The 70,575-nt window shown below is 40.7% G+C and overlaps 1 long non-coding RNA gene across 1 annotated transcript; it reads left to right on the top strand.

The window, feature by feature from the left end:
• Positions 1-3,670: 3,670 nt before the first annotated feature.
• On the top strand, positions 3,671-48,262 carry LOC128656641 (uncharacterized). Its single transcript, XR_008402037.1, has 2 exons — positions 3,671-4,041; positions 47,428-48,262. It is a non-coding gene; the product is annotated as an uncharacterized LOC128656641 (long non-coding RNA).
• The last annotated feature ends 22,313 nt before the right edge of the window (positions 48,263-70,575 follow it).

Below are 70,575 nucleotides of genomic sequence, written 5' to 3' on the forward strand. Positions count from 1 at the left end.
CTTGTTGCTATTTCTTCTGCTCGCAGAGTCTCTTTCGGCTTTGAAACAGGAATTGGGGATTGACATCTCCAAAAAATGTACACTTGATTAGCACTCTAATTCCCTAATGTGGAAATATTTGCTGAGTTTCAGGAATGCGGATCAGTGAATTAAGTTAAAACATAACTTTTATTGGACTATATATTAAAATTAAATGGAACAAACAATACTTTAAAAACCCAGGAATGAGTCAACTTTGATAGGAGTATGAAGTAGAGCTCTAATAAACCAATTTGGTAGTAGCTATAAGATAAATCTTAATATATATTGCGACTAGAATACTGCCAACTATCTGAGTTATCCGTTTCTAATACAGGTAGGGGTTAGCCTAAAAGATTTTTGGAACAATCATGGTTCTAGTTAATTTACTGACACATAATGCCAGATTATATAGAGTAGTTATTATGGTATCTTGTGGTATACCATGTACTTAAATATAAGATTCGGTGTATTTGGGTTGCTTTTACAATGTTAACCACTTCTGAAGAGTGATAAGCACCCTATTACGAATATCAAATTGTCACTAGTAGTACACAACTGTTATTGCACCATCAGCCTAGTATCAGAATCTCACTAGGAGTACATATATATTTGTTCTTTTAAAATATTTGTATTGGATAACTTTCTTCAGCTAGCGAATAGATAACACTGGATGAGTGGATTCGTAGTATATTTATAAACACCTTTGTATGGGTCTCATCAGTGTGTTTGTCATATAGTCTAGGTATTCTAGGTTCAGACTTTTATCAAGATTTACTACAGTATATTGTCTGATTTATTGGCTCTTTAAATTAGCTGCAGCTGTCGTAACATAGTATAATGTGTTGCTGATATGGCTTGTTTATAAAGCTCAAAGTGGTATACAAGGTTAATCACCAGAGTTCTGATAGTACTCTAAATTTTAAGGAGCTGAATATAGATCGAGTAACTTTCAATCATTTGTTTGTTATATAGTATCGAAACCTCTTACTGCAGCATAATTCTCGCGCTGCAAATGTATATCGATCTATCAGCAGTGACTTAGCACCATTAACGTTATAGTTTTTATAGTTATTGACCACTTGGTTGCTCTAAAGTTATTAATATCAGCGTGTCACTAAGGACACCTAGTGCTTATATTGCAGCCTGATCGTCACCGCTAGTAAGCTGACAGTAGCTGACAGCCAATATTATGTCTTATGACTGGTAGCGGTACTATTGTAACCACCTTATAAAATGATTTTGCCAGATTCAGTTTCCCACATTAGTACTAAGTGTCGGTATATATGTATGCAGAGATACCTGCCGTTATAAATACTGGGTATAAGCCATTAAATATGACTTCAATTTTAAGTATTAGCTGTATCCCTAAATAAAGTACCGAGACAATACCGATATCGCTGCAGTTTGTTATTAAAGTTGGTTACCAATTATAACCCTAAATCAAAGTTTTTCCTGATATTAAAACACATAAATTTTTTTCTATAAGGAGCCCATTTTAACTCCCAACCTCCCCTGACATGTTTCGCCGAGCAATTCGGCTTTCTCAAAAGGTTTTCTCTTTCTAAATCATGAAAGAAAAAATGTGGGTTTCATGTCCCTTTAATCTTGTTCTTAAAGTCTTGCAGCAGGCTCTGTTTGAGCCAATGCATTCTGTTGATATTAAATTACTAACTTGGTAGGTTTTGTTTCTTGTTGCTATTTCTTCTGCTCGCAGAGTCTCTTTCGGCTTTGCAGTGTGATCCCCTTACCTTATTTTTCATGCTGATAAGACCGTCCTCCGTACTAAGCTGGGGTTTCTCCTTAAGATAGTGTCGGATAGCAATATTAATCAGGACATTTTTGTTGCTTCTTTTTGTCCCAATCCTTCTTCCCAAAAGGAACGTCTTTTTGCATAACTTGGATGTTGTGCATGTTCTAAAATTTTACCTTCAAACAACAAGATTTTTGGCAGACTTCTGCCCTGTTCGTTGTTTTCTCTGGTAAGCATAGGGGTCATAAGTCCACTTCTTCCACTCTTTCTCTCTGGTTGAGAAGTGTCATCAGTTTAGCTTATGTGACAGCTGGACAACAGCCTCCTGAGAGAATTACAGCTTATTCCACTAGGGCTGTCTCTTCATCCTGGGCTTTCAAAAATGAAGCTTCGTGGAGCAAATTTTGCAAGGCAGCCACATGGTCCTTCGTACATACTTTTTCCAAATTCTACAAATTTGATACTTTTGCCTCAGCTTAGGCTTCTTTTGGGAGAAAAGTTCTTCAAGCGGTGGTGCCTTCTGTTTAGGTCTACCTGTCTTGTTCTCCCTCCCTTTCATTCTGTGTGCTCTAGCTTGGGTATTTTTCCCACTAGTAATTAGAATGATGTTGTGGACTCTCCATGCCATAGGAAAGAAAACAAAATTTATGCTTGCCTGATAAATGTCTTTCTTTCCGGGCGTGGAGAGTCCACGACCCCGCCCATATTTTGTATAAACGACTGTATTTTTATGTAAACCTCAGGCACCTCTATACCCTTGTGTTATCATCTTTTTCCATTTCCCTTTGGCCGAATAACTGGGGGTTATGGGTAAGGGAATTGACACTTAACAGCTCTGCTTGGGTGTTCTTTGCCTCCTCCTGATGGCCAGGAGTTGAATATCCCACTAGTATTTAGAATGACGTCGTAGACTCTCCATGCCCGGAAAGAAAGAAATGTATCAGGTAAGCATGAATTTTGTTTTCATTTTGTGTCCTCTAGTTTGGGTATTGGTTCCCACTTGTAATTGGAATGATTTGTGCACTTTCCATGCCTTAGGAAAGAAAACAAAATTTATGCTTACATGATAAATGTCTTTCCAGGCATGGAGAGTCCACGACCCGTCCTTATTTTTATTCAGACGGCAGTTTTTTTTGTAAAAACCTCAGGCACCTCTATACCTTTGTGTTATCATCTTTTTCCATTTTCCTTCGGCCAAATGACGGGGGGTTATGGGTAAGAAAAGTGACACTTAACAGCTTGGCTGGGGAGCTCTTTGCCTCCTCCTGCTGGCCAGGATTGCATATCCCACTAGTAATTGGAATGATTCGTGGATTCTCCATGCCTGGAAATAAATAAATGTATCGGGTAAGCATAAGTTTTGTTTTTTTTTAACAAAAATTCTGGTGTTGACTGCCCCTTTTAATTTTATTTATGTTCTCTGCTGCTTAAAAATTGGACAAACAGTTGTGTTAATGTTCATTTTTTTTAGTCTGAAGCTTCATATTTGTAAAACTCAGTATGTGGATTTTATTTTAAATACAGGAAACATTTTTAGATTTTTTTTTTTTTTTTTTTTTTTTAATCCGATTAATCAAAAAAACAATTGATTAATTGATTATGAAAATAATCGTTGGTTGCAGCCCTTCTACTATGTTTAAACCAAATCTTCATCTTTACAATTAACACTGGTTTGCACGCAAATAAAGTTTGGCTTTTTTCCCCAACTTTTTTGATCCATTGAGTTCTATGGGGGAATAGGTTATCGGGCATGTTCAGCATTTTGTGCTCTTCGCACTCAAATCATAATATGAGCGCAACCCAAGGCATGCAAGAACCTTACTTCTAACGCAGTTAACGCTCTAGCAAAAGTGCTAAATAGTGCTTCACTCGAAATCTGGCCCATAATGTGTAAACCATACTTGTATACCTCTACCACTAAAGTATGACCCAGTCAGTTTCAAATAAGTGGTCGGGGGTTCAGAATTCAAAAAAATTGTCTATTTTCATTAACGTGTTTACACTTAGATTATACACTGTATGTATTTTAACTCCATATTTTAAATATCAATTACTTTTTTATTTCTTGTTTGACTCCTATTTCTGTTTCTTGTGTTTCAGCTCATAGATCAACTAAAACCTGGAGGACGATTGATATTACCAGTTGGACCAGCTGGCGGAAACCAAATGTTGGAACAATATGATAAGCTAGAAGATGGAAGTGCCAAAATGAAACCTCTGATGGGGGTGATATACGTGCCTTTAACAGATAAAGAAAAGCAGTGGTCCAGGTGGAAGTGATTTTCTGTTCCCCTCTTTCTCCTTTGAGATGTACAAAAGGTGAAAGGTCTGGATTTCAGCAGATAACTAAAGTGGCTGCCTTTGCTGCTGTCATTGCTCTCTGCTATTTCCATACCATTTAACGCTAGCTTAACAAGCAAAGCTGCATCAGTGTGTTAGGACAATATAAAAACATGCTTGCTTAAACATTTATGTAATTTTGTTTTATACTTATTACATAATTAACATTAGATAGCCTTTTTAAATGCAATAGAACATAATTTTAGATGCTTATCACTTATTGGAGTAGTATTTTTTTATTTTGTTTAACCAGCTTTAAAATAAACATTCCAGTTGATTTTATAAAATGCATTTTAAATATGATTAGAAAATCTCTGCACTATACTTGTATTTCTTTCCTAAGATATGGTGAGTCCACAGAATCATCAATTACTAGTGGGAATATCTCTCCTGACCAGCAGCGGCAAAGAGCACCACAGCAAAAACTGTTAAATGTTTTTAGGCTTCTTTTTTTCTTTTGTATAAATTTATTATTTATTTTCTTTCATGTAATTAGCAAGAGTCCATGAGCTAGTGACGTATGGGATATACATTCCTACCAGGAGGGGCAAAGTTTCCCAAACCTCAAAATGCCTATAAATACACCCCTCACCACACCCACAATTCAGTTTTACAAACTTTGCCTCCCGTGGAGGTGGTGAAGTAAGTTTGTGCTAGATTCTTCGTTGATATGCGCTTCGCAGCAGGCTGGAGCCCGGTTTTCCTCTCAGAGTGCAGTGAATGTCAGAGGGATGTGAAGAGAGTATTGCCTATTTGAATTCAATGGTCTCCTTCTACGGGGTCTATTTCATAGGTTCTCTGTTATCGGTCGTAGAGATTCATCTCTTACCTCCCTTTTCAGATCGACGATATACTCTTATATACCATTACCTCTACTGATTCTCGTTTCAGTACTGGTTTGGCTATCTACTATATGTAGATGAGTGTCCTGGGGTAAGTAAGTCTTATTTTTTGTGACACTCCTAAGCTATGGTTGGGCACTTTATATGTAAAGTTCTAAATATATGTCTTTAAACTTATATTTGCCTTGATTCAGGATGATCAATATTCCTTATTTCAGGCAGTCAGTTTCATATTTGGGTTAATGCATATGAATATTAAATTTTTTTCTTATCTTAAAAAATTGTTTTCAAATTGACTTTTTTCCCTGTGGGCTGTTAGGCTCGCGGGGGCTGAAAATGCTTCAATTTATTGCGTCATTCTTGGCGCGGATTTTTTTGGCGCAAAAAATTTCTGTTGTCATTTCCGGCGTCATTCTTGACGCCGGAAATTGTTCGTGATTATGTCATTTTTTTGACGTTTTGCGCCAAAAATGTCGGCGTTCCGGATGTGGCGTCATTCTTGGCGCCAAAAATTTTAGGCGCCAATAATGTGGGCGTCTTTTTTTGGCGCTAAAAAATGTGGGCGTCATTTTTGTCTCCACCTTTTTTACACATTATTTCAGTCGCATTTTTTCATTGCTTCTGGTTGCTAGAGGCTTGTTCATTGGCATTCTTTCCCATTCCTGAAACTGTCATTTAAGGAATTTGATAATTTTGCTTTATATGTTTTTTCTATTACATATTGCAAGATGTCTCAGATTGACCCTGGATCAGAATCTACTTCTGGAAAAACGCTGCCTGATGCTGGTTCTGCCAAAGTTAAGCGTATTTGTTGTAAACTTTTGGTAACTGTTCCTCCGGCTGTAGTTTGTGATGAATGTCATGATAAACTTTCTAATGCAGATAGTATTTCCATTAGTAATATACCATTACCTGTTGCTGTTCCCTCAACATCTAATACTCAGGATGTTCCTGTTAAGATAAGAGAATTTGTTTCTAAATCTATTAGGAAGGCTATGTCTGTTATTCCTCCTTCCAATAAACGTAAAAGGTCTTCTAAAACTTCTCATTTTTCAGATGAAATTTTAAATGACCGTCATAATTCTGATTTGTCTGTTTCTGATGAGGATTTTTCTGATTCAGAGGATTCTGTCTCAGATATTGACACTGATAAATCTTCATATTTATTTAAGATGGAATTTATTCGCTCTTTACTTAAAGAAGTTTTAATCTCTTTAGAAATGGAGGATTCTAGTCCTCTTGATACTAAATCTACTAAGCGTTTAAATTCGGTTTTTAAACCTCCTATGATTATTCCAGAAGTTTTTCCTGTCCCTGATGCTATTTCTGAAGTAATTTCTAGGGAATGGAATAATTTGGGTACTTCATTTACTCCTTCTCAAAGGTTTAAGAAATTGTATCCTGTGCCATCTGATAGATTAGAATTTTGGGACAAAATCCCTAAAGTTGATGGGGCTATCTCTACTCTTGCTAAACGTACTACTTTTCCTACGGCGGATAGTACTTCCTTTAAGGATCCTTTAGATAGGAAGATTGAATCCTTTCTGAGGAAAGCTTATTTATGTTCAGGTAATCTTCTTAGACCTGCTATTTCTTTGGCTGATGTTGCCGCCGCTTCCACTTTTTGGTTGGAGGCTTTAGCGCAACAAGTATCAGACCATAATACTCATAGCATTGTTAAACTTCTTCAACATGCTAATAACTTTATTTGTGATGCCATCTTTGATATCATTAGAGTTGATGTCAGGTATATGTCTTTAGCTATTTTAGCTAGAAGAGCTTTATGGCTTAAAACTTGGAATGCAGATATGTCTTCCAAATCAACTTTGCTTGCTCTTTCTTTCCAAGGTAATTATTTGGTTCCCAGTTGGATTCTATTATTTCAACTGTTACTGGGGGGAAAGGAACATTTTTGCCTCAGGACAAAAAATCTAAAGGTAAATACAGGGCTGCTAATCGTTTTCGTTCCTTTCGTCAGAATAAGGAACAGAAGCCTGACCCTTCCCCTAAAGGAACGGTTTCTGTCTGGAAACCTTCTCCAATCTGGAATAAAACCAAGCCTTTTAGAAAGTCAAAACCAGCTCCCAAGTCCATATGAAGGTGCGGCCCTCATTCCAGCTCAGCTGGTAGGGGGCAGGTTACGATTTTTCAAAGACATTTGGATCAATTCGATTCACAGTCTTTGGATTCAGAACATTGTTTCTCAAGGGTACAGGATAGGTTTCAAGGTAAGGCCACCTGCGAAGAGATTTTTTTCTCTCTCGCATTCCAATAAACCCAGTGAAAGCTCAGGCATTTCTGAAATGTGTTTCAGATCTAGAGTCAGCCGGGGTAATTGTGCCTGTTCCAGTTCTGGAACAGGGTCTGCGGTTTTACTCAAATCTATTCATTGTACCAAAGAAGGAGAATTCCTTCAGACCAGTTCTGGATTTAAAGATATTGAATCGTTATGTAAGGATACCAACATTCAAAATGGTAACTATAAGGACTATTCTGCCTTTTGTTCAGCAAGGGCATTATATGTCCACAATAGATTTACAGGATGCATATCTTCATATTCCGATTCATCCAGATCACTTTCAGTTTCTAAAATTCTCTTTTCTAGACAAGCATTACCAGTTTGTGGCCCTTCCGTTTGGCCTAGCAACAGCTCCAAGGATCTTTTCAAAGGTTCTTGGTGCCCTTCTCTCTAATCAGAGAACAGGGTATTGCGGTATTTCCTTATTTGGACGATATCTTGGTACTTGCTCAGTCTTTACATTCTGCAGAATCTCATACGAATCAACTTGTGTTGTTTGTTCAAAAACATGGTTGGAGGATCAATTTACCAAAGAGTTCGTTGATTCCTCAGACAAAGGTAACCTTTTTGGGTTTTCAGATAGATTCAGTGTCCATGACCTTGTCTCTAACAGAAAAGAGACGTCTGAAATTGGTTTCAGCCTGTCGAAACCTTCAGTCTCTATCATTCCCTTCGGTAGCTTTGTGCATGGAAATTCTAGGTCTCATGACAATCGGACGCGATCCCCTTTGCTCGTTTTCACATGCGACCTCTTCAGCTTTGTATGCTGAACCAATGGTGCAGGGATTATACAAAGATATCACAATTAATATCCTTAAATCCCAATGTACGACACTCTCTGACGCGGTGGATAGATCACCATCGTTTAGTTCAAGGGGCTTCCTTTGTTCGCCCAACCTGGACTGTGATCTCAACAGATGCGAGTCTGTCAGGTTGGGGAGCTGTATGGGGATCTCTGACAGCGCAGGGGGTTTGGGAATCTCAGGAGGCGAGATTACCAATCAACATTTTGGAACTCCGTGCGATTTTCAGAGCTCTTCAGTCCTGGCCTCTTCTGAAGAGAGAATCGTTTATTTGCTTTCAGACAGACAATGTCACAACCGTGGCATATGTCAATCATCAGGGTGGGACTCACAGTCCTCAGGCTATGAAAGAAGTATCTTGGATACTTGTATGGGCGGAATCCAGCTCCTGTCTAATTTCTGCGGTTCACATCCCAGGTGTAGACAATTGGGAAGCGGATTATCTCAGTCGCCAGACGTTACATCCGGGCGAATGGTCCCTTCACCCAGAGGTATTTCTTCAGATTGTTCAAATCTGGGGTCTTCCAGAAATAGATCTGATGGCCTCTCATCTAAACAAGAAACTTCCCAGGTGTCTGTCCAGATCCAGGGACCCTCAGGCGGAGGCAGTGGATGCGTTGTCGCTTTCTTGGAATTATCATCCTGCCTATATCTTTCCGCCTCTAGTTCTTCTTCCAAAAGTGATTTCCAAAATTCTAATGGAACGTTCGTTTGTGCTGCTGGTGGCCCCAGCATGGCCTCACAGGTTTTGGTATGCGGATCTCATTCGGATGGCCAGTTGCCAACCTTGGACTCTTCCGTTAAGACCAGACCTTCTATCTCAAGGCCCTTTTTTCCATCAGGATCTCAAATCATTAAATTTGAAGGTATGGAAATTGAACGCTTGATTCTTAGTCATAGAGGTTTCTCTGACTCAGTAATTAATACTATGTTACAGGCTCGTAAATCTGTGTCTAGGAAGATTTATTATCGAGTCTGGAAGGCTTACATTTCTTGGTGTTCATCTCATAAATTCTCCTGGCATTTGTTCAGAATTCCTAGAATTTTACAGTTTCTTCAGGATGGTTTGGATAAAGGTTTGTCTGCAAGTTCCTTGAAAGGACAAATCTCTGCTCTTTCTGTTCTTTTTCACAGAAAGATTGCTATTCTTCCTGATATTCATTGTTTTGTACAGGCTTTGGTTCGTATTAAACCTGTCATTAAGTCAATTTCTCCTCCTTGGAGTCTTAATTTGGTTCTGAGGGCTTTACAAGCTCCTCCGTTTGAACCTATGCATTCTCTGGACATTAAATTACTTTCTTGGAAAGTTCTGTTCCTTTTGGCCATCTCTTCTGCTAGAAGAGTTTCAGAGTTATCTGCTCTTTCTTGTGAATCTCCTTTTCTGATTTTTCATCAGGATAAGGCAGTGTTGCGAACCTCATTTAAATTTTTACCTAAGGTTGTGAATTCTAACAACATTAGTAGAGAGATTGTTGTTCCTTCATTATGTCCTAATCCTAAGAATTCAAAGGAGAGATCTTTACATTCTTTGGATGTAGTAAGAGCTTTGAAATATTATGTTGAAGCTACTAAGGATTTTAGAAAGACTTCTAGTCTATTTGTTAGCTTTTCTGGGTCCAGAAAAGGTCAGAAGGCCTCCGCCATTTCTTTGGCGTCCTGGTTAAAGTCTTTGATTCATCATGCTTATGTAGAGTCGGGTAATTCCCCGCCTCAAAGAATTACGGCTCATTCTACTAGGTCAGTTTCTACTTCCTGGGCGTTTAGGAATGAAGCTTCTGTTGATCAGATTTGCAAAGCAGCAACTTGGTCTTCTTTGCATACTTTTACTAAATTCTACCATTTTGATGTGTTTTCTTCTTCTGAAGCAGTTTTTGGTAGAAAAGTACTTCAGGCAGCTGTTTCAGTTTGATTCTTCTGCTTATAATTTCATTATTTTGAGATTAAAAACTTTTGTTTTGGGTTGTGGATTATTATTTTTCAGCGGAATTGGCTGTCTTTATTTTATCCCTCCCTCCCTAGTGACTCTTGCGTGGAAGTTCCACATCTTGGGTATTCATTATCCCATACGTCACTAGCTCATGGACTCTTGCTAATTACATGAAAGAAAACATAATTTATGTAAGAACTTACCTGATAAATTAATTTCTTTCATATTAGCAAGAGTCCATGAGGCCCACCCTTTTTTTGTGGTGGTTATGATTTTTTTGTATAAAGCACAATTATTCCAATTCCTTATTTTTGATGCTTTCGCTCTTTTCTTATCACCCCACTTCTTGGCTATTCGTTAAACTGAATTGTGGGTGTGGTGAGGGGTGTATTTATAGGCATTTTGAGGTTTGGGAAACTTTGCCCCTCCTGGTAGGAATGTATATCCCATACGTCACTAGCTCATGGACTCTTGCTAATATGAAAGAAATGAATTTATCAGGTAAGTTCTTACATAAATTATGTTTTTTGTGTTTTGATGGACTAAGTGGCCCTGCAAAATGTTATTTGTACTCTGTTGGGGGCTAATGTGGAACCTCCTATTTCTTTCTGTTCCTCATGTATTGAGGGAACATTGCATTACAAAGATAAACTTTTAGAAGCTGAGCTGTTTTTTCTAGGGAAGATGCTGTTCAAGTGCAGCCTTGTTCTCAGGCATCCCTACCCTTGTCTGCCCGCATGTTATACCCTGTGCTTCCTCGCATGCTCCAGCTGGAGTTTTCTTTGCAGGATATGGCTTCTCATATATCTTCTGCAGTTTCTGAAGCATTATCTGCTTTCCCTATGTTGCAGGGGAAGCGTAAGAGGAAATTTAAAAATTTGGAGACCCCTGTTTCAGGGGTTGTTTTTTTCTAATGTCTCTTCTCAGAAGTCTGAGGAAGAGGATTCTTCTTTATTGTCTGAGGGTGAGATCTCTGACTCGAACAGTATATTTCCTCCTGATGCTGAAGTTGTCATTCAGGTTCAAATTAGAACACCTCCGTTTGTTACTTTAGGAGGTTTTGTCTACTTTGGATGATTCTGATTCTATGGTTGTAATGACTCCTAAAAAAATCTAGCAAGCTTATTATATATTTTGCTGTTCCTTCTGCAGTGGAGGTATTCCCTGTCCCTGATCGTGCTTCAGAGATTGTTGCACGGGAGTGGGAGAAGCCTGGGATTCCTTTTTCCCCTTCTCCAATAAAAAAAAAAAATTTTTATTGCTTAAAGAGTCTTGGTAGACGGTGCCTAAGGTTGAGGGTGCTATTTCTACTTTGGCTAAGAGATATACTATTCCCATTGAGGATAGTTGTTTCTTTTTAGGATCCTATGGATGAGAAGCTTGAAGCTTTTTTTTAAGAGGATGTATGTTCATCAGGGGTTGCAATGGCAGCCTGCGGTGTGTATTGCTACTGTCACTAGCGCAGCAGCTTATTGGTTTGTTGCTGATTCTATTCGGTCAGACACTCCTATTGAGGAGATTCAGGATAGGATTAAGGCTCTTAAATTGGCTAATTCCTTTATTACTGATGCTTCTCTTCAAGTTATCAAATTGGCAAAGATTTCTAGCTTTGTTGTTTTAGCTCAGTTTTATGGTTAAATTCCTGGTCTGACGATGTTTCTTCTAAATTAAGCTTTTTGCCTTTTCCTTACAAGGGTAAGACCTTGTTTGGACCAGGTCTGGCTGAGATTATTTCTGATATTACGGGAGGTAAGGGTAATTTTCTTTCTCAGGATAAGACATATACAAAAGCGTCAAAGTAAGTTTCGGAACTTCTCAGCTAAACCTTCCCCTTCCTCTTCCAAGCAGGAGCATTCTAAATCCAATCATTCCTGGAATAAGGGGAAGCAATTTATAAAGCCTGTTACTGACTCAAAGTCAGCATGAAGGGTCTGCCCCCGATCCGGGAGCGGATCTTGTGGGGGGCAGATTTTCTTTTTCGCTCAGGCTTGGGTTCGGGATGTTCTGAATCCCTGGGTGGTGAACATTGTATCCCTAGAGTTCTGGACTAATCCCAGGGCCAGGTTTCTTCTCTACAGGTTATCTGTAATCCAGATAGAGAGAGAGGCGTTCTTGTGTTGTGTCCAGGATTTTTCCGATATGGGAGTAATAGTTCCTGTTCATTTTCAGGAGCAGGGTCTGGGTTTTTATTCTTATCTGTTCGTAGTTCCTAGAAGAGAGGAAACATTCCGTCCTATTCTAGATTTCAAGAGTGTGAATACGTTTCTCAGAGTTCCGTCTTTCAACTTTCAAGATGGAGACTGTTCGTTCCATTCTTCCTTTAGTTCAGAAGGGTCAGTTCATGACCACAGTGGATTTAAAGGATGCATATCTGCATTTTCCTATTCACAAGGATTATCACAAGTTTTTAAGATTTGTGTTTCTAGACAAACATTTTCAGTTTGTGGCCTTTCCATTTGGTCTTGCTATGGCTCCCAGGATTTTTTTCGAAGGTTCTAGGAGCATTTTTGGCGATTCTTTGGTTACAGGGTGTTGCAGTGGTGCCTTATTTGGACGATATTTCTGGTTCATGCGCCATCACTTTAACAAGCAAGCTCCCTTACGGAGATATTGTTGTTTTTTCTGCGCTCCCGCGGTTGGAAGGTGAATTTAGGGAAAAGTTCCTTGATTCCGGCTACAGGAGTTGTATTTTTGGGGACAATAATAGATTCCCTAGATTTTTTTTTTTTTTTTTCTCAGAGGCCAGAAAATCAAAGATCTTCAATCCTTGTCTTATTCTTCAAGCCTTTCCCTGGCCATCAGTAGACATCATTCCGTTTGCTTGGTTCCATCTCAGGCCTCTACAGTTGTGCATGCTCAGACAATGGAAAGGGGATTATGCGGATCTGTCTCCACATATTGTTTCTTTCATGTAATTGGCAAGAGTCCATGAGCTAGTGACGTATGGGATATACAATCCTACCAGGAGGAGCAAAGTTTCCCAAACCTCAAAATGCCTATAAATAAACCCCTCACCACACCCACAATTCAGTTTTACAAACTTTGCCTCCTATGGAGGTGGTGAAGTAAGTTTGTGCTAAGATTTCTATGTTTATATGCGCTTCTCAGCATTGTTGAAGCCCGATTCCTCTCAGAATACAGTGAATGTCAGAGGGACTTGAAGGGAGTATCACTTATTGAATACGATGATTTCCCTAACGGGGGTCTATTTCATAGGTTCTCTGTTATTGGTCGTAGAGATTCGTCTCCTACCTCCCTTTTCAGATCGACGATATACTCTCAATTTACCATTACCTCTACTGATAACTGTTTCAGTACTGGTTTGGCTTTCTGCTATATGTGTATGGGTGTCTTTTGGTAAGTATGTTTTTTATTACTTATGACACCCCAGCTATGGTTTGGCACTTTATGCATTTATATAAAGTTCTAAATATATGTATTGTACTTATATTTGCCATGAGTCAGGTTCATGTATTTCCTTCTGCAGACTGTCAGTTTCATATTTGGGGAAAATAAACATTTTTAAGAATTTTTTTTCTTACCTGGGGTTTAGTCTTTCAGTTGACTACTTTCTTGCAAATTGCGGGCGGTATTAGGCCCGTGGGTGCGCCAAATGCTAGACTTTATTGTGTCATTCTTGGCGCGAAAAATAAGGCTATGACGCAACTTCGTCATTTCCGGCATCATAGTTGACGCCAAAGCCTTACACACGGTTGCGTCATTAGTGACGCGCGTGTGTCATTTCCGGTTATTATTGGCACCAAAAAAGTTTTCAGTTACGATGTGCGTCATTCTTGGCGCCAAACTTTTTCATTATTTTAATACTCCATTGATGTTTGCCTCTTGCCTTTTTTCTCTATCAGAGGGCTATGCTATTTGCATTTTTTTTCCCATTCCTGAAACTGTCCTATAAGGAAATTGATAATTTTGCTTTATTTGTTGTTTTTTCTTTTACATTTTGCAAGATGTCTCAATCTGATCCTGCCTCGGATGTTTCTGTTGGAACATTGCTGCCTGACACTGGTTCTACCAAAGCTAAGTGCATTTGTTGAAAGATTGTGGAAATTATTTCGCTGAATGTCATTTGTAATAGTTGTCATGATAAACTTTTACATGCAGATAGTGTGTCCATCAGTAATAGTACATTGCCAGTTGCAGTTCCTTCAACTTCTAATGTACATGATATACCTATGAATTTTAAAGAATTTGTTTCTGATTCTATCCAGAAGGCTTTGTCTGTATTTCCACCTTCTAATAAACGTAAACGGTCTTTTAAAACTTCTCATTCAGTTGATGAAATTTTAAATGACCAACAACATAATAATTTATCCTCCTCTGATGAGGATCTATCTGATACAGAAGATCCTTCCTCAGATATTGACACTGACAAATCTACTTATTTATTTAAAATAGAGTATATACGTTCTTTATTAAAAGAAGTGTTAATTACTTTGGATATTGAGGTAACCAGTCCTCTTGACGTTAAGTCTAATAAACGTTTAAATGCTGTTTTTAAACCTCCTGTGTTTTCTCCAGGGATTTTTCCTATTCCTGAGGCTATTTCTGATATGATTTCTAAGGAATGGAATAAGCCAGGTACTTCTATTATTGCTTCTTCAAGGTTTAAAAATTTGTATCCTTTACCAGAAAATTCTATAGAGTTTTGGAAAAAAAATCCCCAAAGTTGATGGGGCTATTTCTACTCTTGCTAAACGTACCACTATTCCTATGGAAGATAGTACTTCCTTTAAGGATCCTTTTGATAGGAAGCTTGAATCTTATCTAAGGAAAGCCTATTTATATTCAGGTCATCTTCTCAGACCTGCAATTTCTTTGGCAATGTTGCGGCTGCATCAACTTTCTGGTTGGAGAATTTAGCGCAACAAGAATTGGATTCTGACATACCTAGCATTATTCGCTTACTGCAATATGCTAATCATTTTATTTGTGATGCCATTTTTTTATATCAAAATTGATGTTAGATTCATGTCTTTAGCTATATTAGCTGGAAGAGCTTTGTGGCTTAAATCTTGAAATGCTGATATGACATCCAAGTCTAGATTACTATCTTTCTTTCCAAGGTAATAATTTATTTGGTTCTCAGTTGGATTCTATTATTTCAACTGTTACTGGGGGAAAGGGAGTTTTTCTGCCTCAGGATAAAAAAACCTAAGGGTAAATCTAAGGCTTCTAACAGTTTTCGTTCCTTTCGTCAAAATAAGGAGCACCTTCAGTCTCAGTCATTCCCTTCAGTGGCTATGTGCATGGAAGTTTTAGGTCTCATGACTGCAGCATCGGACGCGATCCCCTTTGCTCGTTTTCTCATGAGACCTCTACAGCTTTGTATGCTGAACCAATGGTGCAGTGATTATACGAAGATATCACAAGTAATATCCTTAAATCCCAATGTACGAAACTCTCTGATGTGGTGGATAGATCACCATCGTTTAGTTCAAGGAGCTTCTTTTGTTCGGCCAACCTGGACTGTGATCACAACAGATGCAAGTCTTTCAGGTTGGGGAGCTGTTTGGGGATCTCTGACAGAACAAGGGGTTTGGAAATTTCAAGAGGCGAGATTACCAATAAATATTTTAGAACTCCGTGCAATTCTCAGAGCTCTTCAGTTTTGGCCTCTGTTAAAGAGTGAACCGTTCATTTGTTTTCAGACAGACAATATCACAACAGTGGCATATGTCAATCATTAGGGTGGGACTCACAGTCCCCAAGCTATGAAAGAAGTATCACTGATACTTTCTTGGGCCGAATCCATCTCCTGTCTAATCTCTGCGGTGCATATCCCAGGCGTAGACAATTGGGAGGCGGATTATCTCAGCCGTCAGATCTTACATCCAGGGGAGTGGTCTCTCCATCCAGATGTGTTTTCTCAGATTGTTCAGATGTGGGGTCTTCCAGAGATAGATCTCATGGCCTCTCATCTAAACAAGAAACTTCCCAGATACCTGTCCAGGGATGTTCAGACGGAAGCAGTGGATGCGCTGACACTTCCTTGGTGTTATCATCCTACTTACATTTTCCCGCCTAGTTCTCCTTCCAAGAGTGATCTCCAAAATCCTCATCGAACAATCGTTTGTGTTGCTGGTGGCTCCAGCATGGCCACACAGGTTTTGGTATGCGGCTCTGGTTCGGATGTCCAGTTACCAGCCTTGGCCACTTCCATTAAGGCCGGACCTACTGTCTCAAGGTCCGTTTTTCCATCAGGATCTCAAATCATTAAATTTGAAGGTATGGAAATTGAACGCTTAGTACTAAGTCATAGAGGTTTCTCTGACTCAGTGATTTAATCCTATGTTACAAGCTCGTAAATCTGTCTCTAGAAAGATTTATTATAGAGTTTGGAAGACTTAAATTTCATGGCGTTCTTCTCATAAATTCTCTTGGCATTCTTTTAGAATTCCTAGAATTTTACAGTTTCTTCAGGATGGTTTGGATAAGGGGTTGTCTGCTAGTTCTTTGAAGGGACAAATCTCTGCTCTTTCTGTTTTTTTTCACAGAAAGATTGCTATACTTCCTGATATTCGCTGTTTTGTACAGGCTTTAGTTTGTATTAAGCCTGTCATTAAATCAATTTCTCCTCCTTGGAGTCTTAATTTGGTTTTGAAGGCTTTACAGGCTCCTCCATTTGAGCCTATGCATTATTTGGACATTAAACTACTTTCTTGGAAAGTGTTCTTCCTTTTGGCTATCTCTTCTGCTAGAAGAGTTTCTGAGCTATCGGCTCTTTCATCTTTTCATCAGGATAAGGCAGTTTTGCTGACTTCTTTTCAATTTGTACCTAAGGTTGTGAATACTAACAACATTAGTAGAGAAATTGTTATCCCTTCCTTGTGTCCTAATCCTAAGAATTCTTTGGAAATATCCTTGCATTCTTTGGATGTGGTAAGAGCTTTGAATATTATGTGGAAGCTACTAAAGATTTCAGGAAGACTTCCAGTCTATTTGTTTTATTTTCTGTTCCTAGGAAAGGTCAGAAGGCTTCTGCTATTTCCTTGGCTTCTTGGTTAAAACTTTTGATTCATCAAGCTTATTTGGAGTCGGGTCAGGCCCCGCCTCAGAGAATTACAGCTCATTCTACTAGATCAGTCTCCACTTCGTGGGCCTTTAAGAATGAAGCTTCAGTTGATCAGATTTGCAAAGCGGCAACTTGGTCCTCTTTGCATACATTTACTAAATTCTACCGTTTTGATGTATTTGCTTCTTCAGAAGCAGTTTTTGGTAGAAAAGTTCTTCAGGCAGCTGTTTCAGTTTGATTCTTCTGCTTTTGATTTAAGTTTTTTTCTTTCACTTATGAGAATAAACTTATTTTTTTGGGTTGTGGATTAATTTTTTCAGCGGAAAATGGCTGTTTTTTTATTTTTATCCCTCCCTCTCTAGTGACTCTTGCATGGAGTTCCACATCTTGGGTATTGCTATCCCATACGTCACTATTTCATGGACTCTTGCCAATTACATAAAAGAAAACATAATTTATGTAAGAACTTACCTGATAAATTAATTTCTTTCATATTGGCAAGAGTCCATGAGGCCCACCCTTTTTATGGTGGTTATGATTTTTTTGTCTAAAGCATGATTATTTCCAAATTTATTTTGTTGATGCTTTCTACTCCTTTCTTTATCACCCCACTGCTTGGCTATTCGTTAAACTGAATTGTGGGTGTGGTGAGGGGTGTATTTATAGGCATTTTGAGGTTTGGGAAACTTTTCCCCTCCTGGTAGGATTGTATATCCCATACGTCACTAGCTCATGGACTCTTGCCAATATGAAAGAAATGAATTTATCAGGTAAGTTCTTACATAAATTATGTTTTTTTATCAGGAGATAAGAAACTCTTCTGTGGTGGTTACCCAGGATCTTCTCTGGGAACCTGCTTCCGCAGACATACCTGGGTGATTGTGACCATGGATGCCAGTCTTGGGATGAGTTGTCTGGGGTTCATTAAATGCTCAGGGTCTTTGGACTCGGGAGGAGTCAGTTCTTCCTATAAATATTCTAGAGCTGAGGGCAATCTTCAATGCTCTTCTGGCCTGGCCTCAGTTAGCTTCAGTCCGGTTTATCAGATTTCAGTCGGACAACATAACGTCCGTGGCTTACATCAATCATCAGGGGGGGGACTCGGAGTTCCTTGGCCATGACAGAGGTAGCCAGGATTATTCAGTGGGCAGAGTCCCACAATTGATGTCTGTCTGCGATCCACATTCCAGGGATGGACAATTGGGAAGCAGATTTTCTAAGCAGACAGACTTTTCATCTAAGGGAGTGGGTACTCCATCCGGAGGTATTTTCTAACTTGCCCCAAGTGGGGGCAGCCGGAGCTAGATCTCATGGCATCTCGTCAGAATGCCAAGCTTCTAAGGTATGGGTCACGTCTCAAGATCCTCAGGCTGTACTGTTAGATGCTTTGGCCGTTCCTTGGAACTTAAATCTAGCGTATGTTTTTCCTCTGTTCTCTCTCCTACGGGTCATTGCTTGAATCAGATAGGATTGGGCTTTGGTGATTTTCATTGTCCCGGCATGGCCTCGCAGAATCTGGTATGCGTATCTGGTGGAGATGTCATCTCTTCCACCTTGGAGTCTTCTGTTACGGAAGGGCCATCTACTTAAGGGGCCCTTCATCCAAATCTCGTTTTCTCTGAAGCGGTCTGCTTGGAGATTGAACGCTTGCTATAATCTAAGCGTGATTTTTATGAATCATTTATTGAAGCTATGATTTAGGCTCGTAAGCCTGTGTCTAGAAAGATTTATTATAAGATTTGGCGTATATATTATTATTGGTGTGATTCCAGACGTTTTTCTTGGAATAGTTAAAATTCCTAGGATTTTGTCTTTTCTCCAAGAGGGTTTGGAGAAGGGTTTATCTGCTATTACCTCGAGGGGTCAAATTTCTACTTTATCTATTTTGTTGCATAAACGTCTGGCAGATATGCCAGATGTTAAAGGGACAGTCTACACCAGAATTTTTATTGTTTAAAAAGATAGATAATCCCTTTATTACCAATACCCTAGTTTTGCATAACCAACACAGTTATATAAATACACTTTTTTTACCTCAGTGATTATCCTGTATCTATGCCTCTGCAAACTGCCCCCTTATTTCAGTTCTTTTGACAGACATCCGTTTTAGCCAATCAAAACTGGCTCACTGGAACTTCACGTGCGTGAGCACAGTGTTATCTATATGAAACACATGAACGAACACCCTGGTGAAAAACTGTCAAAATGCCCTGAGTGAAGAGGCGGACAAGGGCTTAGAAATTGGCATATAAACCTCCTAGGTTTAGCTTTCAACTAAGAATACCAAGAGAACAAAGCAAAATTGGTTATAAAAGTAATTTGGAAAAAAAATTAAAATTACATTCTCTATCTGAATCATAAGTTTATTTGGACTAGACTGTCCCTTTAAGTCTTTTTGCCAGGTTCTGGTTAGAGTCAGGCCTAGGTTTAAATTTGCTACTCCTCCGTGGAGTCTAAATTTGGTTCTTAGAGTTCTTCAACATGCTACTTTTGAACCTATACATTCTTTGGATATTAAAGGGACAGTCTAGTCCAAAATAAACTTTCATGATTCAGATAGGGCATGTAATTTTAAACAATTTTTCAATTTACTTTTATCACCAATTTTTCTTTGTTTTCTTGGTATTCTTAGTTGAAAGCTTAACCTAGGAGGTTCATATGCTAATTTCTTAGGCCTTGAAGGCTGCCTCTTAAGAATGCATTTTAACAGGTTTTTCACCACTAGAGGGTGTTAGTTCATGTTTTTCATATAGATAACACTGTGCACGTGGTTACCTGGGAGCCATTACTGATTGGCTAAACTGCAAGTCTGTCAAAAGAACTGGAATAAAGGGGCAGTCTGCAGAGGCTTAGATACAAGATAATCACAGAGGTAAACAATATATAAATATATCTATGTTGGTTATGCAAAACTAGGGAATTGGGTAAACAAGGGATTATCTATCTTATAAAACAATAACAATTCTGGTGTAGACTGTCCCTTTAAGTGTTTATCCTGGAAAGTTTTGTTTTTGGTTACTATTTCTTCTGCTCAAAGAGATTCAGATATTTCAGCTTTGCAGTATGAATCTCTTTTCCTTATTTTTCATTCTGATTATGTAGTTCTGCGTACTGCCTTAGTTTTTCTTCTTAAGGTGGTTTTGGATAGGAATATTAATCAAGAGATTGTTGTTCCTTCCTTGTGTCCTGATCCTTCTTCTCATAAGGAATGTTTGTTGCACAACCTAGATGTGGTACGTGCTTTAAAGTTTTATTTACAGGCAACTAAGGATTTTCGTCAGTCTTCCTCATTTGTTGTTTATTCTGGGAAGAGAGAGGGTCAGAAAGCTACGGCTTTTTCTTTTTTGTTGAGGAGTATTTTTCGCTTGACTTATGAGACTTCTGGTCGGCAGCCTCCTGAGAGAATCACGGCTCTTTCTGCCAGGGCTGTTTCTTCATCTTAGGCTTTTAATAATGGAGCTTCTATGGAACAGATTTGCAGGGCTGCTACTTTGTCATCCTTACACACTTTTTCAATATTTTACAAATTTGATACTTTTGCTTCGGCTGAGGCTTCTTTTGGGAGAAATGTTCTTCAAGCAGTGGTGCCTTCTGTTTAGGTTTCCTGTCTTGTTCCTCCCTTATCTGTGTCCTCTAGCTTGGGTATTGATTCCCACTAGTAATTGATGATTCCATGGACTCACCATATCTTAGGAAAGAAAAGATAATTTATGCTTACCTGATAAATTTATTTATTTCCGGATATGGTGAGTCCACGGCCCACCCTTTATTTAAGACCGTTTATTTTTCTATAAACATCAAGCACCTCTGCACCTTATATTTCTTCCTTTCTCCTTTCTTTTTTGTTGAATGACTGGGGATTGTGGGTAAGGGGAGTGGTATTTAACAGTTTGTGCTGTGGTGCTCTTTGCCGCCTCCTGCTGGTCAGGAGAGATATTCCCACTAGTAATTGATTCAGTGGACTCACCATATCCGAAAATAAATTTATCAGGTAAGCATAAATTGTTTCTTTCATGTAATTAGCAAGAGTCCATGAGCTAGTGACGTATGGGATATACATTCCTACCAGGAGGGGCAAAGTTTCCCAAACCTCAAAATGCCTATAAATACACCCCCCCCCCCACCACACCCACAATTCAGTTTTACAAACTTTGCCTCCTATGGAGGTGGTGAAGTAAGTTTGTGCTAGATTTCTACGTTGATATGCACTTCTCAGCATGCTGAAGCCCGGTTCCTCTCAGAGTGCAGTGAATGACAGAGGGATGTGAAGGGAGTATTACCTATTGAATGCAATGGTCATCCTAATGGGGATCTATTTCATAGGTTCTCTGTTATCGGTCGTAGAGATTCATCTCCTACCTCCCTTTTCAGATCGACGATATACTCTTATATACCATTACCTCTACTGATTCTCATTTCAGTACTGGTTTGGCTATCTACTTTATGTAGATGAGTGTCTTTTGGTGTCTTTTATTTAAGACACTCTCAGCTATGGTTTGGCACTTTATATGTAAAGTTCTAAATATATGTTTTGTACTTATATTTGCCATGATTCAGGTTAATCAGTATATTTCCTTCTTACAGACTGTCAGTTTCATTTTGGGAAATGCATATGAAAAACAAAACAACAACAAAATTTCTTACCTGAAAATTTTTCAGATTGACTTTCTTTTCTAAATTGCTGGGTGTTAGGCTCGCGGGAGCGCAAAATGCTATAATTTATTGCATAATTTTTGGTGCGAGAATTACGTTTGTTGACGTTATTTCGTCATTTCCGACGCCTTAGTTGGCGCCAAGAGTTTTCACGTAGTTGCGTCGTCTATGACGCTTGTGTTTGTTGCAGACGTTCTTGGCGGCAAAAAATATTTTGTCAGTTGTGGGCGTCATACTTGGCGCCAGATTTTTTACATTATTTAAATCCTTATTTCATTTTGCTTCTGGTTTCCAGAGGCTTATTCTGTTTATATTTTTTCCCATTCCTGAAACTGTCATATAAGGAAATTGGTAATTTTGCTTTATATGTTGTTTTTTCTATTACATATTGCAAGATGTCTCAATCTGACCCTGTCTCAGAATCTACTTCTGGAATGCTGCTGCCTGATGTCGGTTCTACCAAAGCTAAGTGCATTTGTTGTAAACTTGTGGTAACTGTTCCTCCGGCTGTAGTTTGTGTTAGTTGTCATGATAAACTTTCAAATGCAGACAATATTTCCATTAGTAGTAATCCATTACCTGTTGTTGTTCCTTCAACTTCTAATGTTCAGGATATTGCTGTTAATGTGAGAGAATTTGTTTCTAATTCTATTCAGAAGGCTCTGTCTGTTATACCACCTTCTAATAAACGTAAAAAGTCTTTTAAAACTTCTCATAAATTCGATGAATTTTTAAATGACCGACAGCATTCTGATTTATCTCTGATGAGGATCTATCTGGTTCAGAAGATTCTGCCTCAGATATTGATACTGACAAATCTTCATATTTATTTAAAATGGAGTATATTCGTTCTTTATTAAAAGAGGTGTTGATTGCATTAGATATGGAGGAGACTAGTCCTCTTGATATTAAAACCAGTAAACGTTTAAATTCGGTTTTTAAACCTCATGTAGTTATTCAAGAGGTTTTTCCAGTTCCTGATGCTATTTCAGATGTAATTTCTAGGGAATGGAATAGTCTGGATACTTCATTTACTCCTTCAAGGTTTAAGAAACTGTACCCTTTGCCGACTGATAGATTGGAGTTTTGGGAAAAGATCCCCAGAGTTGATGGGGCCATCTCTACTCTTGCAAAGCGTACTACTATTCCTACGGCAGATAGTACTACTTTTAAAGATCCTTTAGATAGGAAGCTTGAATCTTATCTAAGGAAGGCTTATTTATGTTCAGGTCATCTTCTTAGGCCTGCTATTTCTTTGGCTGATGTTGCTGCGGCTTCAACTTTTTGGTTGGAAACTTTAGCGCAACAATTACCAGATCATAATGTGTATAGCATTGTTAAGCTAATTCAACATGCTAATAATTTCATTTGTGATGTCATTTTTGATATCATTAGAATTGATGTCAGGTATATGTCTTTAGCTATTTTAGCTAGAAGAGCTTTATGGCTTAAATCTTGGAATGCTGATATGACTTCTAAATCAACGTTGCTAGCTTTCTTTCCAAGGTAATAAATTATTTGGTTCTCAGGTGGATTCTATTATTTCAACTGTCACTGGGGACAGTGAAATAATAGAAGGGAGCCTTTTTGCCTCAGGATAAAAAAATCTAAGGGCAAATTTAGGGCTGCTAACTGTTTTCGTTCCTTTCGTCAGAATAAGGAACAGAAAGCTGACCCTTCCCCCTAAAGGAACGGTTTCCAATTGGAAGCCTTCTCCAGTCTGGAATAAATCCAAGCCATTTAAAAAATCAAAATCAGCCCCCAAGTCCGCATGAAGGTGCGGCCCTCATTCCAGCGCAGCTGGTAGGGGCAGACTAAGATTTTACAAAGATGTTTGGATCAATTCAATCCAAAATCATTGGGTTCAGAACATTGTTTCTCAAGGGTACAGAATAGGTTTCAAAGTAAGACCGCCTGTGAGATGTTTCTTTCTCTTGCATTCCAGTGAACCCAGTAAAGGCTCAGGCTTTCCTGAAGTGTGTTTCAGACGTGGAGTTATCTGGGGTAATTGTGCCAGTTCCTTTTCCAGAACGGGGTCTGGGGTTTTATTCAAATCTGTTCATTGTTCCAAAGAAAGAGAATTCTTTCAGACCAGTTCTGGATCTAACATTTTTGAATAGTTATGTAAGAATACCAACATTCAAGATGGTGACTATAAGGACTATTCTGCCTTTTGTTCAGCAAGGGCATTATATGTCCACAATAGACTTACAGGATGCATATCTTCATATTCCGATTCATCCAGATCACTATCAGTTTCTGAGATTCTCTTTTCTAGACAAGCATTACCAATTTGTCGCTCTTCCTTTTGGTCTAGCAACAGCTCCAAGGATCTTTTCAAAGGTTCTTGGTGCCCTACTCTCTGTAATCAGAGAGCGGGGTATTGCGGTGTTTACTTATTTGGACGATATCTTGGTACTTGCTCAGTCTTTACATTCTGCAGAATCTCACACGAATCAACTAGTGTTGTTTCTTCAAAGACATGGTTGGAGGATCAATTTACCAAAAAGTTCCTTGATTCCTAAGACAAGGGTAACCTTTTTAGGATTCCAAATAGATTCAGTATCCATGACTTTGTCTCTAACAGACAAAAGACGTCTGAAATTGGTTTCAGCCATTCCCTTCAGTAGCTTTGTGCATGGAGGTTTTAGGTCTCATGACTGCAGCATCGGACGCGATCCCCTTTGCTCGTTTTCACATGAGACCTCTTAAGCTTTGTATGCTGAGCCAGTGGTGCAGGGATTACACAAAGATATCACAATTAATATCCTTAAATCCCAATGTTCGACTATCTCTGACTTGGTGGTTAGATCACCATCATTTAATTCAAGGGGCCTCTTTTGTTCGTCCAACCTGGACTGTGATTACAACAGATGCGAGTCTTTCAGGTCGGGGAGCTGTCTGGGGATCTCTGACAGCGCAGGGGGTTTGGAAATCTCACGAGGCGAGATTACCAATCAATATTTTGGAACTCCGTGCGATTCTCAGAGCTCAGTTTTGGCCTCTTCTTAAGAGAGAACCGTTTATTTGTTTTCAGACAGACAATGTCACAACCGTGGTGTATGTCAATCATCAAGGTGGGACTCACAGTCCTCAAGCTATGAAAGAAGTATCTCAGATACTTGCATGGGCGGAATCCAGCTCCTGCCTAAACTCTGCGGTCCATATCCCAGGTATAGACAATTGGGAAGCGGATTATCTCAGTCGCCAGACTTTACATCCGGGAGAATGGTCTCTACACCCAGATGTGTTTTTTCAGATGTGGGGGCTTCCAGAAATAGATCTGATGGCTTCTTATCTAAACAGGAAACTTCCCAGGTATCTGTCCAGGTCCAGATATCCTCAGGCGGAAGCAGTGGATGCGTTGTCACTTCCTTGGAATTATCAACCTGCTTTTATCTTTCCGCCTCTAGTTCTTCTTCCAAGAGTGATTTCCAAAATCATAATGAAGCTTTCATTTGTACGGCTGGTGGCTCCAGCATGGCCAAACAGGTTTTGGTATGCGGATCTTGTTCGGATGTCCAGTTGCCAATCTTGGCCACTTCCGTTAAGGCCATACCTTCTCTCTCAAGGCCCATTTTTCCATCAGGATCTCAAATCATTAAATTTGAAGGTATGGAGATTGAACGCTTAGTGCTTAGTCATAGAGGTTTCTCTGACTCAGTGATTAATACTATGTTGCAGGCTCGCAAATCTGTGTCTAGAAAGATTTATTACCGAGTTTGGAAGACTTACATTTCATGGTGTTCTCTCATAAATTCTCTTGGCATTCTTTTAGAATTCCTAGAATTTTACAGTTACTTCAGGATGGTTTGGATAAGGGTTTGTCTGCAAGTTCATTGAAAGGACAAATCTCTGCTCTTTCTGTTCTGTTCCACAGAAAAATTGCTAATCTTCCTGATATTCATTGTTTTGTACAGGCTTTGGTTCGTATCAAGCCTGTCATTAAGTCAATCTCTCCTCCTTGGAGTCTTAATTTGGTTTTGAGGGCTTTACAGGCTCCTCCGTTTGAGCCTATGCATTCTCTGGACATTAAATTACTTTCTTGGAAAGTATTGTCCCTTTTGACCATCTCTTCTGCTAGAAGAGTTTCTGAATTATCTGCTCTGTCTTGTGAGTCTCCTTTTATGATTTTTCATCAGGATAAGGCGGTTTTGCGGACTTCATTTAAATTTTTACCTAAAGTTGTGAATTCCAACAACATTAGTAGAGAAATTGTTGTCCCTTTGTTGTGTCCTAATCCTAAGAATTCTTTGGAGAGATCTTTACATTCTTTGGATGTGGTAAGAGCTTTGAAATATTATGGTGAAGCTACTAAAGATTTCAGAAAGACTTCTTGTCTATTTATCTTTTCTGGTTCTAGGAAAGGTCAGAAGGCTTCTGCCATTTCTTTGGCATCTTGGTTAAAGCTTTTGATTCATCATGCTTATTTGGAGTCGGGTAAATCCCCGCCTCAGAGGATTACGGATCATTCTACTAGGTCAGTTTCTACTTCCTGGGCTTTTAAGAATGAAGCTTCTGTTGATCAGATTTGCAAAGCAGCAACTTGGTCTTCTTTGCATACTTTTACTAAATTCTACCATTTTGATATTTTCTCTTCTTCAGAAGCAGTTTTTGGTAGAAAAGTACTTCAGGCAGCTGTTTGTTTGATTCTTCTGCTTATAATTCCAGTTTTTTTCATTATAAAGATTAAAACTTTTAATTTGGGTTGTGGATTGATTTTTCAGCGGAATTGGCGGTCTTTATTTTTATCCCTCCCTCTCTAGTGACTCTTGCGTGGAGTTCCACATCTTGGGTATTTGCTATCCCATACGTCACTAGCTCATGGACTCTTGCCAATTACATGACAGAAAACATAATTTATGTAAGAATTTACCTGATAAATTCATTTCTTTCATATTGGCAAGAGTCCATGAGGCCCACCCTTTTTATGGTGGTTATGATTTTTTTGTATAAAGCACAATTATTCAAATTCCTTGTTGATGCTTTCGCTCCTTTCTTATCACCCCACTTCTTGGCTATTCATTAAACTGAATTGTGGGTGTCGTGGGGGGTGTATTTATAGGCATTTTGAGGTTTGGGAAACTTTGCCCCTCCTGGTAGGAATGTATATATCTCATACGTCACTAGCTCATGGACTCTTGCCAATATGAAAGAAATTAATTTATCAGGTAAATTCTTACATAAATTATGTTTTTTTCTAAATGCTTCTAGTATAGAACATTTACCGTGCACGCAACCTGTGGAGCATATAGCTGTAGGTTACCAGTATTCCCGGATTGTATCTGCTTAGAATAGCGTAAGTGATGCATTTCTTACAGTAGCCAGCAAAAATTACATATTTAAATACTCTGCTTTTGTCACCCCTCTGTGAAATCAGGATATGGCTCACTAGAAAATAATCTGGAGAGGATGGACGGACAAAACCATACTTCTCTTCCTTGCCTTTATAAATGTCACTTCCTTTTTGCAGCCATCTAGCAAAAGTTTAGTCAATATGCTATATACAGAATGGTTACAGACTGTATAAATTGTTGGCCTTTTTTCAAGGCATACTTATATTTCTGAAGGGTTGACTATCTTATTGTGGGTAATAGTCCTTTTTGGGTGCATTCAGCCGACATTGCATGTGTGTACATAAGGGTTGTTTCACTCAGGTCTAAATGCACATAGGTGCTGAAAGTCCTCAAGCACTTCTTCATGCATATATGCTGCACAAGTTAAAATGTGACCCTGGGAAAGTCTCCCTAATGGTTACGGGGGAAACCAACTGTTTAGAGGAATATGGCTGCACCTCACTGATTAGGCCCAAAGAAGGTGAAACAAATGTCTGGGGTTGCCATGTTCCTTGTTCAGAGAGGGATTGCCTGGTATTTCGGGGCTGGCCTGAATTTGTTAGGCGAGATCAGACTGATAGCTTCAGGAAAGCTCTTCTCTGTGAAAAGCACAGTTGGGCTAAAAGAGGCTGCTCCCATTTGTTATATCACCGTAGAACAATCTACTGAACTGCTACTCTTCCTGAAAGAGTGCTTCTATTTCTGTATGTATTTATTCCAGATCTTTAATAATAAAATTTATTTCTTCTGGACTGAGTTTTTTAAACTTGGGAGAGTTGGTGGAAGGTTTACCTCCAAGCAAAGGACAACAGTGTTGGTTTATCTACACAGATGCTTTCTCTGTAAGACCCACTTGAATGACTCATGGGTTATTGAGAATATTTAAAAAAAGCTGCTCTGTTGAATTCAAGAGCATCCCATTTACACAATTTAACAGAAGGCTTTTTATGGACCATATGAAGCAAGATCTAGCACACCAGTACATCTTGCAGATTTTTGAAGCCAGTGCCATCTGGAAAGTACTTTTTTTTTTTTTTTCTTCCAATGAATTCAGGGATTATATGAATTTAAAGTAACATTAAACTTTGTGTCATCTTGCTATACAATAACATATCAGCTAATTCTAAACAGTTTAAAACAATTTGTATTGGGATTTGATTACTTAATGTCAATCGGTTAATGCAGTATTGGAGCACCCTTTATTCTTTTGTATATTTTCTCCAAATTAGCATCTTGTTTGCAGTAATTGTTTTTCTGAATAGCCAAACTGCAGCCATCCCTTGCTTTATTTGAAGTAAATCCAGGTTTGCTTCTGTATTTGGCAAAGTTTAGCCAGGGTCATTATGATAGTATTACTTGTGTTTTGCAGTTTTCTGTTGAAGCCAATTACAGAAAGCTATGTGGCAGGGTTCACTTTGAGAAGCCTGTACTGAGCATTTGTAATTCTGAGAATTAGACAATCCACAATTTTCAGAGCAAAATTACATAAAAATGGGCAAAGTATATTGCAAAGTTGTTTTATATTGCAGAGTAAGTCAAACACGAGGATGTTTGGTTAATAAAAGGTAAATTGATACCACCCTAGCAAGCATTTGTTATGTGAGCAGAACTTCATACAGATCTTATCTGTTTGCCATAATCCAATATTCAGCAACTTCATATCTTCTGCAAGCACTTTCATAAGAAAAAGATTTCAGCAAAAATGCATGCCATGTTCATTCTAATGTGAATTAGGCAAGTCTATGAAGATTTTTTTTCTTCTTCAAACAGCGTGATACCTCAGATATCAAGGATGAACATGAGGTATCTAGTTTCACTGGGTAACAAATTACATCTTTCCTGATGTCCGGTTCACCAAAATAATCTTACAACAGTGCACTTCCCACTTTTTCAGAAAACTCAAGCAAATTATCTCAGCAGACATCTGGCTGCTGTAAAGACCAGTCTTTCTGCTGCTGGTGAAACATTTAAGAATTCCATGGAAAGATTTGATGGCATCAAACAGCAACAGGCTAGTCCACAATTTTTCAGTCATTGCAGGTCTACAGTGTATGGGCCTGTATGCTTAAATTCTTTATTTCCATTCTAGGTATACTACAGTATCTGTTTATATATTGCTTTGCAGGTCTAGTGTATTCCACAATATCTGCTGTCTTTTTGTATTGAAACTCGTGTATACTGCAGTTTTCTCTTGTAAGATGTATCGAGTCCACGGATTCATCCATACTTATGGGATATTCTCCCTCCCTACAGGAAGCAGCAGAGAGAGCACCCACAGCAGAGCCGTCCATATAGCTCCTCCCTTAGCTCCACCCCCCAGTCCTTCTCTCTGCCTGCTTAACTGCTAGGAAGGGCAAAGGGAGTGTGGTGACAAAAATGTTAGTTTTTATTTTATCAAGCAAAAGTTTGTTATTTTAAATGGTACCGGTGTGTACCATTTACTCTCTGGCAGAAAAGGGATGAAGATTTCTGCAAGCAGGATGATGATCTTAGCATTTTGTAACTAAGATCCACTGCTGTTCTCACTAGGGCTGAAGAGTACAGGAAAACTTCAGTTGGGGGAACAGTTTGCAGGCTAAACTGCATTAAGGTATGTTCAGTCTATTTTTTTCTAGACAGACTGTGTTATTTCTAGAAAAGGCTGGCAATATCCCCATGAGGGAAAGGTAAGCTGTATTCAGTAAGAGAGGAATCCAAGCTTGCATAAAGGGCTCATAGTTACTGGTGACACTAATAGGAAAAAACATTTTGGTTTAATTACAAATAAAACGTTTTTTGAGGGACTTTAAGGGGTCTTTGTGGCTTATTTAAGGATTATTAACCCACGTGGCTAGTTTAAGAAACACTCTGTGGTGTTTTTTAGGCCCTATAACATCGAGTGAGGTGGGAGGGGCCTATTTTCAGTTACACAGTTTATTTACCTCAGAAGCATCCAGCTACTTCTCCAGAGATTCCTGCTGTATTTGAGGGCTGTAAAGAGGTTTTTTCCCCCATAAATCATTCATAAAGGGCAGGTAGGCGCCACAGCAGAGCTGTGGCAAGGTGCTGAACGTTATTTTACCGGTTTTGAAGTTTTTTCAATCCGTTTTTTACATTAAGGGGTTAATTGTTTATTTGCATAGTGGTGCAAAGTTACTAAGGCTTTATGATGCTACTGTAAAAATTTCGTTTTGTTTACTGCTTTTTTACACTGTTTTGCAGAGTTTGTGCAGCTTTTTTTCTCTTAAAGGCACAGTACCGTTTTTGTTTAAAGTGTTATTTTCTTTGATTAAAGTGTTTTCCAAGCTTGTTTGTTTCATTACTAGCCTGTTTAACATGTCTGACACCAAGGAAAATCCTTGTTGTATGTGTTTAGAAGGCATTGTGGAACCCCCTCTTAGAATGTGTCCCACTTGCACTGATATGTCTATAAATTATAAAGAGCATATTTTAGCACTTAAAAATATTGCAATAGATGATTCTCAGTTAGAAGGAAATGAGGGTTTAGCATCTAGCTCTCCCCAAGTGTCACAACCAGTAACGCCCGCACAAGTGACGCCAAGTACCTCTAGTGCGTCTAATTCATTTACTTTACAAGACATGGCCACAGTTATGAATAAAACCCTCACAGAGGTTTTCTCTAAACTGCCTGGTTTACAAGGAAAGCGTGACAGCTCTGGGTTAAGAACAAATGCTGAGCCGTCTGACGCTGAAGTAGGGGTAAGGGATTTGTTATCTGAGGAAGAGATTTCTGATTCAGGAAAGACGCTCCCTCAGACAGATTCTGATATGTCGGCCTTTAAATTTAAGCTTGAACACCTCCGCTTATTGCTCAAGGAGGTATTAGCTACTCTAGACGGTTGTGACCCTATAGTGGTCCCAGAGAAATTGTGTAAAATAGACAGATACTTAGAGGTTCCTGTTTACACTGATGTTTTTCCAGTCCCTAAGAGGATTGTGACTATTGTTACCAAGGAGTGGGATAGACCAGGTACTCCGTTCTCTCCCCCTCCTGTTTTTAAGAAAATGTTTACCATATCTGACACCATACAGGACTTGTGGCAGACTGTTCCTAAGGTGGAGGGAGCTATTTCTACTCTTGCTAAGCGTACAATTATACCTATCGAAGACAGTTGTGCTTTCAAAGATCCTATGGATAAAAAATTAGAGGGTCTCCTAAAGAAAATTTTTGTTCATCGAGGTTTTCTTCTCCAACCTATTGCATGCATTGTTCCTGTAACTACTGCAGCTGCTTTCTGGTTTGAGGCTCTAGAAGAGGCTCTCCAGGTGGAGACTCCATTAGAAGATATTATGGATAGAATTAAGGCCCTTAAGTTGGCTAATTCTTTCATTACAGATGCCGCTTTCCAAATCTAAATTAGCCGCAAAGAATTCAGGTTTTGCCATTTTAGCACGCAGGGCGTTATGGCTTAAGTCCTGGTCTGCTGATGTGTCATCAAAATCTAAATTGTTGAACATCCCTTTCAAAGGAAAGACCCTATTCGGGCCTGCACTGAAAGAAATTATTTCAGACATCACTGGAGGGAAAGGCTATGCCCTCCCTCAGGATAAAACAAATAAGATGAGGACCAAACTAATTTTCGTTCCTTTCGGAACTTCAAGGGTGGTCCCGCTTCAGCTTCCCCTGCAGCAAAGCAAGAGGGGAATTCTGTCCAATCCAAGTCAGTCTGGAGACCTACCCAGGCTTGGAACAAAGGTAAACAGGCCAAGAAGCCTGTTGCTGCCTCTAAGACAGCATGAAGGGGTAGCCCCCGATCCGGGACAGGATCTAGTAGGGGGCAGACTCTCTCTCTTTGCTCAGGCAAGAGATGTTCACGATTCCTGGGCTTTAGAAATTGTGTCCCAAGGATATCTTCTGGACTTCAAAGACTCCCCCCCCAAGGGGGAGATTTCACATTTCTCAATTGTCTGCAAACCAGACAAAGAGAGAGGCGTTCTTACGCTGTGTAGAAGACCTACATACCATGGGAGTGATCCGCCAAGTTCCAAGAGCGGAACAAGGGCTAGGTTTTTACTCCAACCTGTTTGTGGTTCCCAAAAAAGAGGGAACTTTCAGACCAATCTTGGATCTCAAAATTCTAAACAAATTCTTCAGAGTACCATCTTTCAAGATGGAGACTATTTGGACTTAAAGGATGCGTATCTACACATTCCTATTCAGAGATCATCATCAATTCCTCAGATTCGCCTTTCTGGACAGGCATTACCAGTTTGTGGCCCTTCCCTTCGGGTTGGCCACAGCTCCCAGAATTTTCACAAAGATGCTAGGATCCCTTTTGGCGGTTCTAAGACCGCGGGGTATAGCAGTGGCGCCTTATCTAGACGACCTCTTAATTCAGGCTTCGACTTTCCAGCTAGCCAAGTCTCACACGGACATCGTGTTGGCTTTTCTGAGATCTCACGGGTGGAAGGTGAACATAAAAAAGAGTTCTCTCATCCCTCTCACAAGAGTTTCCTTCCTAGGGACTCTGATAGACTCGGTAGAAATGAAAATATTTCTGACGGAGGTCAGAAAATCAAAACTTTTAATCACTTGCCGAGCTCTTCATTCCATTCCTCGGCCATCAGTGGCTCAGTGTATGGAGGTAATTGGACTCATGGTAGCGGCAATGGACATAGTTCCTTATGCCCGCCTACACCTCAGACCACTGCAACTATGCATGCTCAAACAGTGGAATGGGGATTATGCAGATTTATCTCCTCAACTGCATCTGGACCAAGAGACCAGAGATTCTCTTCTCTGGTGGTTGTCCCAGGACCACCTGTCTCAGGGAATGTGTTTCCGCAGGCCAGAGTGGCTCATAGTAACTACAGATGCCAGCCTGCTAGGCTGGGGTGCAGTCTGGAAATCCCTGAAAGCACAGGGCTTATGGTCTCGGGAGGAATCTCTCCTCCCGATAAACATTCTAGAACTGAGAGCGATATTCAATGCGCTTCAGCTAGCTGCGGCCAAATTCATCAGATTTCAGTCGGACAACATCACGACTGTAGCCTATATCAATCATCAAGGAGGAACACTGAGTTCTCTAGCGATGATGGAGGTAACCAAAATAATCAGATGGGCGGAGGATCACTCTTGCCATCTCTCATCAATCCATATCCCAGGGGTAGAGAACTGGGAGGCGGATTTCCTAAGTCGTCAGACTTTTCATCCAGGGGAGTGGGAGCTCCATCCGGAGGTATTTGCCCAGCTGACTCAGCTATGGGGCACACCAGAATTGGATCTGATGGCGTCCCGTCAGAACGCCAAACTTCCTCGTTACGGGTCCAGGTCCCGGGATCCCCAGGCGTTACTGATAGATGCTCTAGCAGTGCCCTGGTCCTTCAATCTGGCTTATGTATTTCCACCGTTTCCTCTCCTCCCACGTCTGGTGGCCAGAATAAAGCAGGAGACAGCTTCGGTGATTCTGATAGTGCCTGCGTGGCCACACAGGACTTGGTATGCAGACCTGGTGGACATGTCATCTGTTCCACCGCGGACTCTGCCAATGAGGCAGGACCTTCTAATCCAAGGTCCGTTCAAGCATCCAAATCTAATTTCTCTGCGTCTGACTGCTTGGAGATTGAACGCCTGATTCTATCAAAGCGTGGTTTCGGTCATTAATACCCTGATTCAGGCTAGAAAGCCTGTTACCAGGAAAATCTATTATAAGATTTGGCGCAAATATCTTTGTTGGTGTGAATCCAAGGGTTACTCATGGAGTAAGATTAGGATTCCTAGAATTTTGTCCTTTCTCCAAGAAGGATTGGAGAAGGGATTATCAGCTAGTTCCTTAAAGGGACAAAAATCTGCTTTATCTATTCTTTTACACAAACGTGTGGCAGATGTTCCAGTCGTTCAAGCATTTAGTCAGGCCTTGGTCAGGATCAAGCCTGTATTTAAACCTGTTGCTCCGCCATGGAGCCTAAATTTGGTTCTTAAAGTTCTTCAAGGGGTTCCGTTTGAACCTATGCATTCCATAGATATTAAGCTTCTATCTTGGAAAGTTTTGTTGTTAGTAGCTATCTCTTCGGCTCGAAGAGTTTCTGAGTTATCTGCTTTACAATGTGACTCGCCTTACCTAGTTTTCCATGCAGATATGGTGGTTTTGCGTACCAGACCTGGGTTTCTTCCTAAGGTTGTTTCTAATAGGAATATCAATCAGGAGATTGTTGTTCCTTCTCTGTGTCCTAATCCTTCATCAAAGAAGGAACGTCTGTTGCACAATCTTGATGTGTTTCGTGCTTTAAAGTTCTACTTACAAGCAACTAAAGATTTCCGTCAAACATCTTCATTGTTTGTTCTGGTTAACGGAGAGGTCAAAAGGCTACGGCTACCTCTTTCCTTTTGGCTGAAAAGCTTCATCCATTTGGCTTATGAGACTGCTGGCCAGCAGCCTCCGGAAAGAATTACTGCTCATTCTTCTAGAGCAGTGGCTTCCACATGGGCTTTTAAAAATGAGGCTTCTGTTGAACAGATTTGTAAGGCGGCGACTTGGTCTTCGCTTCATACTTTTTCCAAATTTTCCAAATTTGATACTTTTGCTTCTTCGGAGGCTATTTTTGGGAGAAAGGTTCTACAAGCAGTGGTGCCTTCCGTTTAAGGTACCTGTCTTGTCCCTCCCTTCATCCGTGTCCTAAAGCTTTGGTATTGGTATCCCATAAGTATGGATGAATCCGTGGACTCGATACATCTTACAAGAGAAAACAGAATTTCTCCAACATAGGTGTGTCCGGTCCACGGCGTCATCCTTACTTGTGGGATATTCTCTTCCCCAACAGGAAATGGCAAAGAGCCCAGCAAAGCTGGTCACATGATCCCTCCTAGGCTCCGCCTTCCCCAGTCATTCTCTTTGCCGTTGTACAGGCAACATCTCCACGGAGATGGCTTAGAGTTTTTTGGTGTTTAACTGTAGTTTTTATTCTTCAATCAAGAGTTTGTTATTTTAAAATAGTGCTGGTATGTACTATTTACTCTGAAACAGAAAAGTGATGAAGATTTCTGTTTGTAAGAGGAAAATGATTTTAGCAACCGTTACTAAAATCGATGGCTGTTTCCACACAGGACTGTTGAGAGGAATTAACTTCAGTTGGGGGAAACAGTGAGCAGACTTTTGCTGCTTGAGGTATGACACATTTCTAACAAGACGATGTAATGCTGGAAGCTGTCATTTTCCCTATGGGATCCGGTAAGCCATTTTTATTACATAAGAATAAAGGGCTTCACAAGGGCTTTTAAGACTGGTAGACATTTTCTGGGCTAAAACGATTGATATATAAGCATTTTTAATACTTCATAGCTTTGAGGAATTATTTTATTCTTGGGAATTATGTAAAATAACCGGCAGGCACTGTATTGGACACCTTATTCTCTAGGGGCTTTCCCTAATCATAGGCAGAGCCTCATTTTCGCGCCTCTATTGCGCACTTGTTTTTGGGAAGCATGACATGCAGATGCATGTGTGAGGAGCTCTGATACATAGAAAAGGCTTTCTGAAGGCGTCATTTGGTATCGTATTCCCCTTTGGGCTTGGTTGGGTCTCAGCAAAGCAGATACCAGGGACTGTATAGGGGTTAAATATAAAAACGGCTCCGGTTCCGTTATTTTAAGAGTTAAAGCTTTCAAATTTGGTGTGCAATACTTTTAAGGCTTTAAGACACTGTGGTGAAATTTTGGTGAATTTTGAACAATTCCTTCATACTTTTTCACATTTGCAGTAATAAAGTGTGTTCAGTTTAAAATTTAAAGTGACAGTAACGGTTTTATTTTAAAACGTTTTTTGTACTTTGTTATCAAGTTTATGCCTGTTTAACATGTCTGAACTACCAGATAGACTGTGTTCTGTATGTGGGGAAGCCAAGGTTCCTTCTCATTTAAATAGATGTGATTTATGTGACACAAAATTTAGAGAAAATGATGCCCAAGATGATTCCTCAAGTGAGGGGAGTAAGCATGGTACTGCATCATCCCCTCCTTCGTCTACGCCAGTCTTGCCCACACAGGAGGCCCCTAGTACATCTAGTGCGCCAATACTCCTTACTATGCAACAATTAACGGCTGTAATGGATAATTCTATCAAAAACATTTTAGCCAAAATGCCCACTTATCAGCGAAAGCGCGACTGCTCTGTTTTAGAAAATACGGAAGAGCATGAGGACGCTGATGATATTGGTTCTGAAGTGCCCCTACACCAGTCTGAGGGGGCCAGGGAGGTTTTGTCTGAGGGAGAAATTTCAGATTCAGGGAAAATTTCTCAACAAGCTGAACCTGATGTGATTACATTCAAATTTAAATTGGAACATCTCCGCGCTCTGCTTAAGGAGGTGTTATCTACTCTGGATGATTGTGAGAATTTGGTCATTCCAGAGAAATTATGTAAGATGGACAAGTTCCTAGAGGTCCCGGGGCCCCCCGAAGCTTTTCCTATACCCAAGCGGGTGGCGGATATTGTAAACAAAGAATGGGAAAGGCCCGGCATACCTTTCGTCCCTCCCCCTATATTCAAGAAATTGTTTCCTATGGTCGACCCCAGAAAGGACTTATGGCAGACAGTCCCCAAGGTCGAGGGGGCGGTTTCTACTCTAAACAAACGCACCACTATACCCATAGAAGATAGTTGTGCTTTCAAAGATCCTATGGATAAAAAGTTAGAGGGTTTGCTTAAAAAGATGTTTGTTCAGCAAGGTTACCTTCTACAACCAATTTCATGCATTGTTCCTGTCACTACAGCAGCGTGTTTCTGGTTCGATGAACTAGAAAAGGCGCTCAATAAAGATTCTTCTTATGAGGAGATTTTGGACAGAATTCATGCTCTCAAATTGGCTAACTCTTTCACCTTAGACGCCACTTTGCAATTGGCTAGATTAGCGGCGAAAAATTCTGGGTTTGCTATTGTGGCGCGCAGAGCGCTTTGGCTAAAATCTTGGTCAGCGGATGCGTCTTCCAAGAATAAATTGCTTAACATTCCTTTCAAGAGGAAAACGCTGTTTGGCCCTGACTTGAAAGAGATTATTTCTGATATCACTGGGGGTAAGGGCCACGCCCTTCCTCAGGATAGGTCTTTCAAGGCTAAAAATAAACCAAATTTTCGTCCCTTTCGCAGAAACGGACCAGCCACAAGTGCTACATCCTCTAAGCAAGAGGGTAATACTTCTCAAGCCAAGCCAGCCTGGAGGCCAATGCAAGGCTGGAACAAAGGTAAGCAGGCCAAGAAACCTGCCTCTGCTACCAAGACAGCATGAGATGTTGGCCCCCGATCCGGGACCGGATCTGGTGGGGGGCAGACTCTCTCTCTTCGCTCAGGCTTGGGCAAGAGATGTTCTGGATCCTTGGGCGCTGGAAATAGTCTCCCAAGGTTATCTTCTGGAATTCAAGGGGCTTCCCCCAAGGGGGAGGTTCCACAGGTCTCAATTGTCTTCAGACCACATAAAAAAACAGGCATTCTTACATTGTGTAGAAGACCTGTTAAAAATGGGAGTGATTCATCCTGTTCCATTAGGAGAACAAGGGATGGGGTTCTACTCCAATCTGTTCATAGTTCCCAAAAAAGAGGGAACATTCAGACCAATCTTAGATCTCAAGATCCTAAACAAGTTTCTCAAAATGGAAACCATTCGAACAATTCTTCCTTCCATCCAGGAAGGTCAATTCATGACCACGGTGGATTTAAAGGATGCATATCTGCATATTCCTATCCACAAGGAACATCATCGGTTCCTAAGGTTCGCCTTTCTGGACAAGCATTACCAGTTTGTGGCACTTCCGTTCGGATTAGCCACTGCTCCAAGACTTTTCACAAAGGTACTGGGGTCCCTTCTAGCGGTGCTAAGACCAAGGGGCATTGCAGTAGTACCTTACTTGGACGACATTCTGATTCAAGCGTCGTCCCTTCCACAAGCAAAGGCTCACACGGACATCGTCCTGGCCTTTCTCAGATCTCACGGGTGGAAAGTGAACGTAGAAAAAAGTTCTCTATCTCAGTCAACAAAAGTTCCCTTCTTGGGAACAGTAATAGACTCCTTAGAAATGAGGATTTTTCTGACAGAGGCCAGAAAATCAAAACTTCTAAACTCTTGTCAAGTACTTCATTCTGTTCCTCTTCCTTCCATAGCGCAGTGCATGGAAGTAATAGGTTTGATGGTCGCGGCAATGGACATAGTTCCTTTTGCGCGAATTCATCTGAGACCATTACAACTGTGCATGCTCAGTCAGTGGAATGGGGATTATACAGACTTGTCTCCGACGATACAAGTAGATCAGAGGACCAGAGATTCACTCCGTTGGTGGCTGTCCCTGGACAACCTGTCACAGGGGATGAGCTTCCGCAGACCAGAGTGGGTCATTGTCACGACCGACGCCAGTCTGGTGGGCTGGGGCGCGGTCTGGGGACTCCTGAAAGCTCAGGGTCTTTGGTCTCGGGAAGAATCTCTTCTCCCGATAAATATTCTGGAACTAAGAGCGATATTCAATGCTCTCAAGGCTTGGCCTCAGCTAGCAAAGGCCAAATTCATATCGGACAACATGACGACTGTTGCGTACATCAACCATCAGGGGGGAACAAGGAGTTCCCTGGCGATGGAAGAAGTGACCAAAATCATTCAATGGGCGGAGTCTCACTCCTGCCTCTTGTCTGCAATCCACATTCCAGGAGTGGAAAATTGGGAAGCGGATTTTCTGAGTCGTCAGTCATTTCAACCGGGGGAGTGGGAACTCCATCCGGAAATCTTTGCCCAAATCACTCAATTGTGGGACATTCCAGACATGGATCTGATGGCCTCTCGTCAGAACTTCAAGGTTCCTTGCTACGGGTCCAGATCCAGGGATCCCAAGGCGACTCTAGTAGATGCACTAGTAGCACCTTGGACCTTCAAACTAGCGTATGTATTCCCACCGTTTCCTCTTATCCCCAGGCTGGTAGCCAGGATCTATCAGGAGAGGGCATCGGTGATCTTGATAGCTCCTGCGTGGCCATGCAGGACTTGGTATGCAGACCTGGTGAATATGTCATTGGCTCCACCATGGAAGCTACCTTTGAGATGGGACCTTCTTGTTCAAGGTCCGTTCGAACATCCGAATCTGGTCTCACTCCAACTGACTGCTTGGAGATTGAACGCTTGATTTTATCAAAGCGAGGGTTCTCAGATTCTGTCATTGATACTCTTGTTCAGGCCAGAAAGCCTGTAACTAGAAAAATCTACCATAAAATATGGAAAAGATATATCTGTTGGTGTGAATCTAAAGGATTCCCTTGGGACAAGATAAAAATTCCTAAGATTTTATCCTTTCTTCAAGAAGGTTTGGAGAAAGGATTATCTGCAAGTTCTTTGAAGGGACAGATTTCTGCTTTGTCTGTGTTACTTCACAAAAAGCTGGCAGCTGTGCCAGATGTTCAAGCTTTTGTTCAGGCTCTGGTTAGAATCAAGCCTGTTTACAAACCTTTGACTCCTCCTTGGAGTCTCAATTTAGTTCTTTCAGTTCTTCAGGGGGTTCCGTTTGAACCCTTACATTCCGTTGATATTAAGTTATTATCTTGGAAAGTTTTGTTTTTGGTTGCAATTTCTTCTGCTAGAAGAGTTTCAGAGTTATCTGCTCTGCAGTGTTCTCCTCCTTATCTGGTGTTCCATGCAGATAAGGTGGTTTTGCGTACTAAACCTGGTTTTCTTCCGAAAGTTGTTTCTAACAAAAACATTAACCAGGAGATAGTCGTGCCTTCTTTGTGTCCGAATCCAGTTTCAAAGAAGGAACGTTTGTTGCACAATTTGGATGTAGTTCGTGCTCTAAAATTCTATTTAGATGCTACAAAGGATTTTAGACAAACATCTTCCTTGTTTGTTGTTTATTCTGGTAAAAGGAGAGGTCAAAAAGCAACTTCTACCTCTCTCTCTTTTTGGCTTAAAAGCATCATCAGATTGGCTTACGAGACTGCCGGACGGCAGCCTCCTGAAAGAATCACAGCTCATTCCACTAGGGCCGTGGCTTCCACATGGGCCTTCAAGAACGAGGCTTCTGTTGATCAGATATGTAAGGCAGCGACTTGGTCTTCACTGCACACTTTTACTAAATTTTACAAATTTGATACTTTTGCTTCTTCTGAGGCTATTTTTGGGAGAAAGGTTTTGCAAGCCGTGGTGCCTTCCATCTAGGTGACCTGATTTGCTCCCTCCCTTCATCCGTGTCCTAAAGCTTTGGTATTGGTTCCCACAAGTAAGGATGACGCCGTGGACCGGACACACCTATGTTGGAGAAAACCGAATTTATGTTTACCTGATAAATTACTTTCTCCAACGGTGTGTCCGGTCCACGGCCCGCCCTGGTTTTTTAATCAGGTCTGATAATTTATTTTCTTTAACTACAGTCACCACGGTATCATATGGTTTCTCCTATGCAAATATTCCTCCTTTACGTCGGTCGAATGACTGGGGAAGGCGGAGCCTAGGAGGGATCATGTGACCAGCTTTGCTGGGCTCTTTGCCATTTCCTGTTGGGGAAGAGAATATCCCACAAGTAAGGATGACTCCGTGGACCGGACACACCGTTGGAGAAAGTAATTTATCAGGTAAACATAATTTCTGTTTTATGTTTACCTGATAAATTTCTTTCTCTTGTGATGTATCGAGTCCACGGCCCGCCCTGTCTAAGACAGGTAGTATATTTTTATTTAAAAAACTTCAGTCACCACCCTATAGTTTCTCCTTTTTCTTCCTAGCCTTCGGTCGAATGACTGGGGGGTGGAGCTAAGGGAGGAGCTATATGGACGGCTCTGCTGTGGGTGCTCTCTGCCGCTTCCTGTAGGGAGGGAGAATATCCCATAAGTATGGATGAATCCGTGGACTCGATACATCACAAGAGAAATAAATTTATCAGGTAAGCATAAATTCTGTTTTTGCTTACATTTTGCATTGCAAGTCTAGTGTATATTGCAGTCACTTATTAACTTCTATATACAGGTTTAATATATGCATTTAGTGCCTTGCAGCCTTACTGGCATCCTTACTCTAAGGCTGTGCCATGAACTTGTTTTTTACCATTATAAACAAATGTTTGTATTAGGCAGCCTTTACTTATATTCACATATGCATGGTATTGTGTTTATGCTCTTTTGGCATTTCTACATTAGCTCTATGCTTCATAACATGTTTCTGCAAGTATAAGCTAATATTTTTATTATACACAACCCAACTTTATTTATATTCATGCAATAGTACTGGGTTCCATGTTAATGGTATTTTGGCATTTCTATTCTAGTACTGTGCTACATGTCGTATAAGCTAGGTGTTTATTATCCACACTGCTTGCTTATTCTCATTTATCTATAATACAGTGTTTCTTAGTTATTGCAATTTCTAGCATAACTACATTAGTATTAGGTTTCTTAACTTGTCTTTCTAAAAGCATAAATTAATGTTTTTATTATCCACAGTTTTGTGTTTACATTTATACAATAGTACTGTGTTAATATGGTAATTATCCACAGCTCTTACTTCAATATTGTGCATTATAGTTGTTGCTTGTCTGGCACAACTACATTAGTGCTGGAGTTCATACCTTGTGTTTGCACATATAAGTTATGTTTTCCATTGTTCATAGATCTTGCTTCTTTGCATTTATGCATACTGTACTGTTCTCACAGCTTTCGTGTTACTAGTGTATTTGTGCTGTGTCTCATAACTTATCCTCTGCAGATGTTACTGTTTTTTTTATTTTTCACAGCTCTCACTTAATTGCGTTATCTATGATGTGCCTCTTATCTTTCTACGCATTCACTTTATTACTTGATAACTTCTACAGAACTGGAAGTTATGCGGTAGCCCAACATTTTGCAAATCCGGGTTTATCTCCATGGGTGCCCAGAGGCAGAAGTTTTTTTCACTTTCTGCAATGACATTTTTTTAGTCAAAATTTTTCTGCAGGTCATTTTGAAATTAAATACAATATTAAATTAGGCAGCTATACTAAAGCAACAGTTAAATTGCAATATACTGATTAACTGGAGAATAAAGCTAATTAAAGTTTTATATATTATATTGGAGTAGTTAAAAGGAGGCAGTCATCAATCAATGCGCTGCTCCTTTGCAGTGCTACCCCGTATTTGACTGTTCTCTTCAAACAGTGCTTTGCTGTGGCTGCACTGTGTTAAGAAAAATGTACACAATGCAGCAAAGTGCTGTTTAAAGAATAGCCTGTTGTGGAGCAGTGCTGCAAATCTAATGTGCTAACTATTCTCTCATGTGTCCCATTCTTTTTCTGCAGACATGCTGCATTTTCTGCGATGACATCTCAGATCACGGCATGTTCTGCCTTGGGGCATGGGTGTAACAGTAATAATGGGCATTTCCTTTTTATAAATGTATTTGGCTCTTATTTTTAGTTGCTTTGTGCTTCACTATATTATATGAGCATCTGGAACTGCCTCAGCATGGGTCAGACCCCTTACAGGGTAGACCTTTAAGATTTTATTCCGCCATACAAGATCTTGCTTGCAGACGGTTATCTTTATACCATCTTGCCCAGCATGGTAATGGATGTATCAGTACAGTTTTGCAGGCCAGGATCTTCCCTACTGTCTAGGTGCCTCTAGATGTTTTTCATAAGTTTATTCTATTAAAGCGGAATTCCTGATTTTATCCTGTTATAAGTATGGTTTATTTCAGCTGTTTCAGAGGTCATAGAAGCTGCTCTGCGGCTCTACTATGATTCAGCCACAAGGGTTGGGAAGCCCAGGTTCTCTCTTTGGCATCAGCCTGTCAATTATTTATTCCGGTTACTGTCTGTTTTGTCTTCATGCTCTATCAGGGATCTATATTCTGACTTCTCATACTTGGATCTGGGTTCTGAGGAATCTAGTTTTCAGTTTCAGAATTTTTTTTTTTTTTTTTTTCTAAAGTTGTTCACTTTAAGGTTTCAGATTTATAAGCCTGTTGGCATTGGAATTTCTCTGAGAGGCTATTTAGAGGCGCATTATTTGCTTATTGCTGGCAATATCAGTTATGGGATCTTGTTCTCCGGTTCTTTGCATTCCTGAGAACAAAGTCAACAGGTCTATGCCATCTAGTGTTAAGCTTATCTATTTAGAAAGTTGGAGGTGTTTATATCCAGCTGTGGTTGCTTGCTTCTCTCGGCCAGTCAGTTTGCACTTCTTGCCTATTTCTTGATTTTATCAGCTGGTTGATTGTTGGATCAATCTGTTCCTCTTCTGAGGGTGTTAAAGCAGGAATAATTTATGATATTCTTTTCTCTCTTGCATCAATGCCTCCTTTTTAATACATAAATAAAAAGAGTAGCGCTCAACCTGGGAACGAGCAATAGCATAATAGTATATTCTATGGCTAGTTACCACCCAAGGAGCTGCCTCTTTTTGCTCAACATGTGCCTTTCACAGAGAAGAACTTTCCTGGAGTACAGTGCAGTCCAGTCCCAAAATACCAGGCAATCCCTCTCTGAATCAGAGAAACCAGACGTACATTTTGGCCTAGTTTGGGCCTCGTCAGTGAGGTGGTAACCGGGCCATAGAACAAGCCACTGAGCTCTTCGTTCCTGGCAGACTGCTTCTTTCAGTTTGTATTATGACCCTGGGAAAAGTTTCCCTAAGGGTGATAGGGGAAACCAGACTTGGACTCCTTGCCCAATGTGCTTAAAGGGATATGGCTGCACCTCACTGATGAGGCCCAAACTATCGTCTGGGGTTGCAGTTTCCCTTGTTCAGAGGAGAATTGCCTGTTATTTCGGGGCTGAACTGACCTTGTTAGGTGGGATCAGACTGATATACTTCAGAAAAGTTTTTACCTCTATGAAAAGCACAATTGGGCAAATAGAATCTACTCCCAGGTGGTAACCGGGCCATAGAACAAGCCACTGAGCTGTTGTTCATTCCTGGCAGACTTCTCCTCTTTCTGTTTGTCCTTTTATATTTTAGTATCTTATTAGCATTGCAGCCACTGCCCTACAAATTTGCTTTGTTCTCTTGGTTTTCTTTGTTGAAACTAAACCTAGGTAGGCTCATATGCTAATTTATAAGCCATTCAAGGCCGACTCTTATCTCAGTGCATTTTGACAGGTTTTCACAGTTAGAGGGCATTAGTTCATGTGTGCAGTAAAGATAACAGTATGCTCACTCCTGTAGTTATTTATGAGTCAGCACTGATTGGCTAAAATGCAAGTCTGTCAAAAGAACTGAAATAAGGGGGCAGTCTGCAGAGGCTTAGATGCAAGTTAACCACAGAGGTAAAACGTATATTAATATAAAATGTTGATCATGCAGAACTGGGGAATGGGTAATAAAGGGATTTATCTATCTTTTTTTAAACAAAAATAAACATTTCTGGAGTAGACTGTCCCTTTAAGCCTGCGTTAATTTTTTTTTTTGCATACCCAGTTGTCCATTAGTCTTTCATAGTCCACTGCTAGACAGTTTGTCAGCGAAAAAGTTCAAACAAAACACAATAATATGGTGGAACACGTTCTAAGTAAAATATGTGGTCACAGCATGAAGTGTTAAAGGCTGCCATGAGGCAAGAAGAATGCAACAGCTGCTAGTTTTACTCCTGGGAGATATATATATATAGATAGAGAGATAGATAGAGAGAGATAGATATATATATATTCCTTCTGACAAATGCACTCACAGGCCTTTTTGAAGTGAACAAAACTTGTTTTTAATGGACCGTTTTCGGGGAGAAATTCCCCTTCGTCAGCATAACAAAACTGTCAAACATACACGCTTAATATACACACATGTGAAATTAACAGATTGTGAATACCTGTGTACACTCAGTGAAGGCGCTATCTTGCCGTGCTGGAACGCACTCCATGCGTTCCACTCTTAGTGAACCGGAAGTGCTTCAATAGAGGTCACTTCCGGTATATGCAAACTTATAAAACATCTATATATAAGATATTAATTGGCTTAAAACTCATAAGGCTCATCTTCAGCCAAAAAGTGTGATTAACAAAAAACCACAGTGTCACCTTGTAGAGCTGCGTGTGCAGCCGAATATCATACCGGTATGTTTCTAAATTCGAATCAAAACATGAAATACAACCCACTTTGTAATGTTAATCTGCACATAATCTTATTCTTCTACTATGTGGAATGTATACATACTCAAACCAATTATCTAACTACCGTGTTGCTATGGTGCCGCACATCATAGTGACAGTGATTACCGCATTTAACAATATGCGAGAATGACGTGTCAGCACCATAGCACGTTACTTGAACTCTGTGTTACGAGTGAAACACTTCAGTGTAAGAAACATTGTGTTATATCTCCCTACAGGCAGATTTACAATCAAGACCCCAAGCATAATAAAATAGCATATATTTACACGAACATATGATAATTTTCAGCACCCAGCCGTTATATATCCTTACAAAAAAATTGTATCTAATGTCGAAATTACTGACATCAATAAACAGCAATAATACTGCAGCTAACTCACTCTAGTGAACTAAGTTGGTGCCTTCAAGAAGGCTTTTCCAATAGTATTCATATTATTTCAAACCTTACACCTCCAAAACATATTAGATGATAACCTTATATTTACAAATTACATTGCTCACTCAGGATGTGAAAGGAAATATGAGTAACCCCCACCACTGTATTGCAGAGACATACATTCACAAACTATTCTTATACATTCAACAAAAGTTGAAGCCAAGGGGTATTGTCCCTGTTCACATATCCAAGAGTCCAAACCAAATATATTACAGGACCGACAGGCACAGGACCCACTGTTTTAATACGACTCAGCACTCACACAACAGGAACATTCTGGCAAAGTCCCTTTAAGTTAGCCAGTAGGGGTACTCCACCAGGCAACTCACATCCTTAGATTCTGGAGAAAGACAATGGTAACCCACCCGGGGGGTGTCTGGTCCCCTGAACGGCATGGAGTCCAGATGGATCCCATTCCTATTCAGGACAAGGGTATATGGTGGAAGATCCGCCCCACCAGAGGCTGGACCCCCATCAAACCCTATGTAGTGGTGCACAACACCCGTGGCAGTACCCCAGAAATGTGTCTCCAATCTAGATGAGTGCCTTAAAATCTGGTGGTGAATCTAAGCCCCCCTGGGTATACAGTCCCCAACCGGTACATCCATTCTGCCTCTCTTCTAAGCAAGGCCCTGTTACGATCTTCTCCCCTGTCCAGACTGGGAATATGATCAATTAAGATATATCTGATGGATGAAACTTGATGTGCCATCTGAGCACAGTGCCTCGGTTGGTCTGACTCCCCCTTATTTAATGCAAGACGTATCGCCCGTCTGTGATTGGCCATCCTCTCACGGAGTGTGCCAATGGTTTTACCCACATAGAACTGGGCACATGGACAAAACAATAAATATACCACAAATGTGGTATTACATGACAGGGAGTGGTTGATACACCCTATTAGTGTGTGGGTGATGGAAGTTTTTGTTGACAATAAGGCCATTACAGGTGGTACAGCCTAGGCATCAATATGAACCCTTAATGTTGATTTTTGTAGCCATGGTATAACTTGTTTTGGGGTCCGTCCGGACCAGTATATCTCGAAGATTGGTGCCCCTATGATATGGGGCACCAATCTTCTAGATATACTGGTCCGGACGGACCCCAAAACAAGTTATACCATGGCTACAAAAATCAACATTAAGGGTTAAGCACTTTTGGTTCACTAAGAGTGGAACGCATGGAGTGCGTTCCAGCACGGCAAGATAGCGCCTTCACTGAGTGTACATAGGTATTCACAATTTGTTAATTTCACATGTGTATATATTAAGCATGTATGTTTGACAGTTTTGTTATGCTGATGAAGGGGAATTTCTCCCCGAAAACGTTCCATTAAAAACAAGCTTTGTTCACTAAATTTTTGCACCCAGGCGGCAGCCGACTCCAGGAGGGTAACAAAAAATTATATATTATATTATATTATATTATATTATATTATATAAGAATATTCTACATATACCTATGTACATCATTTCCTATGATCAGAAGGCGGCCACTTCTTTTTTTTTTTTTGAGAGCCGCATTTATTTTTGTGATAGTGAAACTAATATATGGATTTGCACAGATCTTACTGTGTTTTACTTTCACAAGAATAAATGTGGCTCTAAAAAGAGCCGAATGCCACACGCGGCCAACTTCTTCTGCATTTGGATCATAACAAATTATCTGAATGCTCATGCCTATTAGCTACTAATGGTGGTTTTTGTTTTTTGTCGAGCTCTTTACTAAGGAGCAATACATAACTGCATGATTCCTGATCACTAAAACATTGAAGCATAGCAGATGCACATTTAGTTTGGTTACCAGGCATATTTTCTATTTCATTACAAAATGTGGTACTACTTTGCTAAATTGCTTGCTATTGCTTGGTATATGCTTTAATTTACAGTACATGACTCAAAAGTTACAATGCTAGTTAAAGGAAAATAATTTTTTTTTCTTTCATTTTACAGGGATGAATTGTAAAAATTCCACCACTCCGATCCAAAAATAGTATTAAAATGGGATGCTGTACTGTACTCCCAGAAGCTTATTTTATTAATATTATTTTTAATCAACGGCAATGCAGCTTGTTTTGGATTTGTTACGCTGTTGAAAGCGGCATGGAAATGTGGTTTTCTTTGGCTTTTCTAAAACTGCGAATAAGTTGCAAGTGACATCTGAAGAACTTACATTAAAGCAGATTAATTTATTAATTTGTTATTGAAGCAGGAATGTTCAATCATTTTGATGCAAGACAACTCAAACTGTGTAATATCTGATTTTTGAAATGAATGACATTTTGTTTTAATCTTTGGCTACCTTTTCAACTTCAGCAATCAGCCTCGTTGTTAACGTAACAAGTGGGTCACCAAATGGCACTACAGTACTCGCACAACTTTGTTTCTGCTAAACGCTGCTAAACATCTAGAAAATAAGCTTCCTTCTCAGAGCTTGTTTTTGACGTGGTGTTGTAGAAAAGCATGTTGTGGCTCGTCAAAAGCCTTCCTTTATTGCTAGGCAAAGTGTATGTTTGCATTTACAGTTCTGCCAGGCTTTAAGCACATTGCCCAGCAAATGTCACGAGTGAAAGCTCTAGACGCCCAAAATTATGCTGCTCAGATTGAACATTTTAAGACATTTTCATTTATAGTGGCAACCTACGCTATGTCCATATTCCTTCCTTTTGATGCAGTTTGAAGTTCATTTTGTGTTTAAACCTTTAGTATGTACTGTGTAAGCTATGTTCTTGTCACTGAACAGTTTATGCAGTTTTGCTTTGCCAAATAAATTACAAAGCAGAAACCACGTGATTTGTATTTCTTTCATAGATTCGAGGTCTGAATGGTTTTAATTTTTTTATTTAATAAACTTTTCTCTGCATACCAGCCTTGTCTACATGCTTGATAAACATAAACAATGAGGTTCTCACATTCTGAGCTGCAGCCTCCAGGATTACTGTACCATAAACCAGTACAAAAGGTATTAGCACAACCTTTAAAGGGACATAAAACCCAATTTTCTTCTTAAATGGAAAGAGTCCACAGCTGCATTCATTACTTTTGGGAAATAAGAACCTGGCCACCAGGAGGAGGCAAAGACAACCCAGCCAAAGGCTTAAGTACTCCCCACTCCCCTCATTCCCCAGTCATTCTTTGCCTTTCGTCCCAGGAGGATGGCAGAAGTGTCATCATATTTAATTTTTGGTTTGGTCTCTTAAGGAGGGTAGTACTCTTTGGCATTGGACAGGAGTTTTAAGTAGTCCTGTCAGTCTTGCAGTGAGGGCTTGGATGAAAGTTAGAGTCCGGAGATGCAGGGAGTTTCTGCGAAATCATCCCATCTCATATTAACAGCTCCTTAAGCAATCAGCGTTGTCTAACTTTAATTCGCTACCTGCTTTCTTCTCAAGTCCATGGCGGAGGCGATGCTACTATCCGTCACACTTGAAGGGCCGTGTTCCTGTTCCACGGCATAGATTCCGGTAAGATTGTTTCATTTTACTTTATTCGCAATGTACTGTAATGTGAATGTTTCCCCAGAGACTTGCGGGTCTAACTTATAACATAAGGGTCACAGTGAGTCTCTTTTAGTATCTTGGAATCGAGGGTAAATATCTTGTCAGGGGGGTTTATAATCATGTTTATGTGATTTAACCTGCTTATGTGCAATGTTTACTGGGCTCGGGGTTGGAACATTGAGGCCTTTGGAAGTGATGTGGCCTTTGGGCTGGACGCTCTTGTTTGGACTGTATGGTTCACCTTGTGTTCAGGCGTGGCTATGTTCCGTTACATTTCCGCATTCCCGACCGTGTGGCAAAGGAAATTTTTTAGTCCGCAGGGGTCTGGTCATAGGAGGTGGTGAGTGCCCCAGCCATTGGGGGTGTCAGGTGCTGTTTTAGTTTTTTCACTACTTTAGTCCATATTTAAATATCCTCTATCCAGCTATGGGGAATTCTGATGCTGAGACTATTTTTTTATTTCAGATTCTGTGTCTGGTGATGAATATGGAGTGGCCTCGTTGACGCCTGTCAACCAATTTTGTTCCGTATGCCATTTTAGAGCGCCTGGTTCCTCGGGCTCAGGGCTATCCAGGGACTGCTGAGCCATCCGCCTCTAGGGGTCCTGTCCTTCGAGAGGCGAGTTCCCTACCAAATCATACTTCTGCACATGCGGGTAACCCAGTTTATGGTTCCTCCATGCGGGGTGGCGTATTTTCGCTTCCACATAATGTTGACAATTGTTAGTCTGCAGAGTTTATTTGAGAATGTGCTTGTGCCCTATTGTCCCGGACCTTCCGCCTTGGGGAGGGCCTCTACAGTTCCCTGCGGCGGTATCTGTCCCTGAGTGTTGTGCCTTCTGTTACTGGATTGCGCGCCTTCGCGTGTTGCTCAGACATGTTTTCTCCAACATAGGTGTGTCCGGTCCACGGCGTCATCCTTACTTGTGGGATATTCTCTTCCCCAACAGGAAATGGCAAAGAGCCCAGCAAAGCTGGTCACATGATCCCTCCTAGGCTCCGCCTACCCCAGTCATTCTCTTTGCCGTTGTACAGGCAACATCTCCACGGAGATGGCTTAGAGTTTTTTAGTGTTTAACTGTAGTTTTTATTATTCAATCAAGAGTTTGTTATTTTAAAATAGTGCTGGTATGTACTATTTACTCTGAAACAGAAAAGAGATGAAGATTTCTGTTTGTATGAGGAAAATGATTTTAGCAACCGTTACTAAAATCCATGGCTGTTCCACACAGGACTGTTGAGAGGAATTAACTTCAGTTGGGGGAACAGTGAGCAGTCTTTTGCTGCTTGAGGTATGACACATTCTAACAAGACGATGTAATGCTGGAAGCTGTCATTTTCCCTATGGGATCCGGTAAGCCATTTTATTCACACAGTAAATAAGGGCTTCACAAGGGCTTATTAAGACTGTAGACATTTTCTGGGCTAAATCGATCATATTTACACATATTTAGCCTTGAGGAATCATTTAATCTGGGTATTTTTTGTAAAATAATATCGGCAGGCACTGTTTTAGACACTTTATTCTATTGGGGCTTTCCCTAATCATAGTCAGAGCCTCATTTTCGCGCCGGTATGGCGCACTTGTTTTTGAGAACAGCATGACATGCAGCTGCATGTGTGTGGAGCTCTGATACATAGAAAAGTCTTTCTGAAGGCATTATTTGGTATCGTATTCCCCTTTGGGCTTGGTTGGGTCTCAGCAAAGCAGATTCCAGGGACTGTAAAGGGGTTAAATATAAAAACGGCTCCGGTTCCGTTATTTTAAGGGTTAAAGCTTCCAAATTTGGTGTGCAATACTTTTAAGGCTTTAAGACACTGTGGTGAAATTTTGGTGAATTTTGAACAATTCCTTCATACTTTTTCGCAATTGCAGTAATAAAGTGTGTTCAGTTTAAAATTTAAAGTGACAGTAACGGTTTTATTTTAAAACGTTTTTCTTCTGTTATGTGTGATCAGTCCACGGGTCATCATTACTTCTGGGATATAACTCCTCCCCAACAGGAAATGCAAGAGGATTCACCCAGCAGAGCTGCATATAGCTCCTCCCCTCTACGTCAGTCCCAGTCATTCTCTTGCACCCAACGACTAGATAGGATGTGTGAGAGGACTATGGTGATTATACTTAGTTTTTATGACTTCAATCAAAAGTTTGTTATTTTAAAATAGCACCGGAGCGTGCTATTACTTCTCTGGCAGAGTTTGAGGAAGAATCTGACAGAGATTTTTTTACTATGATTTTAACCGGAGTCGTTAAGATCATATTGCTGTTCTCGACCATCTGAGGGAGGTAAAGGCTTCAGATCAGGGGACAGCGGGCAGATGAATCTGCATTGAGGTATGTGGCAGTTTTTATTTTCTGAATGGAATTGATGAGAAAAGCCTGCCATACCGTTAAAATGACATGTATGTATACACTTCAGTATTCTGGGGATGGTATTTCACCGGAACTACTGTGTTAAAGGTCACTAATCCTTTTAATAACTATTCTCATGTTAAACGTTTTTGCTGGAATGTAGAATCGTTTACATTGCTGAGGTACTGTGTGAATAAATATTTGGGCATTATTTTCCACTTGGCAGTTTTTTGCTTTAATTGTGACAGTTTCGTTTCTCTTCACTGCTGTGTGGGAGAGGGAGGGGCCGTTTTTGGCGCTCTTTGCTACGCATCAAAAAATTCCAGTCAGCTACTTTTATATTTCCTGCATGATCCGGTTCATCTCTGACAGATCTCAGGGGTCTTCAAACTTCTTTGAAGGGAGGTAAATTCTCTCAGCAGAGCTGTGAGAATTCTTATAGTGACTGTGAATAAAAAACGTTGTTTTGTTTTCTTATGTACAAATTTAATTAGTGTTGTTTTTTACTAATGGGAACAAACCTTTGCTAAAAGTTGTGTTGTTTTAAAGTTTGATGCTATAACTGTTTTTCAGTTCATTATTTCATTTAATCGTTAGTACCTCTTTGAGGCACAGTGCGTTTTTTTGCTAAAAAAGATTATAACCAAGTTGTAAGTTTTTTTTGCTAGTGTGTTAAACATGTCTGACTCAGAGGAAGATATCTGTGTCATTTGTTCCAATGCCAAGGTGGAGCCCAATAGAAATTTATGTACTAACTGTATTGATGCTACTTTAAATAAAAGTCAATCTGTACAATGTGAACAAATTTCACCAAACAGCGAGGGGAGAGTTATGCCGACTAACTCGCCTCACGCGACAGTACCTGCATCTCCCGCCCGGGAGGTGCGTGATATTTTGGCGCCTAGTACATCTGGGCGGCCATTACAGATAACATTACAAGATATGGCTACTGTTATGACTGAAGTTTTGTCTAAATTACCAGAACTAAGAGGCAAGCGTGATCACTCTGGGGTGAGAACAGAGTGCGCTGACAATGCTAGGGCCATGTCTGATACTGCGTCACAGCTCGCAGAGCATGAGGACGGAGAGCTTCATTCTGTGGGTGACGGTTCTGATCCAAACAGATTGGACTCAGATATTTCAAATTTTAAATTTAAATTGGAGAACCTCCGTGTACTACTAGGGGAGGTCTTAGCAGCTCTCAACGATTGTAACACCGTTGCAATACCAGAGAAACTGTGTAGGTTGGATAAATACTTTGCGGTACCGGCGAGTACTGACGTTTTTCCTATACCTAAGAGACTAACTGAAATTGTTACTAAGGAGTGGGATAGACCCGGTGTGCCGTTCTCACCCCCTCCAATATTTAGAAAGATGTTTCCAATAGACGCCACCACTCGGGACTTATGGCAAACGGTCCCCAAGGTGGAGGGAGCAGTTTCTACTTTAGCTAAGCGTACCACTATCCCGGTGGAGGATAGCTGTGCTTTCTCAGATCCAATGGATAAAAAATTAGAGGGTTACCTTAAGAAAATGTTTGTTCAACAAGGTTTTATATTACAACCCCTTGCATGTATCGCGCCGATTACGGCTGCGGCAGCATTTTGGATCGAGTCGCTTGAAGAGAACCTTAGTTCCTCTACGCTAGACGACATTACGGACAGGCTTAGAGTCCTTAAACTAGCTAATTCTTTCATTTCGGAGGCCGTAGTACATTTAAGCCAGCATTGGTAGCATAATGGCTAGCTGACCTACCTTGCAAGCAGAAGGTTTTCAGGGATACCTTCCCAAACTTACGGCTAAGAACTCAGGATTCGCCATACAGGCACGCAGGGCACTGTGGCTAAAATCCTGGTCAGCTGATGTTACTTCTAAGTCCAAATTACTTAATATACCTTTCAAGGGGCAGTCCTTATTCGGGCCCGGTTTGAAAGAAATTATCGCTGACATTACGGGAGGTAAGGGCCACGCCCTACCTCAAGACAAGGCCAAAGCTAAGGCTAGACAGTCTAATTTTCGTCCCTTTCGGAATTTCAAGACAGGAGCAGCATCAACCTCCACTGCACCAAAACAGGAAGGAGCTGTTGCTCGTTACAGGCAAGGCTGGAAGCCTAACCAGTCCTGGAACAAAAGCAAGCAGGCCAGGAAACCTGCTGCTGCCCCAAAGACAGCATGAACCGAGAGCCCCCGATCCGGGACCGGATCTAGTAGGGGGCAGACTCTCTCTCTTCGCCCAGGCCTGGGCAAGAGATGTTCAGGATCCCTGGGCACTAGAGATCATATCTCAGGGATACCTTCTAGACTTCAAATTATCTCCCCCAAGAGGGAGATTTCATCTGTCAAGGTTGTCAACAAACCAGATAAAGAAAGAAGCGTTTCTACGCTGCGTACAAGATCTGTTAACAATGGGAGTGATCCATCCGGTTCCGTGGTCGGAACAAGGACAAGGGTTCTACTCAAACCTGTTTGTGGTTCCCAAAAAAGAGGGAACTTTCAGGCCAATCTTAGATTTAAAGACTCTAAACAAATTCCTAAGAGTTCCATCGTTCAAAATGGAAACTATTCGGACAATCTTACCCATGATCCAAGAGGGTCAGTACATGACCACAGTGGATTTAAAGGATGCTTACCTTCACATACCGATCCACAAAGATCATCACCGGTATCTAAGGTTTGCCTTCTTAGACAGGCACTACCAGTTCGTAGCTCTTCCATTCGGATTGGCTACGGCTCCAAGAATCTTCACAAAGGTTCTGGGTGCCCTTCTAGCGGTACTAAGACCGCGAGGGATTTCGGTAGCTCCGTACCTAGACGACATTCTAATACAAGCTTCAAGCTTTCAAACTGCCAAGTCTCATACAGAGTTAGTTCTGGCATTTCTAAGGTCGCATGGATGGAAAGTGAACGAAAAGAAGAGTTCTCTCTTTCCTCTCACAAGAGTTCCATTCTTGGGGACTCTTATAGATTCTGTAGAAATGAAGATTTACCTGACAGAAGACAGGTTAACAAAACTTCAAAATGCATGCCGCGTCCTTCATTCCATTCAACACCCGTCAGTAGCTCAATGCATGGAGGTGATCGGCTTAATGGTAGCGGCAATGGACATAGTACCTTTTGCACGCCTACACCTCAGACCGCTGCAATTATGCATGCTAAGTCAGTGGAATGGGGATTACTCAGATTTGTCCCCTACTCTGAATCTGAATCAAGAGACCAGAAATTCTCTTCTATGGTGGCTTTATCGGCCACACCTGTCCAGGGGGATGCCATTCAGCAGGCCAGACTGGACAATTGTAACAACAGACGCCAGCCTACTAGGTTGGGGCGCTGTCTGGAATTCTCTGAAGGCTCAGGGACTATGGAATCAGGAGGAGAGTCTCCTACCAATAAACATTCTGGAATTGAGAGCAGTTCTCAATGCCCTTCTGGCTTGGCCCCAGTTAACAACTCGGGGGTTCATCAGGTTTCAGTCGGACAACATCACGACTGTAGCTTACATCAACCATCAGGGAGGGACAAGAAGCTCCCTAGCAATGATGGAAGTATCAAAGATAATTCGCTGGGCAGAGTCTCACTCTTGCCACCTGTCAGCAATCCACATCCCGGGAGTGGAGAACTGGGAGGCGGATTTCTTGAGTCGCCAGACTTTTCATCCGGGGGAGTGGGAACTTCATCCGGAGGTCTTTGCCCAAATACTTCGACGTTGGGGCAAACCAGAGATAGATCTCATGGCGTCTCGCCAGAACGCCAAACTTCCTCGCTACGGGTCCAGATCCAGGGATCCAGGAGCAGTTCTGATAGATGCTTTGACAGCACCTTGGAACTTCAGGATGGCTTATGTGTTTCCACCCTTCCCGCTGCTTCCTCGATTGATTGCCAAAATCAAACAGGAGAGAGCATCAGTAATTCTAATAGCACCTGCTTGGCCACGCAGGACTTGGTATGCAGATCTAGTGGACATGTCATCCTGTCCGCCTTGGTCTCTACCTCTAAGACAGGACCTTCTGATACAGGGTCCATTCAAACATCAAAATCTAACTTCTCTGAAGCTGACTGCTTGGAAATTGAACGCTTGATTTTATCAAAACGTGGTTTTTCTGAGTCGGTTATTGATACCCTGATTCAGGCTAGGAAGCCTGTTACCAGAAGGATTTACCATAAAATATGGCGGAAATACCTATACTGGTGCGAATCCAAAGGTTACTCCTGGAGTAAGGTTAGGATCGCTAGGATATTGTCTTTTCTACAAGAAGGTTTAGAAAAGGGTTTATCAGCTAGTTCATTAAAGGGACAGATTTCAGCTCTGTCCATCTTGTTACACAGACGTCTGTCAGAAAATCCAGACGTCCAGTCCTTTTGTCAGGCTTTAGCTAGGATCAAGCCTGTGTTTAAAGCTGTTGCTCCACCATGGAGTTTAAACTTAGTTCTTAACGTTTTACAGGGTGTTCCGTTTGAACCCCTTCATTCCATTGATATAACAATGTTATCTTGGAAAGTTCTGTTTTTAATGGCTATTTCCTCGGCTCGAAGAGTCTCTGAGTTATCAGCCTTACATTGTGATTCCCCTTATCTGATTTTTCACTCAGACAAGGTAGTTCTGCGTACTAAACCTGGGTTCTTACCTAAGGTAGTCACTAACAGGAACATCAATCAAGAGATTGTTGTCCCATCCTTGTGTCCAAATCCTTCTTCAAAGAAGGAACGTCTTTTACACAATCTGGATGTAGTTCGTGCCCTCAAGTTCTACTTGCAGGCAACTAAAGATTTTCGCCAAACTTCTTCCTTGTTTGTCGTTTACTCTGGACAGAGGAGAGGTCAAAAAGCTTCTGCTACCTCTCTCTCTTTTTGGCTTCGTAGCATAATACGTTTAGCCTATGAGACTGCTGGACAGCAGCCTCCTGAAAGAATTACAGCTCACTCCACTAGAGCTGTGGCTTCCACTTGGGCCTTTAAGAATGAGGCCTCTGTTGAACAGATTTGCAAGGCTGCAACTTGGTCTTCGCTTCATACTTTTTCCAAATTTTACAAATTTGACACTTTTGCTTCTTCGGAGGCTATTTTTGGGAGAAAGGTTCTTCAGGCAGTGGTTCCTTCTGTATAATGAGCCTGCCTATCCCTCCCGTCATCCGTGTACTTTTGCTTTGGTATTGGTATCCCAGAAGTAATGATGACCCGTGGACTGATCACACATAACAGAAGAAAACATAATTTATGCTTACCTGATAAATTCCTTTCTTCTGTTGTGTGATCAGTCCACGGCCCGCCCTGTTTTAAGGCAGGTAAATATCTTTTAAATTATACTCCAGTCACCACTTCACCCTTGGTTACTCCTTTCTCGTTGATTCTTGGTCGAATGACTGGGACTGACGTAGAGGGGAGGAGCTATATGCAGCTCTGCTGGGTGAATCCTCTTGCATTTCCTGTTGGGGAGGAGTTATATCCCAGAAGTAATGATGACCCGTGGACTGATCACACAACAGAAGAAAGGAATTTATCAGGTAAGCATAAATTATGTTTTTGTGCTTTGTTATCAAGTTTATGCCTGTTTAACATGTCTGAACTACCAGATAGATTGTGTTCTGACTGTGGGGAAGCCAAGGTTCCTTCTCATTTAAATAGATGTGATTTATGTCATAAAAAATTTAGTAAAAATGATGCCCAAGATGATTCCTCAAGTGAGGGGAGTAAGCATGGTACTGCATCATCCCCTCCTTCGTCTACACCAGTTTTGCCCATACAGGAGGCCCCTAGTACATCTAGCGCGCCAATACTCCTTACTATGCAACAATTAACGGCTGTAATGGATAATTCTATCAAAACATTTTAGCCAATATGCCCACTTATCAGCGAAAGCGCGACTGCTCTGTTTTAGAAAATACTGAAGAGCATGAGGACGCTGATGATATTGTTTCTGAAGGGCCCCTACACCAGTCTGAGGGGGCCAGGGAGGTTTTGTCTGAGGGAGAAATTTCAGATTCAGGAAAAATTTCTCAACAAGCTGAACCTGATGTGATTACTTTTAAATTTAAGTTGGAACATCTCCGCGCTCTGTTTAAGGAGGTGTTATCCAATTTGGATGATTGTGATTATCTGGTCATTCCAGAAACACTATGTAAAATGGACAAGCTCCTAGAGGCCCCGGGGCCCCCCGAAGCTTTTCCTATACTCAAGCGGGTGGCGTACATTGTTAATAAAGAATGGGACAGGCCCGGTGTACCTTTCGTACCTCCCCCCATATTTAAAAAATTGTTTCCTATAGTCGACCCCAGAAAGGACTTATGGCAGACAGTCCCCAAGGTCGAGGGGGCGGTTTCTACTCTAAACAAGCGCACCACTATACCCATAGAAGATAGTTGTGCTTTCCAAGATCCTATGGATAAAAAATTAGAAGGTTTGCTAAAAAAGATGTTTGTTCAGCAAGGTTACCTTCTACAACCAATTGCATGCATTGTCCCTGTCACTACAGCCGCGTGTTTCTGGTGCGATGAGCTAGAAAAGGCGATTATTAGTAATTCTTCTTCTTATGAGGAGATTATGGACAGAATTCGTGCTCTTAAATTGGCTAATTCTTTCACCCTAGACGCCACCTTGCAATTGGCTAGGTTAGCGGCGAAAAATTCTGGGTTTGCTATTGTGGCGCGCAGAGCGCTTTGGTTAAAATCTTGGTCAGCGGATGCGTCTTCCAAGAACAAATTGTTTGACATTCCTTTCAAGGGGAAAACACTGTTTGGCCCTGACTTGAAAGAGTTTATCTCTGATATCACTGGGGGCAAGGGCCACGCCCTTCCTCAGAATAGGTCTTTCAAGGCCAAAAATAAACCTAATTTTCGTCCCTTTCGCAGAAACGGACCAGCCCCAAGTGCTACGTCCTCTAAGCAGGAGGGTAATACTTCTCAAGCCAATCCAGCCTGGAGACCAAGGCAAGGCTGGAACAAAGGAAAGTAGGCCAAGAAACCTGCCACTGCTCCCAAGACAGCATGAGATGCGGGGCCCCCGATCCGGGACCGGATTTGGTGGGGGGCAGACTCTCTCTCTTCACTCAGGCTTGGGCAAGAGATGTTCTGGATCCTTGGGCGCTAGAAATAGTCTTCCAAGGTTATCTTCTGGAAGTGATTCATCCTGTTCCATTAAAAGAACGAGGGATGGGGTTCTACTCCAATCTGTTCGTAGTTCCCAAAAAAGAGGGAACGTTCAGACCAATCTTAGATCTCAAGATCCTAAACAAGTTTCTCAAGGTTCCATCGTCCAAAATGGAAACCATTCGAACAATCCTTCCATCCAGGAAGGTCAATTCTTGACCACGGTGGATTTAAAGGATGCGTATCTACATATTCCTGTCCACAAGGAACATCATCGGTTCCTAAGGTTCGCATTCCTGGACAAGCATTACCAGTTCGTGGCGCTTCCTTTCGGATTAGCCACTGTTCCAAGGATTTTCACAAAGGTACTAGGGTCCCTTCTGGCGGTGCTAAGACCAAGGGGCATTGCTGTAGTACCTTACTTGGACGACATTCTGATTCAAGCGTCGTCCCTTCCTCAAGCAAAGGCTCACACGGACATAGTCCTGGCCTTTCTCGGATCTCACGGATGGTAAGTGAACGTGGAAAAGAGTTCTCTATCTCCGTCGACAAGAGTTCCCTTCTTGGGAACAATAATAGACTCCTTAGATATGAGGATTTTTCTGACAGAGACCAGAAAAACAAAACTTCTAAACTCTTGTCGGATACTTCCTTCCGTTCCTCTTCCTTCCATAGCGCAGTGCATGGAAGTGATAGGTTTGATGGTAGCGGCAATGGACATAGTTCCTTTTGCGCGCATTCATCTAAGACCATTTCAATTGTGTATGCTCAGTCAGTGGAATGGGGACTATACAGACTTGTCTCCGAAGATACAAGTAAATCAGAGGACCAGAGACTCACTCCGTTGGTGGCTGTCCCTGGACAACCTGTCACAAGGGGTGACCTCCCGCAGACCAGAGTGGGTCATTGTCACGACCGACGCCAGTCTGATGGGCTGGGGCGCGGTCTGGGGATCCCTGAAAGCTCAGGGTCTTTGGTCTCGGGAAAAATCTCTTCTACCGATAAATATTCTGGAACTGAGAGCGATATTCAATGCTCTCAAGGCTTGGCCTCAGCTAGCGAGGGCCAAGTTCATACGGTTTCAATCAGACAACATGACGACTGTTGCGTACATCAACCATCAGGGGGGAACAAGGAGTTCCCTGGCGATGGAAGAAGTGAACAAAATCATTCAATGGGCGGAGACTCGCTCCTGCCACCTGTCTGCAATCCACATCCCAGGAGTGGAAACTTGGGAAGCGGATTTTCTGATTCGTCAGACATTGCATCCGGGGGTGTGGGAACTCCATCCGGAAATCTTTGCCCAAATCACTCAACTGTGGGGCATTCCAGACATGGATCTGATGGCCTCTCGTCAGAACTTCAAGGTTCCTTGCTACGGGTCCAGATCCAGGAATCCCAAGGCGACTCTAGTAGATGCACTAGTAGCACCTTGGACCTTCAACCTAGCTTATGTATTCCCGCCGTTTCCTCTCATCCCCAGGCTGGTAGCCAGGATCAATCAGGAGAGGGCGTAGGTGATCTTGATAGCTCCTGCGTAACCACGCAGGACTTGGTAGGCAGATCTGGTGAATATGTCATCGGCTCCACCATGGAAGCTACCTTTGAGACGAGACCTTCTTGTTCAAGGTCCGTTCGAACATCCGAATCTGGTCTCACTCCAACTGACTGCTTGGAGATTGAACGTTTGATCTTATCAAAACGAGGGTTCTCAGATTCTGTTATTGATACTCTTGTTCAGGCCAGAAAGCCTGTAACTAGAAAAATTTACCACAAAATATGGAAAAAATATATCTGTTGGTGTGAATCTAAAGGATTCCCTTGGGACAAGGTAAAAATTCCTAAGATTCTATCCTTTCTTCAAGAAGGATTGGAGAAAGGATTATCTGCAAGTTCCTTGAAGGGACAGATTTCTGCCTTGTCGGTGTTACTTCACAAAAAACTGGCAGCTGTGCCAGATGTTCAAGCCTTTGTTCAGGCTCTGGTTAGAATCAAGCCTGTTTACAAACCTTTGACTCCTCCTTGGAGTCTCAACTTAGTTCTTTCAGTTCTTCAGGGGGTTCCGTTTGAACCCTTACATTCCGTTGATATTAAGTTATTATCTTGGAAAGTTTTGTTTTTGGTTGCAATTTCTTCTGCTAGAAGAGTTTCAGAATTATCTGCTCTGCAGTGTTCTCCTCCTTATCTGGTGTTCCATGCAGATAAGGTGGTTTTACGTACTAAACCTGGTTTTCTTCCGAAAGTTGTTTCTAACAAAAACATTAACCAGGAGATAGTCGTGCCTTCTTTGTGTCCGAATCCAGTTTCAAAGAAGGAACGTTTGTTGCACAATTTGGATGTTGTTCGCGCTCTAAAATTCTATTTAGATGCTACAAAGGATTTTAGACAAACATCTTCCTTGTTTGTTGTTTATTCTGGTAAAAGGAGAGGTCAAAAAGCAACTTCTACCTCTCTCTCTTTTTGGATTAAAAGCATCATCAGATTGGCTTATGAGACTGCCGGACGGCAGCCTCCTGAAAGAATCACAGCTCATTCCACTAGGGCTGTGGCTTCCACATGGGCCTTCAAGAACGAGGCTTCTGTTGATCAGATATGTAGGGCAGCGACTTGGTCTTCACTGCACACTTTTACCAAATTTTACAAGTTTGATACTTTTGCTTCTTCTGAGGCTATTTTTGGGAGAAAGGTTTTGCAAGCCGTGGTGCCTTCCATTTAGGTGACCTGATTTGCTCCCTCCCTTCATCCGTGTCCTAAAGCTTTGGTATTGGTTCCCACAAGTAAGGATGACGCCGTGGACCGGACACACCGATGTTGGAGAAAACAGAATTTATGTTTACCTGATAAATTACTTTCTCCAACGGTGTGTCCGGTCCACGGCCCGCCCTGGTTTTTTAATCAGGTCTGATAATTTATTTTCTTTACCTACAGTCACCACGGTATCATATGGTTTCTCCTATGCAAATATTCCTCCTTTACGTCGGTCGAATGACTGGGGTAGGCGGAGCCTAGGAGGGATCATGTGACCAGCTTTGCTGGGCTCTTTGCCATTTCCTGTTGGGGAAGAGAATATCCCACAAGTAAGGATGACGCCGTGGACCGGACACACCGTTGGAGAAAGTAATTTATCAGGTAAACATAAATTCTGTTTTTTTTATTGGGTAGAGGTTCAGGCCTGGTACCCTCAGTATAGGCTGCCTATTGTACCCCCCAGTCTTGGCATTGTGTCCTCTATAGCTTGGGTATTATTTTCCCAAAAGTAATGAATGCAGCTGTGGACTCTTTCCATTTTAAGAAGAAAAACATAAAGTATGCTTACCTGATCATTTCCTTTTCTTCTGATGGAAAGAGTCCACAGCTCCCCACCCATAATTTTATGTGGGGCGTGCTTATATTCTTCTGGCACCTTTCACCCTGATTTTTCTTCTACTGTTCCTTGTTCCTTGGCAGAATGACTGGGGGATGAGGGGAGTGGGAGGAGTATTTAAGCCTTTGGCTGGGGTGTCTTTGCCTCCTCCTGGTGGCCAGCTTCTTATTTCCCAAAAGTAATGAATGCAGCTCTGGACTCCTTCCATCAGAAGAAAATGAAATTATCAGGTAAGCATAATTTTTTTTTGTTTTCTTTCATGATTTAGATAGAACATAACATTTTAAACAACTTTCTATTTTACTTCTATTATCACATTTTCTTAGTTTTCTTGTTTTCCTTTGTGGAAAAGCAGAAATGTAAGCTCAAGATTGTGCACGTGTCTGCAGCACTATATAGCAGCAGTTTTGCAACAGTGTTTTACATTAGCAGGGGCACTAGATGGCAGCACTATTTCCTGTTGTGTAGTGTTTCAGGCATGTGCACGCTACCTACCTAGGTATCTCCAACAAAGAATAACATTAAAAATGAAAAAAAATTGATAATAGAGGTAAATTGGAAACTTTTTTAAAATGATATCCTCTATCTGAATCATGAAAGAAAATTTTGGGGTTTAATGTCCCTTTAACCCCTTAACGACCGAGGACGTGCCAGGAACGTCCTACCAAAAAAAACAACCTTAACGACCAAGGACATTTCTGGCACGTCCTCTGGATCATGATCGCTTCCAGCCGCTTTTATGGTATTGCAATGATGCCTCGATATTGAGGCATCCTGCAATACAATTTTCTTTTGCAAGATGTACCGAGTCCACGGTTTCATCCTTATTTGTGGGATATTATCCTTCCTAACAGGAAGTGGCAAAGAGAGCACCCACAGCAGAGCTGTCTATATAGCTCCCCCCTTAACTCCACCCCCCCAGTCATTCTCTTTGCCGGCTCTAAGCAGGAAGGGTAAAGTGAAAGAGGTGATAAATTGTTAGTTTCTTTCATGTAATTAGTAAGAGTCCATGAGCTAGTGACGTATGGGATATACATTCCTACCAGGAGGGGCAAAGTTTCCCAAACCTCAAAATGCCTATAAATACACCCCTCACCACACCCACAAATCAGTTTTACAAACTTTGCCTCCTATGGAGGTGGTGAAGTAAGTTTGTGCTAGATTCTACGTTGATATGCGCTCCGCAGCAGGTTGGAGCCCGGTTTTCCTCTCAGCGAGCAGTGAATGTCAGAGGGATGTGAGGAGAGTATTGCCTATTTGAATTCAATGATCTCCTTCTACGGGTCTATTTCATAGGTTCTCTGTTATCGGTCGTAGAGATTCATCTCTTACCTCCCTTTTCAGATCGACGATATACTCTTATATATACCATTACCTCTACTGATTCTCGTTTCAGTACTGGTTTGGCTTTCTACTACTTGTAGATGAGTGTCCTGGGGTAAGTAAGTCTTATTTTCTGTGACACTCTAAGCTATGGTTGGGCACTTTTATATAAAGTTCTAAATATATGTGTTCAAACATTTATTTGCCTTGACTCAGGATGTTCAACATTCCTTATTTCAGACAGTCAGTTTCATATTTGGGATAATGCATATGAATTAATCAATTTTTTTCTTACCTTAAAATTTGACTTTTTCCCTGTGGGCTATTAGGCTCGCGGGGGCTGAAAATGCTTCATTTTATTGCGTCATTCTTGGCGCAGACTTTTTTGGCGCAAATTTTTTTTTCTGTTTCCGGCGTCATACGTGTCGCCGGAAGTTGCGTAATTTTTTTGACGTTTTTTTTTTGCGCCAAAAGTGTCGGCGTTCCGGATGTGGCGTCATTTTTGGCGCCAAATAATGTGGGCGTCTTTTGGCGCTAAAAAATATGGGCGTCACTATTGTCTCCACATTATTTAAGTCTCATTATTTATTGCTTCTGGTTGCTAGAAGCTTGTTCACTGGCATTTTTTTCCCATTCCTGAAACTGTCATTTAAGGAATTTGATCAATTTTGTTTTATATGTTGTTTTTTCTATTACATATTGCAAGATGTCTCCGTTTGTCCCTGAGTCAGAAGCCACTTCTGGAAAAATGCTTAACTGAGTTTCAGTTCTACCAAAGCTAAGTTCATTTATTTTAAATGTTATAAATGTTTATCTCTAGCTATGGTTTGTAATAAGTTATTATGATATACTTTTACATGCAGATTCCATTAGTATTTATGCTTTATACATTTCCATTCTTAAGTGCAAGAAATGTTTAGAAGATTTATAAGAAATATTTTTTCTGATTAAGGCTATGTCTGACTTTGTGCCTTCTAATACGATTTTTAGGTCTTTTTCACTTCTTTTTTAATTATTGAAGTTTCAAATGACCAACAACATACTGATTTATCCTTCTCTGATTATGTTTTTTTCTCTTTCAGAAATTCTCTTCATCAGATATTGACACTAACAAATCTACTTTTTTATATAATTTTTTTATTAAAGTACATTTGTTCTTTGTTGAAGAGGTGTTGATTATTTTGGATATTAAGGTAACTAGTTCTTTAAGACTAGCTGACACTATTTCTGCCTTTTTATTTCTTCTGTGATTTCAGAGGTTTTCTTTCCAATTCCCCATACTAGGGAATGGAATAGGCTGAGAATTGTCTTTTATTTTTAAACTATATTCTTTGTCAGCAGTTAATTTCAATTTGGAGGGTTCTCCAATTTATTAGAGCTATCTCTACTCCTACTAATTATGCTATTGTTTTTATAGCAAAATAGTATTTATTTTATAGTATTTATTTTATCTTTTCTTGGTCCTGTGATATTGCAATTGCTTCATTTGTTCTGTTTACTTTAAGATCAAGTATCAGATCATGATTTATTTTAGCATTGTTAAGGGACAACATTTACTAGACTAGGTGCCGTTGCATTTGTCTTGTTTTGCATTTTGCAAGTCCTCTGTTTTGACTGGTCCTTTAAACTGGACTATCATGCTAATGATTTCATTTGTGTCTTCATTTTATTGAATATATTCGCAAATGAGGGTTAATCTATGTCTTTAGCTATTTTAGCTAGAAGAATTCTGTGATTTAAAAAAAAAAAAAATCCATATTTCTTTTGTTCTAAGATAATCAATTATAATTGGATTCAATTCTTAACTGTTACTATGGGCTTCAAGATTGAGTTCTAAGACTAAAACTTTAAGCTTATACTAGTTTGGTTGTTCTTATTAAGGAACGAATCCTGAGTTCTTTCCCAAGTAACATGTTTTTAATTGGGGTTCGAAATTAGCTCCCTAATGTTGCGATGCACATGCCGTATTCCATGCCGTATTCCAGCTTGGCTGGTAAGGGGCAGGTTAAGACTTTTTTGAAATTTATTTGGTTCTATTTTGTCCAAATTTCTTTGATTTTATTCCAGTAAGGCTAACACTTTCTTTCAGTGTGTTTCTGTCCTATATATTTTGGATACTGTTGAGGCATGGCTGGGTACCCATGGGGTTCAAGCGCTGCTCAGACCTGGAATCTTGGGTTTTTATTCCAGTTCCTTTTCTAGGAACTGGATTTTGGAGTTTTATTCAAACTATTTTGCCTTTTTGTGGTCATTGATAGCATTATTTGTTTTCTTTAGATACAATAAATGCGTATTCTTCATTTTTCTGTTTTCATTCAGATTATTTCCTGAGGATGCGGATTCTCTATATGTTTCACTTGCTCTTCAGGACATAGAGGATCTTTTTTCAAAAGCTCTTAATTCCTCACGCAAGGGTCACCTTTTTTTTTAGGTTTCCAGATGGTTTATGTCACTATCTTTGTCTCTATCAGACAAGGGACAATTTGTATTGGGTTCCGTCTGTCGGTACCTTTAGTCTCTATTATTTCCTTCAGTTGCTATATATGCATAGAAGTTTTAACAGCATTGGATTCAATTCCCTTTGCTCATTTTCAATGGAAAGATCCTTTCCAGCTTTTTATGAGTGTTGTTTCTTCAAGAACATGGTTGGAGGATCAATTAACCAATCAGTTTGTTGATTCCTCAGACAAGAGTAACCTTTTTTTAGATTTCCGGATAGATTCAGTGTCCATGACTCTGTCTGTTGGTCAGGAGACGTCTGAAATTGGTTTCAGCTTATCGAAACCTTCAGTCTCAATCATTCCCTTCGGTAGCCTTATGCATGGAAATTCTAGGTTCTTATGACTGCTGCATTGGACGTGTTCCCCTTTGCTCATTTTCACATGCAACCTCTTCAGCTCTGTATGCTGAACCAGTGGTGCTGGGATTATACAAAGATATCTCATTTAATATCTTTAAAACTGATTGTTCGACACCCTCTGACGTGGTACAGACCACCATCGTTTAGTTCAGGGGGCTTCTTTTTTTTTTTTTTTTTCTTCCAACCTGGACTGTGATCTCAACAGGTGCAAGTCTGACAGGTTGGGGAGCTGTATGGGGGTTTCTGACAGCACAAGGGGTTTGGGAAATCTCAGGAGGTGAGATTACCAATCAATATTTTGGAACTCCGTGCAATTTTCAGAAGCTCTTCAGTCATGGCCTCTTCTAAAGAGAGAATCGTTCATTTGTTTTCAGACAGACAATGTCACAACTGTGGCATATGTCAATCATCAAGGAGGGACTCACAGTCCTCTGGCTATGAAAGAAGTATCTCGAATACTGGTATGGGCGGAATCCAGCTCCTGTCTAATCTCTGTGGTTCATATCCCAGGTATTGACAATTGGAAAGCGGATTATCTCAGTCGCCAAACGTTACATCCGGGCGAATGGTCTCTTCACCCAGAGGTGTTTCTTCAGATTGTTCAAATGTGGGGACTTCCAGAAATAGATCTGATGGCTTCTCATCTAAACAAGAAACTTCCCAGGTATCTGTCCAGATCCAGGGATCCTCAGGCGGAAGCAGTGGATGCATTGTCACTTCCTTGGAAGTATCATCCTGCCTATATCTTTCCGCCTCTAGTTCTTCTTCCAAGAGTAATCTCCAAGATTCTGAAGGAATGCTCGTTTTTTCTGCTGGTGGCTCCAGCATGGTCTCACAGGTTTTGGTATACGGATCTTGTCCGCATGGCTTTTTGCCAACTGTGGACTCTTCCGTTAAGACCAGTCCTTCTGTCACAAGGTCCTTTTTTTACCATCAGGATCTCAAATCCTTAAATTTAAAGGTATGGAGATTGAACGCTTGATTCTTAGTTAAAGAGGTTTCTCTGACTCTGTGATTAATACTATGTTACAGGCTCGTAGATCTGTATCTAGGAAGATATATTATCGAGTCTGGAAGACTTACATTTCTTGGTGTCTTTCTCATCATTTTTCCTGGCATTCTTTTAGAATTCCGAGACTTTTTCAGTTTCTTCAGGATGGTTTGGATAAAGGTTTGTCTGCAAGTTCCTTGAAAGGACAAATCTCTGCTCTTTCTGTTCTTTTTCACAGAAGGATTGCTATTCTTCCTGATATTCATTGTTTTGTACAAGCTTTGGTTCGTATAAAACCTGTTATTAAGTCAATTTCTCCTCCTTGGAGTTTGAATTTGGTTCTGGGGGCTCTTCAAGCTCTTCCGTTTGAACCTATGCATTCACTGGACATTAAATTACTTTCTTGGAAAGTTTTGTTTTCTTTTGGTCATCTCTTCTGCTAGAAGAGTTTCTGAATTATCTGCTCTTTCTTGTGAATCTCCTTTTCTGATTTTCCATCAGGATAAGGCAGTGTTGCGAACTTCTTTTAAATTTTTATCTAAGGTTGTGAATTCTAACAACATTAGTAGAGAAATTGTGGTTCCTTCATTATGTCCTAATCCTAAGAATTCTAAGAGATCATTGCATTCTTTGGATGTAGTTAGAGCTTTGAAATATTATGTTGAAGCTACTAAGAATTTCCGAAAGACTTCTAGTCTATTTGTTATATTTTCCGGTTCTAGGAAAGGTCAGAAGGCCTCTGCCATTTCTTTGGCATCTTGGTTGAAATCTTTAATTCATCATGCTTATGTCGAGTTGGGTAAAACTCTGCCTCAAAGGATTACAGCTCATTCTACTAGGTCAGTTTCTACTTCCTGGGCGTTTAGGAATGAAGCTTCGATTGATCAGATTTGCAAAGCAGATCTTTGCATACTTTTACTAAATTCTACCATTTTGATGTGTATTCTTCTTCTGAAGCAGTTTTTGGTAGAAAAATACTTCAGGCAGCTGTTTCAGTTTGATTCTTCTGCTTATAATTTCAGTTTTTTTCATTATTAAGATTAAAACTTTATTTTGGGTGTGGATTATTTTTCAGCGGAATTGGCTTTGTCTTTATTTTATCCCTCCCTCTCAAGTGACTCTTGCGTGGAAGATCCACATCTTGGGTAGTCATTATCCCATACGTCACTAGCTCATGGACTCTTGCTAATTACATGAAAGAAAACATAATTTATGTAAGAACTTACCTGATAAATTCATTTCTTTCATATTAGCAAGAGTCCATGAGGCCCACCTTTTTTTGTGGTGGTTATGATTTTTTTTTTATAAAGCACAATTATCCCAATTCCTTGTTTTTTATGCTTTCGCACTTTTTTCTTATCACCCCACTTCTTGGCTATTCGTTAAACTGATTTGTGGGTGTGGTGAGGGGTGTATTTATAGGCATTTTGAGGTTTGGGAAACTTTGCCCCTCCTGTTAGGAATGTATATCCCATACGTCACTAGCTCATGGACTCTTGCTAATATGAAAGAAATGAATTTATCAGGTAAGTTCTTACATAAATTATGTTTTTTATTTTTCTTCAAGCAAGAGTTTATTTTTAAATGGTACCGGTGTGTACTATTTACTCTCAGGCAGGAGATGGATGAAGATTTCTGCCTAGAGGATGATGATCTTAGCATTTGTAACTAAGGTCCACTGCTGTTCCCACAGAAGCTGAGGAGTGCAGGAAAACTTCAGTGTGACGAACAGTTTCTTGCTATACAGCAATGAGGTATGTTCAGTCATTTTTTTCTGGAGAGACTGTGGTATTTCAGAAAGGCTGACAGTATCCCCATGAGGGGAAGGGGGAGCAGTAATCCTAGATTTATAGTGGCATTACTAAGCTTGCATAAGGGCTAAACTTATGGTTGAATGATTTATAGCAAACGGAGTGCTGTTAATTATACTTTAAGGGACAACTGTATTGAGGGTACACTTGGCTTTTTGGGTTTTTTAGAACCCACATGGCTGGTAAAACGCTTGGTGTGTTTTTTTGAAGGCCTCAGTAACATCGAGTGAGATGGGCGGGGCCTATTTTTGCGCCTCAGTTGCGCAGTTGTTTTCTCTGAACAAAGCAGCAAGCTACAACACCGGAGGGTCCTGGTGAACTTCTTCGGCCAGATCAAAGCTTTATCCCCACATTACCAATCCCTAAGGGCAGGTAGGCGCCACAGCAGAGCTGTGGCAAGGTGCTGACTGGTTTTTACCGGTTTTTGACACTTTGTCAATCCGGTTTCCATATTTGGGGGTTAATTGTTTAATTTGCTTGGTGTTTAATCTTACTAAAGCTTAAGGGATCTGCTGTAAAAAATTCAAGAAATTTGAGGTATTTTTAAGCAGTTTTGCAGTTTGTGTATGCCTTTTTTTCTCTTAAAGGCACAGTACCGTTTGTTGTTTTTTTCACTGAATAAAGTGTTTTCCAAGCTTGCTTGTCTCATTACTAGCCTGTTCAACATGTCTGACATTGAGGAAACTCATTGTTCAATTTGTTTAGAAGCCATTGTGGAACCCCCTCTTAAAATGTGTCCCACTTGTACTGATATGTCTATAAATTGCAAACAGCATATTTTGACTTCTAAAAGTTTGGCACTGGATGATTCTCAGACAGAAGGAAATCAGGTTTTGCCATCTAGTTCTCCCCAAGTGTCGCAACCAGTAACGCCCCCACAAGTGACGCCAAGTACCTCTAGTGCGTCTAATTCTTTCACCTTGCAAGATATGGCCTCAGTTATGAATACTACCCTCACAAAAGGTTTTATCTAAACTGCCTGGGTTGCAAGGGAAGCGCAGTAGCTCTGGGTTAAGAACAAATGCTGAGCCTTCTGATGCTTTAGTAGCCGTATCCGATGTTCCCTCACAATGTTCAGAGGTAGGGATGGGGGATTTGCTATCTGAGGGAGAGATTTCTGATTCAGGAAGGATGTTCCCTCAGACAGATTCAGATATGACGGCATTTAAGTTTAAGCTAGAACACCTCCGCTTATTGCTCAGGGAGGTTTTAGCGACTCTGGATGATTGTGACCCTATTGTAGTTCCAGAGAAATTGTGTAAAATGGACAAATGTTTAGAGGTTCCTGTTTACACTGACGTTTTTCCGGTCCCTAATAGGATTTCGGACATTGTTACTAAGGAGTTGGGATAGACCAGATATTCCGTTCGCTCCCCCTCCTATTTTTAAGAAGATGTTTCCCATGCGGGACTCATGGCAGACGGTCCCTAAGGTGGAGGGAGCTATTTCTACTCTGGCTAAGCGTACAACTATACCTATTGAAGACAGTTGTGCTTTCAAAGATCCTATGGATAAAAAATTAGAGGGTCTCCTAAAGAAAAACATTTTTCATCAGGGTTTTCTTCTCCAGCCTATAGCGTGCATTGTTCCTGTAACCACTGCAGCTGCCTTTTTGGTTTGAGGCTCTGGAAGAGGCTCTTCAGGTGGAGACCTCATTAGATGATATTCTGGATAGAATTAGGGCTCTTAAAATAGCTAATTCTTTCATTGCAGACGCCGCTTTCCATCTGGCTAAATTAGCGGCAAAGAATTCAGGTTTGCCATTTTAGCACGTAGAGCGTTATGGCTTAAGTCCTGGTCGGCTGATGTGTCTTCAAAATC

Source organism: Bombina bombina, chromosome 4, assembly GCF_027579735.1.
Source record: "Bombina bombina isolate aBomBom1 chromosome 4, aBomBom1.pri, whole genome shotgun sequence".
NCBI lineage: Eukaryota > Metazoa > Chordata > Amphibia > Anura > Bombinatoridae > Bombina > Bombina bombina.